Genomic DNA, 72089 nt, shown 5'->3' on the forward strand with positions numbered 1-72089 from the left:
CGCTATGCTGCCAAGACCTTAAATCTGTTGCCTCCAAGGTCAGACACCCTGGGAAAGTCTGACTTTGCATGTTGCTGATAAGAAGTTGATCCCTGAATTTGTGAGAGAGATTTCTTTGTCTCCCATAAATACTAATCACCAAATAATTTAGGCAAAGCAAAAAAAAAAAAAAACCTGAAAGGGGGGTGTTATAGGGTACAGAAGCAAATGATACATTTAGTATATGTAATGTGTCAGGAAGCAAATGATCATACAATAAAATATATTAATTACATGTCAGACTTGAACAAGAGAAAACATTGATTCTGGATAACGTTTCAAAGGTGGCAAATTTGTGGATTACATTATTCTTTCCCAACTGGGTTGTATCTTTCTTAAAATTTACAAATATATTCAACGACTTTCAGAATACAGTCTCTATTGTTTGACAAGTTCTTGAATATCAAAGAAAAAGTCCATGGAGAAAAGAACATATTTTTTTCTGAAATTATTTTCCAATACTTAGATTTTGGATAGTTTCCTCCAAAAATTCATCCCCGTTTGAAGATTAATTCGTTTTTGCAAACATACCTGTGGTACTAATTCAGTCTCCCCTGGAACCGTCGATTTTTTGGGCGCTACATCGCTAGATGCCGCTGTTCGTCCACCGGCCTGTCGAGTCAGTAAGGTTACAGCTCAACGTCACTCTCGAGCACGTCCCGCCCTTCTTTTTCTTCCCTGCAGGTAGACGTTTGGGCGGGGTCAGTTGTAGCAAGGAGAGGTGGAGTACGCGGGAGGGCGTGGTGGTTGCTCGCAGCTCTGTGCCGTTGCCGTTGCTCTTCTTGGAACTGCTGTCATCTGCCTGTCGCTGCTGCTTCTTCGAATTATTAAGTGAAAGGCGAAGTGAGGCGTGTGCTTTGACTTGGTAGCGAAAGGGAGGTAGAAGAAGAGAAGCCGCGGGTGCTGCTGTTCTCGCCGCCGTCTTCTCGGACTTTAGCTATGAGTTCAGACAAAAAGAGGCCGCCGCCGCGGTTTTCTTCACGCAATAGCCGAACGCCTCGTCCACAGCCGCGGAGGGGACTCCTGACTGAGATTCAGACTTCCCTTCTCACCGAGTCCTTTGAGGCCCGCTATACCATCAGCCCCGGCCGTGAACTCGGCAGGTAAGGCGGGGAGGGGAGATACATGAAATTAACATATGGGTGCTACGTCTCCGAGTCGTAGCACAAGTTGCGCCCTCCTTCTCGAGAAAACCAGTGAGGGATGAGCGATGGAAAGAGCGAAAGAAGCCTTATCTTCTTATTCGGGGAGAAGACCAAAGTCTCCCCGTGGCACGCTTATCCCAACCCGCTGTCAAGATTGTGCCCGGACACAATCCGCTTTGGATGCTAAGAATGCTTTTCCTCAAACCTCCAGTAAACCAGATCTAATTTTTACACAATTTTCCCCCGGTTTTTCCTTACGGTCCCTAATTCACCCAGCCTTGTGTTAGTACCGGAGCACCCAAGTATAGGTGTTCTTCATCTTGAGTCTGTAAAGGTGAACAGGGCTGTCTCTTTCTGGTTATGGCGACAAGTATGTAATATAATAGTAGCTGTGGTTTCCGGTGCTGATATTTGCTAGAAAGTAAAGAAAATCTCACCAGTTTGTAACTATTATTATCCCCACTTAGCCTGTTTGATACTGACTGACGCCTATGAAGATTATAATCCAAATTAATCATTATCCAATTTATGCTCAACTTGCTACTCAAACACTCAGGTTCCACATTGTTTCAGAAATGTGGAACTGTCCTTATTAAAGAGTGAGCCAAACAAATCGAGCAAATCTTCCCTTTGTAGCTATTCTGGGTCATAATTTTGATGGAGCTTTGGGGGAGGGGGAAGCAGAAGAGAGAATTGGAAGCCCTTTCAGCATTATATTTGTGTTTAATCTTTCATAAACCTAAATAGCTGAGAGTTGTTACAGTGGCAATATTATCTCTCTAACCCATATGAACAGTGTAAAATACAGAATAGGATAAACTTTAGATTGGCCTGTAGAAGATTTCATTCCTGACAAATCAGTTTAAAGGATATTCAGGTAATTTAGAATATAAAGTTTATCACAGTCATAGATCAGCAAAAGACAAGAATCTATTTACCATAACATTAAAAGATAATACCAATAACAATAAATAATAACCAATAACATATCAATAACATACATTGTATCATAGTTTGGATTGTGCCCATGTGTACTTGATGAATAAGTAGATAAGTATAAGTATAAATATAGATTCTCTAAAAATTGTTCAAGATATCTATGAAAAATTGGTGTAAGAAAACATCTTTAGTCCTGAAACTGATTGTTTCCTTGTGGTCATTGCAGAAGCACAGAATTTTGCTACTGCAAACATAGTAGCCAGGTTTACATCCCGGAGCAGACAGTCTACATAAAAATTGTCTGGCTTCACTGATAATCTCTCTAGTGAGGGGAGAATATGCATTGACCTAAAAGCACTGTATAACTCACAGTGTAATAAGACATGCATGATAATTTCGACTTCTCATTTACCACACATGCATACTCGTTCCACTATTGGGGTCTTATTATATTAGGTTAGGTTAGGTTTAATTTATTTGTATGCCGCCCTTTTCCATGAAGGGACTCAGGGCGGCTCACAACTCAAAAAGGGAGGGGAAATACAAACAGAGTAACAAAAACATAAAAACCATACATAGTTAAAAGCCCAACAATCATACCATTCGAAGTGGGGCAGCGAGTCTTTAGCCCCAGGCCTGTCGGAACAGCCAGGTTTTAAGGGCTATGCGGAAGGCCTGGAGGGTGGTGAGGGTACGAATCTCCACGGGAAGTTCATTCCAGAGGGTCGGAGCAGCCAGGGCTATATCTGCCCTGGAGAAGTGCTGAGGGGAGGATATTAAATCTGGCTCTGAAGAATGCTATTCTATGTTTTGGGAAAATCAGATCCTTTAAATATCTTGATGGTTCCCACACATCCTGTTTAATTCTATTCCTACTGTGGAGAGGCATCCTATTTATTTCTGCATGGAATTCTATATCTTTTATTCTATTAATGACTACTTGCTTAACTTGGTCAAAGCCTAGGGATATTAAAAATACCAGGGAGAGCCCAGCTTATGGTCTATTGCCTGTTTCCAGGGAAAAGGTAAGTGAAATTCAGGTAATGAATTCGCTATGCGAATTATACAATATTGGATCAGGGTCTGTAAGAATATATTAGATTTAAATGGCTAGCTGACCTTCAGCTTCACAAAATTTGAGAACAGATAAACTTCACCTTTTGTCGATGAAATGATCATGCATTGCTATTAGAATTTTAACTTAATCTATACATTCATACATTATTTGTATGGGCTAGTTTTAACATTAAAGCAACTAGGAATTCATCTTACAGTGGTAGAAAAGTTAAAATTATATATAATTATATTATATATGCAAGTAACTTGTATGAAAGCTCTATTACTGATAATTTCAAGCACACTTAATATTGCAAAAGCAGCATAATAAAGTATTAATGTGTCAGTTTTCCAGATGGAAGTAGAGGTAATAAAAATGACTATTTCACAACTTGAATTTAGTACAAAAGAAAGAAAGAATAGAATTAAAGTTATTCGCATTATCAATATGCAAGCCATAGTCACTTCACATAGAAAACATGAAATCCTCAGTTTAAAAAAAAGATTTTGTACTCCAGTTTCAAATATAAGTTTTCAAACTCTGAATCATAAGCTTAATAAATAATATATTTATTAATAAATAAATACATAGTGTGTATTTTAATTATAGTTTTACAAAGGTTAACTTTGGTTATATTCCTCGGTTAAATAGCCACAAAGTATACTTTAGTTGTTAAACTTAGGCTTCCACCTGTACCTGTGGAACCTCATTTTAAGTCTATGTTTCTTTTTCATAGGATTGTTTTGGGGAAAATATGTTTAAGCTTATACCAATCCCCCCCCCCCAATTCAACAAATGCTAAATACAATCATTCAAATCACTTTTTTAAAGTTTGTGTTTCTATGGAGCAATTTTGCTTTTGCAATTGAGGAAGGTTTTTAAGTTTCAGTTTTTATTCATGGTTAAGCATCTTATATTAATTTATATATGATTTGCAGATTTTTAATAAGATAAAGCCTGAGTGAATACTCCTTTTGAAAATGTAGTAATTTGAGGATTCCCAGGGCACCATTTAAAAGGAATTAGATATAATAGCAGCAGCTCTATAATATATTTCATTTGTATAATACCATAATGATCCCAAATTGATAAAAAATTAAGTGGGTGTTTATGTTAAGTACACAGCTAACAACAAAAGTAAAGAAGCCTGTATGAAAAGAGAATGAAAGTCTGGCATAAATAGATTTTGTTGGAAAAACAGGAGGTTTACAGCACTGCTTGCAAAATACTGGTAAAGTTTAAATGTGTGTAGAAAACAAACCATCCTTTTATAAATCTGAAATGATTTACCATAAGGCTCTGTATTTTATTCTTACAGTATTTTTAATTTTTGATTGCTTCTTTCAGGACGTAATAGAATTTTTTAGTTTTACTTGCACAATAGCTATATTTTGTGTGTTATCTAAGTTAGATAATATATTATTGTGTATGCATTTAATCCTCTGCAAATAGATTGCAGATTAATTGGTTGATTCATTGATAGATACATCTGTATTTATTGTATGTTATTTATTAATCCATTATATTTGCATATATATAATGTATGTATTGATATACAAATAGGCCTTGCTTAATGACCATGTGTTCACCAACTTTTTGGAATTACAATGGTGCTGAAAGGGACTATGACCAGCATCTGAACTTAGGGTTGTTAAGTCACTCCTGATTTGCACTTACAACAAGTTGCCAAGTGCTCTGCAATTACCTAATCATCATATACAATCTTCCCTATTGGCTTCCCCAGAAAGTCAATAGGAAGCCAGCATGGAAGATTGCAAACTATTGCCACCTGGTTACTTCCTAGGGCAGTGGTCCCCAACCTTTTTATCGCCGCGGACCAGTCAGCCTTTGATAATTTTACCGTGGCCCGCTGAGCGCGCGCAGGGGTAGGGGGGCGTTGTTCGCGACGACACATTGATTGTGTACCTGCGCGGGGCTCTCTTCCCTGGAGCCTTTGCGCACGGCCCAGGAGCTCTTGTGCACGGCCCAGGAGCCTTTGCGCTGCAGCGATCATGGCCCCTGGCCGCTGCAGCGATCATGGCCCCCGGCCGCTGCAGCGGTCATGGCCCCCGGCCGCTGCGCGGCCCGGTGCCAGGTACTCCACGGCCCGGCACTGGTCCGCAGACCGGGGGTTGGGGACCACTGTCCTAGGGTAGGGCTGACTGAAAAAGATCTATCCCAAAATACAAGTTTGGGATAGATCTTTTCTCAGATAATCTATTAGAACCAATCAAACCAACACCACCTTCAAAGTAAAAAAAAACTCCACCTCCTTTAACCTCTATACAAACCAAATCCTCCCAACCAAAATAAACCAACAAACCCTTGACTCCTCCTGTAACTAACCACAACAGAAATACAACAACCACAACAAACATAAAAACAACAAAATAACTATACCCCCCACCTTAAAAATCCGTTTTATCTTTCTCCACACTCACACAATAACCAAAAACCACAACCAAACCACCCAAATACACAATATACATCACTAGGGCTGCAAACGTGTGACCCAGTACAACCATTAACATAGAACAAAAAAAAAACCATAAGAGAAATCCCCCCCTGATAAGGGACAAAGGTCGCACACAACACCGCAACACCAAAAACAAGATAAACCAAAATTAAACCAAATAGATAATAGAATAGAATATCTCAGATAATAAAAATACTGCTTGCCAGATATAGATAGATTAGGACAGTCTCTTTGACAGGCAGAAATTTTGCTCTCAAGATTGGCTGAAGATATGACATATCCTTTTAAGACATCCTTCTTGAAAGCAAAGTCTACTGCTTGCTAGATAAATCCCATCCTTCACATGATGGAGTAATAAATTTCATCCTTCACATGATGGAGTAAATAAATACCTCTAGCAGGTAGGAAGATAACAGCTGCATTGGGCTGTAATATGTTTTCTCTCCAACTCAGTGCAATGGCTCCTTCTGCATATAGAGAAAAGCTTCCTGCCCTCCCTTCAACAGGAAGTTCTTTCCCTTCATCCAGTTTCAGTTTCAGTTTTGGTTCATTTGTATGCCGCCCTTCTCCAGGAGGGACTCAGGGTGGCGAACAACTCAAAGGGGAAAGGGAACATAAACAACAGTACACATAATTAAAATACACGAAAATCACACAGCCATACCGGTCGAGAGGGGAGGGGAACTCATCAACCCCAGGCCTGCCGGCACAGCCAGGTTTTGATGGCTTTCCGGAAGGCCTGGAGAGAGGTGAGGGTCCGGATCTCCACGGGGAGTTCATTCCAAAGGGCCGGAGCTGCTACAGAGAAGGCCCTCCCCCGGGTAGTAGCCAGATGGCATTGGCTGGTGGACGGAACCCGGAGGAGGCCGACCCTGTGTGATCTGACGGGTCTTTGGGAGGTAATTGGCAGCAGGCGGTCTCTCAAGTACCCAGGTCCAATACCATGAAGGGCTTTATAAGTTACGACTAGCACTTTGAAGCGTATCCGGAGACCGATCGGTAGCCAGTGCAGCTCGCGGAGGATAGGTGTAACGTGGGTGTACCGAGGTGCACCCACAATCGCTCGCGCGGCTGCATTCTGGACGAGTTGAAGTCTCCGAATACTCTTCAAAGGCTGCCCCATGTAGAGCGCATCCACTCAACAACAAATGCAGTAACTTAATGAATTTGTTTGAGAAAGCCAATTTATGGTCATAAAATTAGTGAAATCACATGGTGACTTGGTTATGACCTCTAAGACATTTGACTGTAATTCTGACTCAATTACGGTCATAAGTAGAGGATTATCTGTATACCTCTGGAACCATAACAAATAATTCATTAAAGCAACCTAGTCAGAGCATTCCAGATGTCTAGAAATCTTTATCATCTTTAAGATCCGACAGCATCTTTACTTCTTAACTTGTTTTATTTATTTTTTTAAACAGAGAGCTATTAAATTTGATTACATATTATAATTTTAATCTATTAAAATGTAATATATATTACATTCCTTTGTGATAAGCCAAGGAAAGTATGCCAAATTGGAGACAATAAATACAATGACAACTTCAGTTTCCAGTCAGTGTATCTGTTAAATAATCTAGTGCCGAGAAATCAGAAAAGACCAATCTATAGAGATTCTCAGTCATCCAGGTCATGGTTGTCCCAAAGGTGTTTTTTCAAGAGGCAACTGAACTTTCTTTGTTTTTCTTTGAACATGAGAGACTCCAGTCTATGTTCAAAGGAAAACAAGAAAGTCCAGTTGCCCCTTGAAAAAAGCACCTTTGTGACGATCAGTTGTACTAATGTGAAATGGCATTTGTTGATCCAAAAAGAGGACCCACAACCTGCAGCAAATCACTAGTATGATGAAGAAGAAAACGCTTAAAGAAAACAAAATAATGGGAAGCCAAATGGGTTGCTGAAAGGCCAGCCATAGAAAGATATATAAATGACCCTACATAAAAGATGACAGGTTTTGAACTACTGCGTCAGCAATGGACACTCCTGAATAGGATTCTCACTTCATATGGCATCTGTCTGTATAAATAGGGCATTCCTCTGTTCAGTGTGAATGCGGGATCCCACATCAAACTGTAGATCACATTGTGACTAGCTGTAAGCTGAGGGTATATGCTCGTCCAGTATCTGATTTTTTAAAATATAAGCAATGCTGTACTTTAATGGTTAGGTGGCCTATACATTGATATTTGAACATAGATCTTTGTAACATTTATATTTTATTATGTTTTACTAACCTGGGTGAAATGTAAATATATATTACTAGTCCATGTATTATATGCCATAAAATAAATAAATAAATATGATCTTTATTAACTAAAAATAATCCCCCTAAGGAAATTCAAAAGATGAATCAAAAGCTTGAATCCCCTAATAGGATAATCTTTCAGGTGATTCCTATGGTATGCTTTTAGCTATTAAGCTGATTTATTAAAAACAAAGCCTAGATATCATTTATAATAAGTTTTTGGTCTTGGCATGCTTACATATTTCCAGACATGCCATTTGTTTACTGGAGTGAATGGACAAGAAATCCATTCAACCCTCAGATCATCACAGTGTTTAAGGATATGCTGATATAGTGTTCTTAGTGGTACTAAATACATCACTCCATATATTGAGGTATATAATGGATTTTTGTGTTCATCTACAATACAAAAGTCTACTTATTTTTCTTCCTCCAACCATGTATTCCACTTCTATATGTTCTTGAGATTACCTATCATGCATAATATTTCTAATGAAAAGTAGTAGTCAAATGTGAATGTTTCACAAATATAAGTCAAATGGCCCATATAAGATCAAAATACAAATTTGAAAAACAAACAAATGGGATTCAGTTAATCACAAGTGAAATTATTTTGAATTCTCTTTTAATAGTTTTATTTTTAAAAACAATATGAACATTTTATATACATCTGTTGGAGTTTATAGTACTGTACTAGGTGTTAGCATCTATATCAGAGACTTGTTTTATTTCATTAGAAATTCAAAAAATATTGTGGAGAAGAGGAAAAATGTAACTTGTTCTAACGTTTCTAAAGAAACAGGATAATAAAGTTTTGCAAAGCATTTCAAATCATTTTTTTTACCATTAGACACTAGAATGTTATCCTTGAGCCATATTTTCCAGGAAGTTATATTATTTACAGAATTGTATATCTTTTGCAAATGCATTTCTTCTCCATCCTGGTGGAGATAGCATCCAGGAATGGGTTGATCTCATCTGCTCACCTATTAGACTGAGTCTGTCAAAGCTGTTAAGACACTCCCCTTTTGCTCGGGCTTCCCAGCTTTCAATTCAGTCACTCAGCATGGATGGACATGTCCATCCTTCTTCAAACTACCTATCCAAGTTATTAGACTGTAACAGAAATTGGCCTATTATTAACCTTCTGTGAGTACTGCCAGCTGACTATGTCTCTTAGTTAGAGTTCCTGGTTTTTCCCTTGGTGGCACATCCTCTGCACTGCCTGAAAGATCACGATCCTCCAACTCTTTTAAGAAGCTCAGCTCCAAGTCGGCCAGAAAAGCTGGGCAGCCCCATAAGAACTTTAAGGCTGCCCAAAAAGATGAGGCTAGAAGGCAGAGGGCTCTGGAGAGAATCTGCACTAGAGCTGAAAGCAGACAGTCACTCTTGTCAAAAATAAGGGATGAGACAAGTCCAAGCCCACTAGACATGCTGCAATGATCACCAGAAAGAGCTAGAGAGCAGGAATTTCCCCAATGCTCCATTTTGCCTAGCAATAGTGCAGCACTATGAAGATCAATGGCTGATCTGCACGTCCCTGTGGCTTCTTCTGGCCAGGCCAGTGGGATGGCCAGAGCTATTCTGGAGGCCACCTTCACTCCCACAGCAGCTGGCCTTTGCCCTGAGATGGGGTCTCTAGCCTCTGTTCAAGGCAACATGTAGACCATAATAAGAGAGACTATAAGACCGGGTATTGCTGTGGAGATCCAACAATACAGTGGGGTTGGGTTCACACTTGGACCTACACTAGGATATCAATCCCCATTCACAAACTGGATTATTCCAGCACAGCCTTTTTCGGTCCCTGCTATTCAAGGCAAGGAACTCAGAGAGAATGGGTCCTACTTCTACACAACCAGAACCCAGCAACTCACCTGATCCAACAATGACTCTTTACTCAGAATTGACCACTGAAGCTGAGGTCATCCCATCACCTCAGCTATTTATCGATGTGGTCCAATGACAGTGGTCTTCTCTGTGGACAGCAATCAATCCATCATCTATAGACAAAAGATTTTATAATGCAGCTCTGGATTTATCTAAAATCTTCCAAATTCCTAAAGTAGATGTACCAGTGGCAGCCTCGCATACCTCAGCCACTATGCCAGGAGAGCTGGAGGAGAACCTCAAACCAGAGGACAAAAGGGCTGAAAAAACACTATAGCAGCCCCATCAGGCAGCAGCCTGGGCAGCCCACGCATCAACAACCACATTCTTTTTCAACAGAGCTTCATTGCTTTGGCTCCGCCAGATTTGAATAAGCTGGTGGCCATGATTCAATTTTCAGCAGACACCACACTTAATGCCACAAAATTTGCACCTGCTCTGGCTACGTCAATGGCAAACCAATACCCACCACAAGTGGCATCTGGCCTCGGCACCCTTCAAAGGGGAGCACCTCTTTGCAGAAGTTCTGGATCCCTTCCTGGTCAAGTCCAGAGACAAAGAGGAAGATTTTGCTATCCATCAACAGGAAAGGGCTTTTTTTGCCTGTCCCCATATTTCAACTGGCCTTCCTCTCAGGACCCAAGCTCAGGGTCAGGGGCTGTCCACCCACAAGGGGACTTCTGTCCCAAACAACGACAATACCCAGACAGATCAAACTGAGGTAGACAAGTTAGGTGGCCCTTTTGGGGCGCAGGAAATCTTCCCTTTCAAAGTAGATGCACCTCCAATCCTCCCATTGGGGGTTGACTGGTTCTCTTTGCCAACCATTGGGAGGACATCACATCTGATGCCTGGGTTAGGGGGGACTGTGAGGTCAGGCCTCTTTTTGGAATTCCTCTCCACCACCCCCGAAGTTCTTCATCTGTTGTCCTGTGTCAAGCAATCCTTCTAAGAGAACACTTACGAATTCAGAGGTACAACATTTGCTGGAAATACAGGCTATCCAGCTGGTCCCAGAGGGGCAACAAGAGGAGGAGTTTTACTCGAACTTGTTTGTAATTCCTAAGACCTCAGGGTGGGGGTGAAGAGCTATTCTAAACCTCAAGAGATTAAATCGCCATCTTGTATACTGGCAGTTCAAGATACAGTCTGTTCAGGCAATTCTGGGGGGCGTTAGGCAGGGCAACTTCCTCTCATCCATTAATCCTACTGAGGCCTATTTACATATACCTATCCAGCCAGTGCTCAGCTGCAGAGATTTTATGGCAGGTATCCAGCTCCAGGGGCAGAAGGGGTCAATGCTGTCTGATGTAATTGACCTCCAGGACTGATGTATGCCTTCCCTCCTCTTCCCCTTATCCCAAGGGTGATACACAAGGTAATATCAGAGAGGGCAATGGTCCTCCATATTTTTCAGAATATAAGATGCACCAGAGTATAAGATGCACCAAGGTTTTGAAGAGGGAAATAAAAAAAGTTTTTGCACTCTGCAAACCTTCCAAAAACGGCCCATTTTTTGCAAAAACGGGCACGTATTTTTCCCCTTAAAAAGACATGAATAGCCTTTAGGGGGCTTGCAGAGTGCTCCTGGGGATGGGGGGGGGGCAAAAAGAAGCAAAAAATGTCCCATTTTGCAAAAACGGGCCAATTTTTCATTAAAAAAGAGCATGGATAACCTTTAGGAAGCTTATAGAGTGCTCCTGGGGGTGGAGGGGTAGAATTGAGCATTTTTTTGCTCATTTCTGCCCTCAGCCATCCCCAGGAGCTCTCTAAAAGCTTCCTACAAGTTGTGCATGGCCATTTTGGTGAAGGGGTAGAGTTTTGGGAGGCAAAAGAACTGTATTCAGTGTATAAGATGCACCCAGATTTTTAGCCTCTTTTTTGAGGGAAAATGATGGGTCTTATACTCTGAAAATTACGGTATTTCCAAATTGCATCCTTGTCTAGGAGGCAGATCCAATTTCTATTATCTCAAGAATGTGTTGCTCTAGTAATTTTTAAAAAAGAAGAAGCTTCAAACAATTTCTTTTTTTTCTTTTCTTTTTTTATTGAAAATTTTGAAAAAAAAACCTTTTACAAATGTTTACCTCCCTCCCCCTACCCTCCCCACAACCCCCCAGTCTCCCCCCCCCCGCCAGCTTCCCAAAACCAATGCAGGGTATAAATCTTTAACAAAGATATTCTAAGATAAACTTTAAAAAAAAAGTTAGTACCATCTTTCATTTGAGCTTTAACTCTTCTTTGCTAGGCTAGCTCTAAACAGATTAAATCATTCCTTGTTTCTTCAGTCATAAGCTATCTGGAATTTCTTAGTCCCATATTTATTTTTAGTGTAATCAATCCATCTTCTCCACTCCAGTTTATATCTCTCATTTGAATGGTCCTTGAGATATGCTGATATTTTAGCCATCTCTGCTAGATTTGTTACTTTTAATATCCATTCTTGAATAGTAGACAAATCTTCCTTCTTCCAGTATTGCGCCACCAACAGTCTTGCTGTGGTTATTAAATGCAAAATCAGGTTAATCTCTACAACTGTACAATCAGTAATTATACCTAACAAAAATAACTGAAGGGTAAACTTTATCCTTTTTTAAGAACATTTTGCATAATCCACCATATTTTTATCCAGAATGCTTTAACCTTTTTACAAGTCCACCATATATGATAGAGAGCCAAGGTGGCGCAGTGGTTAAATGCAGCACTGCAGGCTACTTCAGCTGACTGCAGTTCTGCAGTTCGGCTGTTCAAATCTCACCAGCTCAAGGTTGACTCAGCCTTCCATCCTTCCGAGGTGGGAGCAATATACTGACTCTGTAAACCACTTAGAGAGGGCTAAAAGCCCTATGAAGCGGTATATAAGTCTAACTGCTATTGCTATTGCTATGTAGCATCAGCACAATCACATCTTCAGCATTTAGGTTGTAAATTTGGATACATAGAGGCCAGTTTTTTAGGATCTAAATGCCATCTATAAAACATCTTATAAAAGTTTTCTCTCAAATTTTGGGCTTGTGTAAACTTTACATTTCTTACCCAAATCTTTTTCCATGTATCCAGCATTATTGGTTCTTCAAAATTTTGTGCCCACTTTATCATTTAGAATGAGCCAAGGTGGCGCAGTGGTTAAATGCAGCACTGCAGGCTACTGCTAGATCAGCAGGTCAGCGGTTCAAATCTCACCGGCTCAGGGTTGACTCAGCCTTCCATCCTTCCGAGGTGGGTAAAATGAGGACCCAGATTGTTGGGGGCAATATGCTGACTCTCTGTAAACCGCTTAGAGAGGCCTGAAAGGCCTATGAAGCGGTATATAAGTCTACTGCTATTGCTATTGCTATCATACAGTCTTTAACTAATTCTATTTCCGAATCCATTTTTATTAATACATCATATAGTCTCTTTATATGTATTGGACTTTCATCCCTAATTTGTTTTAGTAAATTATCCTTGTTTTGTGTAAAACCGATTTTTTGATCTTTTTTCCATCTGGCCTGTAACTGACCATACTGAAACTATGTTTGAATTGCCTTTTCCTCTTTTAGTACATTCAAGGGTTTTAATTGTAATACACCTCTTTCTAAGGTGAGAAGCTGTCTATATGTAATTACATCCTGGTTTTGTACTATATTTATGTTTTCTATTGCGTGTCTAGGAATTGTCCACATGGGTATCTTATCATTTAGTTTATTTCAAGCAATTTCTGATGAACTGTTCAAATCTCACTAGAGGTATTCCAGTCATGCTTTGACCTAACTGGTGCTCTGAATTCAAAACAGACTGCTTTTGAGCTCAACATAGAATTTCAAGCTTGAAACATTACTGTATCTCAAAACCAAATCTTTGGGAAAAGATTTTCAAAGCAAAGACTCATGAAAAAACAAGGCAAAATTGAGCTCCCAGTCAGTTAAAAGAAATAGCAAGGCAAGACTAGTAAAGAGCTGTTTCCTGTTAGTCTTTTTCCTATTGAGGCTGAAAATACCTTATTTCTACTTTCCCCTAATGTAAGGGATTCTACATAATAAAGCAAGAATAATAAAAGCATACATGCTAAAATCATAAAATAAATATAAATAAATATAAAAATAACCATCCACAGTTTGGAGAATCATATTTTTCAACATTAAAAGCACATTCCTAATATATGTTTTCAGAAGCAAGGGCGGCTTCCATAATTTGGAAATCATTGTCAAGTAAAAAGCTTAGTTCCAAATTTTTTTCTAGATTGTGACTTCCCAAAATATCTGATATACTCATTCAAACACACAGTAATAATACTAACCACTTTTCTTCTCATAATATACAATATGCATCTGCAGATTTCCTTAAGCATACTATGATTTCCAGTTTTCTGGCATTGTATTGTAAGATTATAACTATTCTAGCTAAGGTATGGAGCACGATAGCCAAATCTAGCCATAGGTTCTGCCTCTATTTACTTTCCCAATAGGCAACCAAGTCGGAAAATCATTTAAAAGCAGTTTATTAGAGTACCCTGGTAAAGTGGGATCTACCTATAAAAGGGGAGAACCTTGAGACCCATCTTACATTCTTTTTTATAGTTAACACAACAAAGAAAAATGAAACAGGAAAATTGATTGATAAGATTAGAGTAATCCCTCTTTGCATAGTAAATCAATTACAAACATTATTTGAAGTTAGATAACCAGATGCCAAGAAACTAAGAAACATTTTCTTATCAGGAGATAGTATCCGACATCCTTCTATAAATTATCTTTATAGAGCCAAGGTGGCGCAGTGGTTAAATGCAGCACTGCAGGCTACTGCTAGATCAGCAGGTCAGCGGTTCAAATCTCACCGGCTCAGGGTTGACTCAGCCTTCCATCCTTCCGAGGTGGGTAAAATGAGGACCCAGATTGTTGGGGGCAATATGCTGACTCTCTGTAAACCGCTTAGAGAGACCTGAAAGGCCTATGAAGCGGTATATAAGTCTACTGCTATTGCTATTGCTATCTTTTTAGTTTAGGAATGTTAAAAGCTATCTAATCAATCCATATAACCATAGGATAAAAGTTTTCCTACATTCCAACCTGTAATGAAACTAAACATTATTTAAAAGAGATAAATAATTTATTTAAAAGAGATAAACAAATAAAACATAAGTCAAATTAAAATATAAATGTATTAGTTAACAAATTACAAAATGCATGTCATGTGCCTCTCAAGCATTATAAGAACATATTTCTTTTGGTACAGATATGAGAAGATTAAAAACATACTGATAGTCATGCTTTAAGTCTTTTCTAGATTCCTATATAAAATATAATACTAAACACTGATGCTAAAATATTCATTTCCAAATATAATTGTAGTTCTGTTTAATTCAGTAAAAGCAGTAATGGTACACAAGACTTAAAAATTGGAAAATGAATGAGAAAAATAAAATCCGATAACAGAAAATAGATTATAATGCTTAGAACTGCTGAAAACAAAAGCAACAAAAATATGCTTAGCAAATAATTCATTAGCACCACTAATGCTTGAATGTGAAGTGTCCTATGTTTAGTCATAAATATATGGATATAATCCTATCCGAAATTCTTAAGATTTATGACTAGAAGAATCAGTTGTGTTTAACTATAGTAAAGACCGTTTGAAAGCAATTCCCCAATTATCAAGGAATCAAGTCTTTTAATTATAGTATGTACTCTCCTTTGTGAATGTATGTTCAGAATTTTTATAATAAAGGATACAATTCTGGGTTTCCTTGTTGTCTGAAAGTGGAAGAAAGAATTAAGGAAAGGTAGGCCTCTGAATAGATGTCCATGGTTGTCAATGTAATCTGTGGGTAGTATCTTTAACACCAATGAACTATCTTCCTATAACTTGCATGCTTCATTGCAAAAGCTAAGCAACCAGCAACATCTTTGTTTCTAGCAATACCTTTCAAACTCATACGTAAGCTAGAGATATTCATTGAAATTTTTATTTTATTTTACTGCTTTTTTTCTTGTTAAATAATATTCCTGATTATTAAAAGTGAAGATTTATCCCAATATGTGAAAAATCAACAGTATAAAGAATTTTCTGAGGTTTAGAAATAATGGCAAAGAAAATTCTGATCCCTAATGGGATTCTGACTAAGTAAAAATGCTATTGTGTATTATTAGTGTGTGGGGGGTGGGATGGGAGATATATAATAGTAGCTTATCAATGTGACTTTGCTTTTGTGCTTGTATTCTGTTCTCTGTCTTGATTTTTGTCTATCTATTGTATACAACATTCTGTTCCCTTTTTTAATGCTTTGGATAGATACACCTTCACATGAGTTTCTGTGTGCTTTAATCATGGTGAGATACATGATTTAGCATTTGGATTCAGTCGTAGCTCTTTACCATTTGTTAGGTTACCCATAAGCTTTATTTTATTTTTTATTTTATACATTATGACAGGTTGTAGATTATTTTGAGTTAGATTACTATATTTTTTGACAGATTTTTTTATTTTTTCCCTTCTACAACATCTTAGTCATTACATCAACATTGTTATGTCATCATACCTGTACATGTATATAATATTTCGCTTCTATATTTACACACTTTATACACAGTTCTATATATATTTATATATATTGTTTTTTGGCTTAATTAATTTTGTTCCTGTTTTGCAGCCATTACCAAATGTTCCAAATTTCATAATATTCCGACTCTTCTTTATCTTTTAATTTCAGTGTTAATTTGCCCATCTCTGCACAATCCAAAGTTTTTTTAATCACTAATTCGTCCAAAGGGGTATTATTTTGATTCCAGCATTGGGCAAATGCTATTCTAGCTGTAGTTAGCAGATGTGTTAATATGTACTTAATTTTCTTTGTATATTTCCCTTTGATTATTCCTAGTAGAAAGATTTCGGGTTTGTATTTTATCTGTTCTCCTGTAATTTCTTGCATCCATTTCCAAATTTTTGTCCAATAGTTTTGTGTTTCTGGGCAGGTCCACCATATGTGATATAGGTCTCTTGTACTTTTTTACACTTCCAGCAGGTCAGCTTCATGTTTGGGTACACTTTAGCCAATCTTGTTGGTGATAAATGCCAACGATAAAACATTTTGTATATATTTTCTTTAAGTGCTGCTGATAGATAGATAGATAGATAGATAGATAGATAGATAGATAGATAGAAGTGATCGTGTTAGTTTATAATTTGTGTTCCAAATTCTTTCCCAATCCACTAGATCTATGTTGTAACCAAAGTTTTTGGCCCACGCTATCATGCAACCTTTAACTTTTTCTTCTAATGTTACTTCTAATAAATATTTGTAAATTTTCGTTATGAATTTATTTTCCGGGCCAATTAAAATTTTATCTATTTGTTATAATTCTGTGTATATTCCATATTCTTTTACATCTTTTTTGTATCTTGATTGTAGTTGGAGATATGGTCACCAATCTCTATTTATATTTTGCCCCTTTAATTTTGGATTTGTTTTCAGATTCCCTTGGCTGTCTAAAATTTCACTATATCTAACCATTTTCGATAGATCTAGTGTATTGGAATGTGTCATGGCTTCCATAGTGGAAAGCCATGTCGGTATTTTCATGTAATGTTTTTCTCTAATTTTATTCCAGACCTGTATCAGTGCATCTCTAATATAGTTTCTGTGAAAGTATTTTTGTTTCTTTTTATCCTCTTCCCATAGGAAAAAATGACATCCCATTTGCAAATCGTGGCCCTCTAATGTTAGTATTCTTTTATTTTTTAAATTTATCCAATCCCTGATCCATGTTAGTACTGCTGCTTGTAATAAAGCTCCCAATCTGAGAGTCCCATACCACCTCTTCTTCTGTCTTCCTGTAGAGTTTTCAACTTTATTCTGGCTTTCTTCCCTTGCCATATAAATTTTAATATAATCTTATTCAGTTCAGTAAAAAAAAAAGTTTCCTAATTTTATGGGGGTTGTTTGAAATAGGTATAATAGTCTGGGTAGTACATTCATTTTTATCGCTGCTATTTTCCCTAATAATGTTAGTTGTAGTTTCCCCCATAGTTCTAGATCTTTTTTTTATTTGTTGCACTAATTTTGTATAATTATTTTCTTTTATAGTTGAGCACTTTGCAGTTAGCCATATTCCAAGATATTTAACTTTCTTTGTCACTTGCAGTCCTATCTATTATTCTTTCTAATTCTTTATTTTGTTCTTCCTTCAAATTTTTAGTTATCATTTTAGTATTTTCTCTATTAATCTTTAACCCTGCTACATCTCCATATTTTCCTAGTTCTCTCATTAAGCTATTTCCTGTTTCTAGTGGGTCTTCTATAATGAACACCAAATCGTCTGCAAAGACCTGGATTTTATATTCCTCTTTTTTAATTTTAGTTCCTCTTATCTCCAAATTACTATTTTTTTATGTTAGATTCTCCTTAGCTTGCTAGTGGAACCCATGGCAACCAGAAAGTGAGTAAACATATGACATAAGATCATTTTCTTATCCAGCTTGACTTGTGATCAGAACGGCTTTCTTTCTTTCTTTTTTTCTCCAGCGAGGAAGCATGCCAATATTAACCATTCTTTTGAAGATGCCAGTCTCAAATGAATAACCTTGAGTTCTCCCTACAATTTTGAATTCCAATAAAACCATTCAAGAGAATGATATGAAAATGATATTTTATTTAGATAATTGAAATCATTTGAAGATAAATTAGTTAATTATTTTTTTAATTAAATGGCAAGTATACATTATATATAATCTATGCCAACTAAGAAATACCTTCCTTCAGAGAGGCGTCGCTGATGTCACGACGATATGTGCGCTCTTGGAGCTCCAGGATCACCATCAATATTTTTGCTGCTGGATGGTCCTTTTGGACCTAAACTGTCCCATAGAGATGGTGATAGAGAAGGGCGCATCCTGCTGATCCCAGGGACATCGCAAAGTTCCTGGTAGATCCAGGAGAAGCCTCTTTTTTTCTGGCAACAAAGAAGCAGCCATTGAAGCTGCTGAAAGTTGGGACAGCTCCAGAAATAGAAGACAAGCAGGAGAGAAAGTGCGCCGAACTGGTGAGATAATTCTTTACTATTAGATGAGAGAACACACCAAAGATTAAAAGTAAAGTTAAAATTGAAGACAGAAGAGGTCAAGTGGCAAGATTAAGCCTGAGTCAAACTTAGAGTGTTATTTTTCTTTAATCCTTTTACTACTGGAATTTCTACAAACACTTATTTTTTAAACTGGACTGATTTTATTTTTCTATTTTTTTTAAAAAAGATTTTCATTCTTTTTCTCTTTTCAACGGCCTATAATATTTTCTTGTTAAATTTTTCTTTCTTTCCTGGAATATAAAGAATATAAAGAGGAAAGTGAAAATAGATGAAAAGAAGTAACACTGCCACTTAGAGACTTGGAGGCTTGAAAATATTGTTTTTCTTCTCTACGTTTGAGTATTTGATAATCTTGTGCAAAGTAAAAGATGGCATTACACTTCAAGGACTCTGAGTTTGTTTATTGGAAATGATAGTGGGAAGAGCACGGATGTTTATACAGGTGCTTCTCTAGGTACTATCAGAGTGAAAAGCTTGAAATGGGAAAAAAAAGATTGCACTGAACTGGAAAAGAGAACAATTAACTGTTTGGAAAAGAGCCTTGGATTTTACAGTGGCAGTGTGCACTATTGGAAGGAAAAGATCAATACAGATGATGTTGCAACAGGGAAAAGAAAAGGAAGTGACATTGCAGATGATTATGCAAGAAATTCAAAAAATGCAAGTAAGAACAGAGAGCATTGAAAAGAGACTGGAGATTATTGGACAAAGAACAGAAAAAATAGATGAAAAAATTGAAAATACTTACCAAACAAAGATGAAATATGAGGACAGATCTTAAAAAACTGAAGAAGAAGATGAACAAAGAGATAAGAAAATTGGAGATATTGACAGCAGAATGAGTGTTGTTGAAAAAGTTCAAAGTGGAATATTGGAATGGGAGATCAATAGACTAGAATTTTACCTCAGATTCCAGAAGATAGAAGAAGAAAAGGGAGAAAATTTGGCAGAAGTAATGATAGAAATTCTGGCAGAAGCATTGGTGATAACTAAAGGGAATATGATGGAAGGAACAGATGAGGGGTTTTGAGCCTTCACAAGATACGCAGTGAAATATAAGTTGCCAAGAGATATCCATACAAGATTTTCTTAAAAAGCAATTAGAATAGAAATACCACAAATAGCAAGAAATAAAAGATTGCACTACTATTGGATGGATACAGGATAATGTAATGAAATATTATAATAAAAATTAATTTGAATTTATTTAAAATTAGAATATTTTGTATAAAATAAAGTAATAATAGTTATAGTCAAATAAATGATTAATGATAATACTGTATACATACATATTAGATTGATAATATGAGATTTTATATAATTTGTAAGTGAGGACTATGGAGAGGATGCATAAAAGTTTGGTAACCAAAGATAAACAATTTTATAAAACATGGGACTTATCTTATTAATGGTTTGACAAAGAGTTTTATAAATATGTATTATTACTGGATGAATTTAGGATGATGTAATGAAATTCTGCTGTCATAATATAAATTTACCTAAAATGTAGAATATCTCACATAAAATGAAGTAATGAAAATTATAGTCAAATAAATGTATAATAATGATAATAATTATATACATATATATCAGATTGATAATACGAGATTCTGTATAAAGTGTAAGTGGAGACTATGGTGAGAATGTAAAAAAAGGTTTTGTAACCAATTGACACACTGTATGGAATTGGAAGATGTTTTTATGTTTTACGTTTGTACTTGTTTGTTTAAAAATTAAAAAAATGTGTTTTTTTAAGAAATACTTTCTTTCAAAAGAAATAATTTGTATTCCATGAATGCTCACAATTATATATCTCTGGATTCCTTCTTGAAGTAAATTCTCATACATTTCATTTTCCTGTGCATTGCTTGGAGAGTCCAAGCATGGGTTAAATTAGTCTGGTTGCCCTAGGACTGAGGAATCTTTTTCCTTGGCCATGCCTTCTGGTCCTCAACGAAAGATTTTTTTCCTCAATCTGGCCTGTTAAGGATTGCATTTGTGAGCTTCAGCTTTAATTTATCTTTGGCTTGGACTCTCTTCTTAGAAATTTTTTCCTCTCTTTTTCCTTGTTTGCCTATTTTTCATTCCTCTAGCATTAGGTATTTTTTCCCTTTTCCTTCGACTTTCCAGCTTCTGTTAGCTCACTTGAAGTAGGAACGTCGGGGTGCTCCGCTAACTGTGCCGCTCGAGGACAGCAGCGGAGATCCGTCTGGCAAATTTGCTCTTCCTGGCGGGCAGCACAGCTCTTGGTGGCTGCCAGGAGCAGGCGGGGGTTCAACTTTTGAATTTTCGGCTTGCTGCCTTGCTGCGGAGAAGTGTGTGGCCGCCTTTTAAGCTTGCAGCCGCCATTTTCTTTTACTTCCCCCTCACTTCAAGCGGTGGTCATTTTTAATACGGGTTTTTCACACTCTTTTTAACACTTGCATTGCCGCTTTTCTGATTCCCTGCAGATCGCTGTCGAGTGGCCAGCTGACCCTGTTCAGGGCTCCAGCAGGTTCGCTGCCATTCATTATCAACCGTTCTGGACACCTCTGGTTTCTTTGGTCACCTAAGGGTCATTCACTGGCACAGAGAGGGTTGAAGTATCTTTTTCTGCCCCTCTCTGATCAATCTGCTAGACTGTGCACCTCCTTGGTTCGCGATCCCCTAATTGATATTCCTCACTTGTGTGACTGATTGGATTCCTTCCTGCCTGCCTAATGACTCCAGCTGCAGCAGACGTTCCTAGTCATTCAGCCAGCTTTATTTCATAGCTACCTGATCCAAATTCATTTCATCGCCTTTGTTTGGATCTAGATGGCTGAGTCTTCTGCTTCTGCAACTACGGAACAGCCTGGCACATCTTCCACCTACCAAGGTAGACTGGGCCCCTCTAAGACCCTAGTCAGGCCAAAGCCCCAAGTGAGGACAGGAAGACTAGGCAGGATGGCGGTTACAGGCAGTCATCCCTACCAATCATCCACAGCTGCAGATAGGGATGCAGAACGCAGGCAAAAAACACAGGGAAAGCAATTTGAAAATCCACAGCACCAGGTAGCAAAGACCAATCTGCAGACCACAGTCCTGGTTGAGTTGGGCTCTTCCCCCTCCCCCATAAGGGACCTTTTATGGGTCATTGAGGAGGAGGTAGAGTCATAGGATTTGTCACCCGACAATTCCTTGGTGGATCCTGAGTCCCCCGACCCTCTGTTGCATCGGACCCTGGGCCAAGGCACACGGCTCACCAGCAGGGGTGGGCTCCACCCACAAACTCTGAGAGTCATGGATGCCCATTGAGGATCAGGGGCCCGAACTATCAGCTCTTATGCAAGCAGTTATTGCCAGGGACATTTCCTAGAGCATAGCCGAGGAGCTCCAGATGAGGATCAGGTTCCCGATAAACAGGCTCCGTCCAGATCCAGCAAGGAAAATGCTGGCACTAGCCACAGGGAATCTTCTCTGGAATCTTCCATGATTAGTGAGGTCTCTGTCTTGGAGGACCCAGATCAGGAGGAGCAGGAGCTCTCGGAGAATAAAGATCTTCCTCTGGATGCCCCCGCCTTCTCCGGCCTTTTCAAGCCCAGCTTGTTTAAATCCATCTTACATAAGGCCAAGGCCATCACTCAGCTGGGTACTAAACCTCAAGCAGGCCTGAGCGCTTCAGACTCAGCTGCCTCCAACCCTAATGAGAACATGGTACAGGTCCCTCCACAGGACCTTGTTCCTGTTCCCAGCCTCTTCATGGACATAGTTCAGCAATGGGTCCAACCCAGTTCCCTAGCCATGCCCAGTGTTGGGGACAAGAAGCTATATTCGGTGGAACCAAATCTAGAGGACATCTTGTCCTTACCATCTGTAGATCCCTGATAGCTCTCACCTCCAATTTGGTCCTTCTGGCAGATCTGATGGAAGGCCTCAAGGCGGAAGACAAGAGGGTGGAGAAGGCATGAGACAAAACGCAACAGCCTGGGCCATTAAGGCATCTTCCTCCGACTCATTTTTTAATAGAGTATCCATCATTTGGCTATGCAATCTACAGTCTAAATTCCCAGCAGATAACACACATCTATGTCAGGATGTGACCAAAATCATTGCTGCAGCCCAATATTCAGCCAACATTTCTCTTAACGTGGCGAAGTTCGCCTTGGGGGAACTAGCCTCCAATGTAACTTCGAGGCACCTTATTTGGCTTCGTCATAGGCAGGCTGACCAGAAGGCCAAGTGGAAGCTTACTTCTGCTCCCTTTAAAGGGACCAAGTTGTTTGTAGAGATGTTAGACCCTTTCCTAATTGAATCTAAGGATAAGCGAAAAATCCTTCCTATACTAAACAAAAAGCAGGACCGCAAGTCCACTCCCTATTTCAGGAGGCAATCCTTTCATGCGAATGACTCCTCGTTCAACTCCTCCTCGACCAACAGGCCTACTAATCAGTCATCAGACAGGTCCAAGAACAGGCAGTCCTTTTGGGACAGGGGTAGGCAGCAGTTCAATTTTTGCAGATCCAACTATGGTGGAGGCTCCCACAGGCCCTTCTGCCAATTCAAGTGACCACTAAGGGACCCCTCCCATAGGGGGACAACTCCAAATCTTCATCTTTCAATGGGAACAGACCATGGAGGATGCCTGGGTCTGCAGTCCATGAGGGAAGGACTCTCACTAGATTCATCTCACACACCCCAAGGAATTTCATCCGAAGCCCCACCCCCTCTTGTCTGCTAAAGAGAGAGCTCATGATCCATCATCTCTTAGAGATCAATGCCATAGAGCAGGTCCCATCCAACCAGGAGCGGAGGGGATTTTATTCCATCCTCTTCCAGGTACCCAAGAGCATGGCGGTGATGGTGGGCAATACTGGACCTGAAGAACCTCAATTTCCATCTTGCATACAAAAGGTTCAAAATGCAATCCCTGCAGGGATTTGCCAAGGGGACCGCCTAACATCCATAGATCTAAAGGAGGCATACTACACATCCCAATTTGGCGACTGTACCGAAGGTTCCTGCGGTTCTTCTACACGGGCTGACATTATTAATCAGGGCACTGCCATTTGGCCTGTCGTCGGCACCCAGGACCTTCAGCAAAATTCTGTCAGTAGTCGCAGCGCACCTCAGGCGCAGCCCTGTAAGGCTCCAATGTTACCTGAATGACATACTCATCCAGTTGTTGTCCAGGAAACAGGCCTTGTGGGACCTTCAGGTCACCATGCGGTCCCTCCAGATCCATGGGTTCTCTGTGAACCTGGAGAAAAGTCATCTCTTACTGACCACCAAACTCCTCCACCTGGGGGCAGTAATCAACACTTCCATCTGCAGAGTGTTTCTCTCCCAGGACAGGATAGGCAGCATAGGCTCCCTAGTCCACAAGGTTCAGGGTTTGAGGTAGGTCCCTGTGCTGCTCATCTCGCAACTGTTAGGGAAGATGATCTTGTGCATCTCGGTAGTTCCCTAGGCATGACTCCACTCCTGAGAGAGAGATCCAACAGAAGCAACTTCCCCATGAAGATTCAACTGCCACCAGCCATGAAGAGATCCCTCAGATGGTGGTGATCAGTCAGACCACTCTTCTATTATTTTTTTATTCTTTCAAATATTTTATAAAGTAAGAGTTGATTTTATGGACACTGTGAATTTGTGGTAAAAATATATAGCAAACCAATTGTAATTACAAACATTTTTGCAAATAAATTGTTTCTTCCATAGTAACAGTAACTTCAGTTGAATTATTCTTTGTCTTCATAGAAACAGTCCTGCCCATCTCATCTTTATCACCAAAGAAGTTATAAATTATTTTCACAGGGAAGACATAAAAAATGAAATATTTAAGATGCCAGCTGTTCCTTCCATTTTTGCATAGAAGCAGGGGATATGATTATTCCTATTTATTAAACCTAATGTGTAGCTCAAGGATGGGCAAACTATAGGCCTTGTATTCCCCAACAATTATTTTGCACTACCAGACCATTTCCAGAAAATTTTATCCAAATTAAGTGAATGGCATAAGGTGGACATTTTTGTTAAAATAATTAAAAATATATAGATAAAGCTATGCCAAGCACTAATATGCCAGTTTTGCCAATTAAACCCTTCAGATAGATTAAAGTTTTGATTTTATCTCTTTTCTTCATACAATCACATTATGCGACATGAATCCTGCCATTCAAATACATGGAAAAAAAAGAAACACAAAATAGCTTCCTAGTCCTGGTTCAGGCAATTAAAAAAAATTTAATTAAATGTTTGTGGAATAAAAAAATATTTTTATGTGTTTTCAAGTCATAGGCAGACAGATAAAGGATTTTCTCTCCAAAAGATCTTTTAAAGTTCATTAGTTAGGAGAACTCTGGAGGGCTGATTATACTTTAAATGTGCATACAGTTTATCTCTTCTTCTTCTTCTCTTTCTTCTTCACCTTCTCTCCAATTGTAGGGGGAAATTTGCAGTAGTAAAGAAATGTATAAACAAACAGACTGAAAAAGAGTTTGCAGCAAAATTCATGAGGAAAAGAAGAAAAGGCCAAGACTGTCGAATGGAAATAATTCATGAGATTGCAGTCCTGGAACTGGCACAATCTAATCAATGGGTTATTAACTTGCATGAAGTATTTGAGACACCAACAGAAATTATTTTGGTTTTGGAATAGTAAGTAATACCTTTTTATGCCTTAGTATAGCTTTTAATATGTGTTTGGTGAAATAACTTCAGTTTCCCTCTAATTTATTTTGATTTTATCCTGCTTTATCTCTGGAGCTCTGAACCACATCCATGAAACAAGCAAAATGAACAAAGAACATGAGAGAGGATCATATGAATAAGGTTTTAGCTTTGGAACAGAAAATTATGTCAAAAATATTAGAGTTTACTAATAGTAGAAGCAAAGTACCCCAGATAAATGGTTTGGATTCTTTTTTTTCTAATATTTCTATTACGTTTTAGATGGAACAATAAAAGATAAATTCAAGCTAAAAAGAAGAAAGGGAATAAAGTGTGTATATGTGTGTGTACCCTCAAAAATGCAACTTCCCACCCTCATCATGACAAATAAAAACAATTTCATAATCTCACATTCTCTTAATTAAAAAATGTAACACTCTTCATTTTACAACCTGTTAACAATAAGCAAATTAAATAAATCTTTTCCAATCCAATTATCAGCAAAAAACTTAGAACTCTAAAATATTAGAATTAAGTAGCTGATTGATTGCTGTTAGTATAAAGGAGTTTCCCCTTTTCTCTCCTTTTGTGTGTGTTCTGTATACTGTTTAATTTACCTCATGATATTCCTGTGTTCCTGACGTGCTTATCTGGTTTACTTAAATTATTTTAACAGCGGAAGGATTGAAGCAAACTGATTAGTTGGTTAACTTTTATTTTCAGAACAATTGTATTTTAAAGATTAGGGATATGTGATTTAACTTCTTATGCACACATAAAAGCTACATTTGTTGTAGAAGCTTATTTATAATTCTTCAATTTTTATACAAAAAAGTATTAAATATAGTAGCTGAGTTCCCTCTTACTAAACTGAAGTGTAAACATTATATATGGTAATCCAAGAACCTAAACAATAAAATATTTTACTTAAATAGTTTATGGTGGTTGCTATAAAACTAACTTACTTCCAAAGTAAATAACCAAAGGCGGTTTGGTTAATTCTACCTTTGCTGGCAGGCAAATATATATTTTATTCAGTTCTTCTGATGTTAAAATTTATTTGCTGTTGAATTTGGTCTAATCTGTTTTGAGTTCCATGGATATATTTTTATTTGAATTTTAATATTTTCATTGAAATGTTTTAACTTATTAAAATTATCTTAAGCATAATTTTAATACAAAGATGAGATATAAATGTAATTAATAGTGACTAATTGAAAATTATATACAAATATTCTTATTTTCAGTGCTGCTGGTGGAGAAATCTTTGACCAGTGTATAGCTGAAAGAGAAGATGCCTTCAAAGAAAAAGATGTTAAGCATCTCATGAGGCAGATTTTACAAGGAGTTTCCTTTTTACATCAAAACAATGTAGTTCATCTTGACTTGAAGGTGAGATAATAATTCTGAAGAATTGAAGCAAAATTAAGAATTCTGATTGCTTATTTTGAAGAACACATTGTGACATCTTAGAGGTTTTGATTTTTGGTGAAAAAGACTTTTCTGCCTATTTAGGAAATTACTTCTACTTCTGCCAAACTGTTCTTCAGTTGTCCCAAGTATGTATTGCAGGTTATTTTAACTCTGTTATTTTTTCCTGAGGGTCAGATGTACATCCAAATAATATTATGCAATTGTGTAGAGCCCAGACTAAGAATTTTTTAATATTGTACACTTTGGTACATATTCATTGTGTACATATGAATCAGCTTTTGCCTTGTTCCTCATTTTTTTGAAACGCTAACAGGAAGCCTGGCGTACCTGCCAGTTCAGGTACCTGCGGAGGGAAAGGGAACATATTTATGTAAATGCAGATTAAAAACTACAATTTTAGGTAAATAATTTAATCTACATGGTTTTTGTCTATTATATATATGGGGTGATTAATGTTTACCTCCCAGGTGATAAGGCAGTGCATCAAGCCAAAGAAGAATTGAGAACAAAAAACTTTATCACAACGATGTTTGAACTCTGACATATCTATTCCTACCTGATGTAGATTAATGTTTGAAACTGTAGTGCTATCTTGCAGCAATCTGATTAAAGGATGCTGTGTTATATATAATGGAAAATGATGATGCATTTATTTTAGACTGGTTCCTAGACGAATTTATGCCAGACAACTTACAACGTTACAAACTCGTGATATTTCTGAGCAAAGCATTTGTCAGGACAGGCAAACTTTACTTTGGTTACCAAATAAAATAATTGCTGAAGTATTACAATGAGTGCCACAGAAGCTAAAGAAGAATGCACATCCAGAAAATGCAAGAAACTCTTGATATCAGAAAAGGAAGGCAGGAAAAATATGTGCAGTACTGGAATATGGGAAGAGCCATAGTCATCTTAGAGAAAACAGTAGTATCTGATGTGAAAACCAACTTTTCCATTAGAATTTCTAATTGTTTCATCAGTTTTGCTGTCACAACTGAATCTGGAAATTTTACAGGTATGCCAGCATCTTTTTAAATAAGCTCTCTTCTCAACGTGATTTTTTATCATTTTCCATCCTGGGATTTATAGCATCATGTAACTTTTGCTTCAAAGTTTAGGCCTAAGGATCTATCAACTACAGCAATATTTATATTGGTAAAAAGTACATGCTTTACATAATTATAGGTTTTGCTGTCTGTAAAAATATATATTTAACTTGGAAAATGAGACTTATGGCCAAAAATATCTTATATGGATAGGGTGTCCAGACGTCCCGCATCTGGCGGGACAGGCACGCCTTTTCATAATTTTTCCCGTGTCCCGGGGCGTTCTAGAAAACCCCCGCTTTATTTTGGGGCTCGCTTGCTCCCTTGCCCATCAGCTGCCGCTAGCTCACTCATTAGTTCCCCCATCTATTTCTAAAAATCTAAGCCAGCCCAGCCTGCCGCTCACTGATTGGCTTGGACTCCAGCCAATCAGTGAGCTGGCTGGGATGGAAAACGCAGCGTGCTTAAAGTTTTCCATCCCAGCCACCTCACTGATTGGCTGGAATCTGCTTAGCATGCCGCATGAGTCGCAGGAGTCTCCATTTCATTTCGCCTTCGCGGCTGTTTGCTTTGTTTTGCTGCTTCACTGGTGAGTAAGCCGGGAATTAGTAACCTGCGCGGGGTTAGTGAAACAGCCGCCGCCGCCCTCCTCCCCTTCCCTGTGTGTGAGAAAGGCGCCCGCTCGCCAACCCTTGGGATCCGGGCGCAGCACCTTCCCAGCACCGCCGCGCTGGTTCCTTCACGCCCCTCCCACCCCTCTGCCTCCTCAGACCTCCACGCAAGAGTGGCAGAGCGAACGAGCAGCCACGGCCGTCATTTTAAACGAGGCTCCGCTCGCTGCTCATCCCGCTCCGAGCCGGGAAAGCGGTGCTTTGGCAGGGCTTCCGCAGCGCCCCCAAGGACCACCGTGTGAGGTTGTCGGCGGCGGCAGCTGCTGCTGCTGAGGGCCTTTAGTAATCTGCGCGGGGTTAGTGAAACAGCCGCTGCTGCCGCCCTCCTCCCCTTCCCTGTGTGCGAGAAAGGCGCCCGCTCGCCAGCCCGCTCACCCTTGGGCTCCGGGGGCAGCACCTTCCCAGCTCCGCCGCTGCTGTGCTACTTCCTTCGCGCCCTGCGGAGTTTTCCCTGTGTCTCCCAGGTCGTGCCCGTCCTGTGTGCGAGAAACTCCACAGGGCGCAAAGGAAGCAGCGCGGCAGTGGTGGCGCTGGGGAGGTGCTGCCCCGGAGCCCAAGGGTGGGTGGGCGGACTAGTGAGCGGGCACCTTTCCCTGTGTCTCCCAGGTTGCGCCCGTCCTGTGTGCGAGAAAGGCACCCGCTTGCCAGCCCGCTCACCCTTGGGCTCCGGGAGCAGTACCTTCCCAGCGCCACCGCTGCCGTGCTGCTTCCTTTGTGCCCTGTGGAGTTTTCCCTGTGTCTCCCAGGTCGCGCCCGTCCTGTGTGCGAGAAACTCAGCAGGGCGCGAAGGAAGCAGCGCAGCAGTGGTGGCGCTGGGGAGGTGCTGCCCCCGGAGCCCAAGGGTGGGTGGGCAGACTGGCGAGCAGGCGCCTTTCCCTGTGTATCCCCCAGGTTGTGCCCATCCTGTGTGCGAGACAGCCGTCCGGGGCGGCCTTCCCAGCCTCCTTTCTGTGCCCCTGCCCCAGTTCCACCTCCTCCACCTGGCGGCCAAAGGGAGGGAAAGGCAGGAGAAAGAGCGAAGGCAACGATGGCGCTGCTCTTCTCCGCCCTCCATGTGGTGTTGGGCCTTTTTTTCACCGTCAGCGGGGGATCGCCGGAGACGCCCACCGGCAGATGGTGAGTGGGGCGCCTCCGAGGCGGGAGGGGAAACTAGTCCGGGCGCAGAAGTAGGGAAGGGAGGGAGGGCAGCGCTAATGGATGCTCTTTCTCCGTCGCGATCTCCTCTTTTGATCTGTGACCACGAGCCATTCCTATTGGCCGTTTCCTTTGTGACAGCTTAGTTTCCGTATTTTAAGAGAGACCGGAGATCGCGGGGTTTCTTGTATGCATGCTGCAAGGAGAGGCAGCAGCCAAGAAGAGCCGGGCCTGCCTTCTCGCTACCCGCGCTCCGCCCCGGTCACCGGTGATGGGGACAGCTCTCCGCTAGACTCGCTGCCAAACTGGACGGGGAAAGGGGAAAGCTGTTCCCACCAGCCGAAGTCAGAACCATGCTGTGACCAAAGTTTGGAGAAAAATGGTTTTGTGTTTGTGTGTGTTTGATTGAGCGAGGGATCCGGTAAGGGAACTGCGTCTATTTAGAAAAGGTAAATTATTGCAAACATGATCAGTCGAAGATAAGTATGGGCACAGGTTGGGTGGTAGAGAGAAAGTGATAAAAGAGTGGGAGAGAGGAAGAAAAAAGAGGGGAGAGAAACAGAAAGAGACAGAGAAAGAGAGAGAAAGTGACAGAAGAGTGGGAAAGAAGGAGAGAGAAAGAAAAAGAGGGTAAGAGAGAGAGAGAGAGAGACAGAGGAGAGAGAAGGGAGAAGGAGAGAGAAAGTGATAGAAGAATGGAAAAGGAGGAGAAAGAGAAGAGAGACAAAGAGAATGAGGGTGAGAGAGAGAAAGAGACAAAGAGGAGAGAGAAGGGAGAAGGAGAGAGAAAGTGACAGAAGAATGGAAAAGAAGGAGAGAGAAAGAGAAGAGAGACAAAGAGAAAGAGGATGAGAGACAGAAAGAGACAAAGAGGAGAGAGAAGGGAGAAAGAAAGATACGTGAAGGAAGAATGGAAAAGAAGGAGAAAGAGAAGAGAGACAAAGAGAAAGAGGATGAGAGAGACAGAGAGAGAAGGAAGAGGAAAGAGTAGGAGAGAACATCTCATTTCAACCCTGAGGTGCAAATATTCTCTTTGATTGGTAATTTTATTTGCCCATTTACTATCCAATACTCTCATTTCTCCTTAAGTTCATGAAGAATTCCCTTCTTTTTATTGAATTTATCACAATACCTTGAGAACAACTTTTTCAGCATAGCTTTACAGCTATTTAAAATATATAGTAATTTAGGTCAGGTTTTCAGAACATTAGTCTATTTATAAGTCAATGGTTGCGACCATTTTTCACACTTAGTGATCGTTGCAGCATCCTCATGGTCACGTGATCACAATTTTGTTTGGCAACAGATTCATATTTATGCTGGTTTCAGTGTCCTGGGGTGACCTTTTGACAAAATATAAAATTTTTAATCAAGCCCCCCCCCCCCCCCATCAATGGTGTCCCTCTTTACCAATCTGAAAATCTGGTCACCTTATATATGGACTAATCAGACAAGCAAAGCCTTACATCACAGCTACAGTACAATGTACACATAAAAGGAGCTCTTTTGGACTCCCTGTAGATATGCTCAGATCACATTGTGCATTCTTTTGTAAATATGACAAGTATGAAGAGCAAATTTGCTGTGTCAAAATATTCTAACTTGCATCTCAGTTAAAATAGAGATTTGCATCACCAGTGCAAGATTCAGGTCCAACTTGGCAATTCAATTTTAACTTAATTTTAACTGGCTGCCAGGTTATAAACTCTAGGTCTGAGTCAAAAATGAAATTTCCACTTATTAGTCTTCTGACTGATCAACAGCCACAGAACTGTAATGAACTCTGCTATAAAAGTACAGGTTTTTCAAATTTGGCCCTCTATTTTTGCCTATATTAACCAAGATTACTACAACTAGTTCTAACAAAATTCTAGGAATATTGAATATGTGACTTCAGATATGGACATTTTAAGATTGCCTATGCAATGTAGCACACATACACACACACCTATGTTTGGGGAGGAGGTTGGCTTTATTTTTCTATTTTCCTTTTTAAAAACTACTCCTTTTTTAGTTTGCCATATTAAATTAAAAAAGGGATAAAAACTGATGAAAACAAATCTTAGATGTCATTGTCATAATCCGCAATTAGCTGTTTTATTTTCTGAATGAGTGAATGAGTTAATTATATGTGGAAAATTGGTTAATCCTCTCAGGAATCATTTTTGTCACTTGGTAAAATTATGTAGGTCTTACAAAGTACATGAAAACAACCACTAGTAAACATGCAGTGAGGAATTAGCAAGACCACATGACATATAGTATTTGTGAGGTTGTTTGTGAACGGTTTTTTTATAAGTTTAGTCTTTATGATTTGTGAGGTAATCTATACACACAGAGCATTTTTCATTCATATATCTTCCTGCAAGTCAATATGGTTGGCACGAATGCATACAGCAGCAGCTTTTCTCTTTGTGGAGAATGGCAGCCCCCTTGGGCTTAGGCTGGTGCCCTGCTCTGCTGCAACATTGGGATTATTGTATATTGTTTCTGGACAATAATGAATCAATTACTTGAGTCCTTCAGGTGACATATTATTGACAATATGGGGATGAATCATCTACATGGACAATACAAGACTGTAGTATATACCCACTTGATTGAAATATATCTATTATACAATGCTTGAGCAAGCACTGGCAAAGTAAATTAACAACTTCAGAGTAGGATGCTCAGGAAAACTCACCGAGTGAAGTGGTAATATTGGAAAGAAGACCATGATCTGTTAAAAAATCAGTTAAAAGCAATGTATAGTAACCTGATGTTAACTCTAGTGAAGTAAAGAATTGTAGCAACTGAAAAAAATATGTAACTTAGAATTGAACTGTGGAGTCCTTGGTGCTCTTTGAGCTTGATTCTTGTTACAATGTAGATATTTTGTCACCCAGCTAGGTAACATCTTCGGTACTGGAAAGGTACTGAAACATCTGGAAGAAAACAGATATTTTCAGACTCCCGAACTGTCATTTAGCTGTCCATATAGATAAATCATTTCTAAATAACCTTAATCACAATGTAGGATTGATTTTAAACCAGTTTGGCAAGAAGAAAGTACTAGGCTAGTAAGAAATAAAGCCTTTACTTGGGTTGAGACTAGGATATTTATATACTGTTAATTGGAAGAAGTACAGAATTACTTCTTTGAATTGACACAAAAAGCCAGGCACAGAGTATTTAAAGAATGCTGTTGCTGAGATATGTTGGAAATGGTTGAATTGACATTGCAGGACAATTAGATGAATATATTATTTGAAACATAATATTAACTACATTAGAGAGGTTGGTAAACCTCACCCAAGTGCTAGTAAGTGCTCAGTGAAAGGTTGCAGCATAAAGAGACAAAACTATTGATTTCTCAAAACATAGCCTGGGGAAAGTAGTATCAGTATATATAATTGATACTCTTTCAAATTCAAACTTCTTAGCTTTCAAAAGAAATTTTTGATGATAACCAGATACTGTAATTACAAGACTATTCCAGAATATTCAGAATCCTACAAAACTTGATCTGAACTATAGCCTTCAGGAATAACTTAAGATATTGGAAATAAATATTGGAATTGTATGGTAAGCATTAAGGTAGTGTGATATGAAAGGCAAATCCACAGTTGCCTGAACAGATACTGTAATGATTGTCTGTTCAGGACAAATGATACACAAAAAATTTTTTGGTTCACATAGTAATTATCTTAAATTGATGATGGATAAATTAATGAATGCTAGACTTCACACAGTGACATTTGTCCTGAATAGGTGGTTAGGTATGTCAATAACATATGGTAAAATTTAAAGCTTTGGTGGCAGAAATGTTACATGCCTGATAAGAAATGGCTGAACTATTTTCCAGTAAGCTTATTTCCCTTTATATATATTTTTAGCCGCAAAACATTTTGCTATCTTGTGAATCACCATTGGGAGAAATTCGGATAGTTGATTTTGGACTTTCCAGAGTACTGAAAACTAATGAAGAACTAAGAGAAATTATGGGAACACCTGAATATGTTGGTATGTTTGTTATTTATGTGATCTTCAAAGCCAATAGCTTGCAGCATATAATGCAAACATTTGAGTTATATGATATTTATCAGAATTTAAGCTTTGAATGTTTCAGATCTTACAATAATCAATTTCTATTCCAATAGAAAACCAGAATAACAAATAAAAGCTTTTCACTATTTCTGTGAACATAACCTGCATTCACATTGCTTAAATTACATTTGAATCTTGCAGCAGGGCTACAAAGCAGATTTTCCAGTCATCCCAAGATAACAATATCAATAATACTTAGACTTATATAATGTTCTATAGCGTTTTACAGCATTCTCTGGGTAGTTTACAACATTAACATATTGTCCCCCACAATCTCGATCCTCATTTTGCTGAAGGATGGAAGGCTGAGTCAGGATTGAACTCTAGAATATGGGCAGAGTTAGCCTGCAATACTGCATTCTAATAACTGCACAACCAGGGTTCTTGTAAGATAGCTCCTCTAATTCTGTGAAAATGCTTTGCAGAATGTTGAAAGCATTTTATCTGCTTATAAAGTAGCTATATAGGGAAGGAGATTCATGCAGAATCAAGTAATGGCACCTTCACTAGCACCCATTCTTGGAAATTTGACTTTTTTAATATTATAAAATAATATTCCCAATACTATAACATAATATTCCCAATACTATATTTCTTAGAAATCTCAAAAAAGATAGTAAAATACTATTCAGCCACGATCACAATAAAGAAATAATTAGGTTTTAATATATTTTTTCCAGAAGGCAATTCTTTTATTTTTTTAATATTCAAAATTTATTACATGTTTGATGATTTGTATACAATTTGCCTTTGAATCTAAATAAAATTTGATTAGCATGTTACACTTCAAATTACATCTCCAAATGAAGTTTATCTATTTTCCAGTAGAGATGGTGGGAGGGGCTACAGTTGGGTTTTGTCAAAGCCTGATTGGTCCAAAGACTGAGGGAAATTTCTTTAAGTATCCTCTTTTCCCTGTTGACTCCCAGTTTCCTCTCAGTCTTTGGCCAAACACTGCTTTGGCTTCTTGAGGAAATTGTTGGAATAGTGTTCTTTCTCTTCAATCTGACTAATTGGAATCCTGTTCTAAAATTGCAAAATTCACTGCTGCGGGCCTTAGAGATTGGGCAATCCATCTTGCAGAGAGGTAGGAGTACTCCTCCGGCATTTTTGTCTCTTACCTTCTGGCCCCAGAACCCGGTCCGATCCCTGGCAAGCAGGGCTGACAGACTCCTTCCAGGCAGCTTTCCAGGAGCGGCTGCAAGCCAATGGAGGAGGCAGTCGAGTCATCAGCTCTTTCGCACCTTCAGAGGCGAGCCGCGGCTTGAGAATTGGCACACGGCTTGTGAAGCTGTCAAAAGTTACTGATGCTGAAGCAAGCCATGGGAGATTGGCGTGTGGCTCCTTTTTAAGTCTAGGAAGCGAGCCACGGTTTGGAAGCTGGCTTGTGGCTTGCCGAGCCTCCAGCAAGGTCCTGTAAAGACTAGGAAATGTGCCGTGGCTGGGAATATGGCTCGTGGCTCACGGACTCCCCAGCCGTCATCCAACATTGTGGTGGCCATTTTGTCCACTTCACATGGAGGTGGCCATTTTGGGAAGCCAATTCCCATTTTGTCCTATACGGCAGCACCATCAAGGTCAGCAGGCCACCCAGGCAGCAGCGTTTGAAGCTCCCAAGGGCCGCAATGTCGCCAGGCGCACCAGAGGCCTCTTACACCTCAGAACCAACTTCATGCTTCATGGCCACTAATCAAGACTGGCAGGCCCTCATGCGACCGCTGCTGGTACTTCGGATACATGAGTGCTTCATGGCCACGTCTAGGCCCAACGCACTGCAGGCCTCCCCAGAGACCCAGGGTGAACCCAGGGAGCGGAGCATGATAGGTCCAGCCGGCCATTGCCCCTCTAGAGCCACAATGAGAGATAAGCTTAGATGACAAAAAGCATTGGAAAAGAGGATTGCCAGGGCCGAAAAGCAGGCCCAGAATGCAAGGCCCAGCAGATCTAGATCTCCCATCAGACCCAGTTTACTTCAATCTGGCTCTCCTTTCAGGGGCTTCAGCCCCTCTTCTCCCTCTATCTCCTGCTAGATCGAGCTGGCAGGCTAGACATGCAGTTTCTCCATCTCCATCTGTCTCCCCGAGGGCGGTCAGGGATGTTGGGGAAGACCCCCTCAGACCCAGTTTACTTCAATCTGGCTCTCCTCCCAGCGGTTTCAGCCCCTCTTCTCCCTCTGTCTCTCTGAGAGCTGTTGGGGAAGACCCCCTAGAAGGCACCTCCAGGAATTTCCTGCCAGCTGCTAGCCTTACTCCCCAAGGGCAGTCCTTGCCAGGGCCGTCTGAAGAGGAGCTTGACGACCTGGATCTCCTCCCTGAAAGCATCAAGAGTCTCATTTCTTTGCCCATCACTAAGAGCATTGCAACTGGTCTTTCCCAGAAGAAGGTCACAGCCCAGGGATTAGCAGGCCACACATAGGTCGTCAGGCTAGATGTTCTACCTCTAGTACCCGCATGTGGGAGGCCTCTCAATCTCCATCCCCGTCTGTGGTCAGTGAAGGGTCCATCCTGGGGGAGGATGCTCAGCAGGATACGGGGTTTTTAGAGGATGAGGACCGTGGTGACGGTCACCCTGTCCGGCTCCCAGAAGCAGCAGCCCCACTGAATGGTCGGGGAGAGCCACCACGCCAGAGAGACCCAGACCCCCACCGGGAGACAGAGAGTCTGAAGAGAATTGCTCAATCATCCCCTCTGAAAGGGGATGAGTTCCCACTGGAGGGGCCTGAGATGAAGCCTGGCCCACAGGACAATCCGGACCATCTTGCCCAATAACTGTGACAGAGAGAGGATGGAAGTGGACCGTCTTGCGTGAACGCCTTCCGCCAGAAGACGGAGGCTGTCCTGCCGTTCCTGAGACAGACTCACCACCCCCGACTTGGAATCTATGACTGTCCCCAGGTGCAGAATGCGAGTGGAGGGGGAAAGATGGCTCTTGGCGAAGTTCACCAAAAAGCCCAGGCCTTGAAGGCTCCGAATGATGAGCCGAAGATCCGAGACGGCCTGAGGAAGGGACCCCGCCTGAACCAAGACATCATCTAAATAACACTGGAGACGAACCGGGACAGACCGCAGATGAGCCGCCAGAGCCGCCAGAACCTTCGTGAAGGTCCGTGGGGCCGAGGCCAGGCCGAAGGGCAGAGCCCTGTACTGGTAGTGACGGGACCCGTGAGAGAACCTCAAGAACCGGGCAGGATGGGAATGTGAAGATAGGCCTCCATGAGATCCACGGAGGCCAGGAAGTCCCCCTTCCTGATGCCCTGAAGGATAGATTTGAGGGATGACATTTTGAAGTGTCTGTACACCAGAAACCTGTTCAGGCGCTTGAGGTCTAGAATCGCCCTCCAGCCCCCTGTGCTCTTCGGAACCATAAAGAGGTTGGAGTAGTGGCCCTGGCCTCGTTCCTCTAGAGGAACCACCTCCACCGCCTGAATGTCAAGAAGGTGGGCGATTGCCTGATCCATCAGGCGGCGGCGCTCCCGACTCCGAGACGGAGGGAACGACTGGAAGAGGTTTGGAGGAGTGGAGAGAAATTCTAACCCGAGACCGTGACGAACCGTGGCTCGGACCCAAGCGTCCGACATGATCTCGTCCCATTGATCCGCATAGAGGGAGAGGCGGCCGCCGATGGGACGATTCGGGTTCAAGTCACTTCCCCCTGCAGAAGGGACGACCGCCTTCCCCACGAAAGGGCCGCCTGGAGTGGCCCTGGAATCGATTCCTGTCCTGAAAGGATGACCCGGAGAATTGCCTATCAGTTGGGAAAGAAGGAAAGCGTTGGTTATAGCCGTAATCTGTAGCCCTATACCTTTGTCTACGGAAAGGGCAAGACTTAGCCTCAGGTTTCTTAGCATTAGTGGGAAGGACCTTCTTCTTGTCCTTGTCCTCAGCCAAGATGGGGACGAGAGCCTCCCCGAAAAGATTGGGCCCCTTGAAAGGGGCGGCTGCCAAATCCCACTTAGCCATGTTATCCATCTGCCAGTGGCGTAGCCAGAGAAGCCTACGTGAGGTAACAGAGGTGGCTAAGACACTGGACGCAAACTTTACCATGTCCAGGGTCGTATCAGCGGAGAACTGGCAAGCCACCATGATCTTAAAGAGATCCTGGTGGATCCGCTCATCCTGGATGGGAATGCGCTCCTGAAGCTTCTTAAGTCACATGACAGTGGCACGGTTAAAGTAAGAGGCCGAGGCTGCGGACTTGATAGCCCACGCAGTGGCATTAAAATTCTTCCGCAAAGTAAGCTCAGCACACTTATCCTCCGGCTTCATCTTATCCGCCGCATCGCCTGAAACCACCGGAGAGGAGGAAACTAGGGCGGCCACTGGGGTGTCAATGGCAGGCAATTGAATGGCCTGGGCAAAGGTCTGCTCCACCTTATAGTGCCGGCAGTCATTACTCCCTGGAGCAGAGAAATTGGAGGGGCGAGCCCATTGATCGGTCAAGACCTCCAAAAACAGGAGAGGAGCTGGAATTTCCTCCTTGTTAGTTGCCGTGGCGGAGAACATGGCCATGTCAGGATCTCTAGGCGAGGGCACCAAGGGGTCCCCCATTCCAACCTTGGTGGTCTGCCTCGCCTTATCCAAGAGGATCTTGAACATGGCTGGAACAAAGAGGCCCTTAGACGCGGGTTCATCTCAAAGGCCTGCATTCTCATCATCTGAGAAGCCCATGTCCGGGAGGCTCTCCCCCCCCAAGAAAGATGCTTCGCTCACCATGGAAGGAGAGGAAGCACGACACTGGGCCCTGCCAAGTCCCCCATGCCTGGAAGAAAAGGACCCCTTGTCCCGCTGGGCAACACCCCTAGCAATGGCTGCAGAAATAAGCCTTTTAATACCCTCAGGAAGGTGCTCCAAATCTTCTACATCACCAAAGGCAGAGATAGGCCCTTGCGGGCCAACCTGCGTGAGGGACAGGGCCCCCTAGACGTCCCCTCCAAGGGATTCCCAGGAGGGGAAGGAGAGGGAGATCGCCTCCTTCTGGAGTAGGAACGAGGCCTATCTGGAGAGACCGAGGGGGAAGAATAAGGGCTAAATCCTCTAGGGGAAGAACATGCTGAAAGAGGGCCCAGAGGGGACCTGGATCTATCCCGGGATGAAGGCCTAGTAGACTTGGCCTGTCTTTCAGACCTTGCAAAAGTTTTTTCAATAGCCCTGTGCCTCCTGGCTTCCTCCCTAGTGGAGGACCTAGCTGGGGGTTGGGCCTTCCCAGAATCCGGGGTGGGGGGATACTCTGGTCAACCCCCTGCCCTAGGCCTTCCCCACCCCCAATCGGGCCCACCTCCTGGCCCTGGGGAATTTCAGGCCCCTCGTCCATGCCTACTCACGTGTCCGACGCTGGAACGAGGGCTTCAAGGCACTGTAGGCCCCACCGGGACCGAGGCCTCCTTCAGCACGCTGAGGGAATAAGGCCTGGGCAGCCGCAGATCAAAGCGCGCTCCTCGCGCACGTGGTGGCAACAAAAATGGACGCCGGAGCTCTTCGGACCAGCCCAGTGGCTAAATCAAGCCTCCCGCGGATCAGCCGGGCGCTCAGATGCCAATGTCGCTTCCAGAGAGGACGGGGGAGGCCACACAGCACTCAGGCTCGCACCCCTCCCCCAGAGGCCACTCGCAGCCAGAGAATGCCCAGAAATGAACGCGGAAGCCGATCCAACGATCGTCGGCTCCGCGAGCGGCTAGGGGACGCCTCGCGACACTGCTGCTGCTTCCCGAGGCTTTATGGCCCACGCAGCTGCCGCTGCAGCCGCCAAAAAAGGAGCTGGCACCCCCGCACTCCCGGGGATAGGGCTAAGGCTCCAGGCCTGGGGGGGAGGCAGAACGCCCCTCAGGGCCCTCCCCAACCGCCCGAGGCAGAGGACTGTCCCTTGGGGCCGCAGCTGCACAATTTGGAATTTAGGAGAACGTTTTAAAGTGCCCAATTAATCCAAATAGAAACCAGATTGCAAAACAACAATAAATCCTACCTGTATCTCTCTAACAGTGTTTGGACCAAAGACTGAGAGAATCTGGGCCAGGATTGGAAGGCACCAGTATTTAAAGCTTTGCTCTCAGTCTTTGGACCAATCAGGCTAAGATAAAACCCACACGTGACCACTCCCTCCCCCTCCTCTGGAAAAGGTGGCTGTCTCTGGCCACATGGTGCAGGTCGGAATTCTGGGAATGGATCGGGTTATGATCATAATGGACGCGAGCGTGTTCGGTTGGGGGATCATGATGAACTCCAAGCTGGTGCAAGGTCAGTGGATGATCTGAGACCTGCCCCACAACATAAACTGGCTGGAGCTGAAGGGAGTTCATCTAGCCCTCCGATACTTCAAGGATTCGATTGCCGATCGACACATGCTCCTCCTGATGGACAACGTAGCCACAAAGGCCCACATAAACCGTCAGGGGGGCAAAAACTCCAAGTGCCTCTGGCTAGAGGCTCAGAAACTCTGCTCCTTGGCGGAGAGGCACTTAGCGTCAATAACATCAAAGCACATCTCAGGCATGGCCAACCATCAGGCTGACTGACTGAGCCACGCAACAGTCGACCACAGCGAATGGTAGCTGCAACCTGAGCTTTTCTGAAGAATTTGTACAAAACTGGTGGACTTGTTCGCGACTCCAGCGAATACACAACTTCCGCGGTTCTTCTCTCGCTTCCCGGCCATAATGCAGAAGGGACCAATGCCTTCAGAAGCAGATGGTTGCCAGCCCAGTCTATGCCTTCCCCCCTCTCCCACTGATCCAAGGGACCCTGAGAAAGATAGTGGTAGAGAGGGCAACATCATCCTGCTAGCACCATATTGGCCCAGACAGCCTTGGTTTGCAGACCTTGTCCAACTGTCCATATCTCCTCGTGGACTCAGGAAGAGATTTCCTTGTGCCAGGGGGTCCTAATCCATCCGGAGCCCCAATGGCTCCATTTGACCACCTGGCACTTGAGTGGAGCCTCCTGAGGGACGCAAACTTGTCATACAAGGTCATCGTGACTATCGAGGCTTCCAGACGTCCATCGACCATGCAGATTTATAATTCCATGTGGTTGACATTCATCAAATGGTGCAGGATGTTCGACATATCTCCAACCAAGGCCTCAGTTGCCCAAGTCCTTGAATTTCTATAGAAGGGTTTGGACGAGGGTCTTTCCCACTCCTGTCCTTGGTCCTTGCCGGGGATGGCCATTCCCCACTATCTCACCTTCCCCTAGTCAAAAGATTCCTAAAGGGAGCAGCTAACATCCAGCTGCCCCTGGTTCATCAGTTCCACATGTGGGATCTGCCCTTTGTTCTCAGGCCCTGACAGGGCCTCCGGTTGAACCATTGGGAACAGTGCACCTCAGGTTTCTCTCCCTAAGGTAGCATTCCTAGTTGCCATGACATCTGCTCGGCGCATTTCTGAACTGGGGGCACTGTCATCCAAAGATGATCTCTGCCAATTCCATCAGGATAGGGTGGTCCTTTGACTGGACCCGACCTTCCTCCCGAAGGTCAATTCCCCTTTCCATAGAGCGCAGGAGGTCATTCTCCCTAACTTTTGTCCAGCTCCCTAACACAAGAGGGACCGCCTTTGGCACCGCCTAGATGCCAGCTGCGCTTTGCGCATTTATTTCAGGCGTACGTCAGCGATCCATCGGTCTGAGGCTCTTTTCATTTCCTTTCAGCCCAGCTCCCTGGGGCCCAGGGTCTTGTCTGCCACTATTGGCTGGTGGTTAAGGCAGGCCATCATCACCACCTATGAAGCCTCAGATCAGACTCCTCCTTCGGGGATCACTGCCCATTCCATGCGGAGTGCCATCACTATGGTGGCATGGGCCACCAGAGCCTCATTCGAGGACATTTGCCGGGCGGCCACTTGGTCATCCCCGACTCCCTTTATCCGACACTATCATCGTGATATTTTTGCATTGGTCGAGGCATCCTTTGGATGCAGGGTTTTCCAGCAGTAGCGACTGCCCCTTCCCCAGGGTCTTAATTCCCTCCCTGGGACCCAGCTTGGATACATCCCAACTGTAGCTCCTCCCACCATCTCTACTGGAAAAAGAACATAGTGGGAGTAGTGGGAGGGGCTACATCCCTCCCTAGTTCAGCAATATATATAGCTAGTCAGGAGTGGTGAGGGGTGGTTGGGTGGTCTGTTTCTGTTCAGCTTTTGTCATTCAACCTCAAGGGAACTGGGAGCCAACAGGGAAAGGAGGATACTTAAAGAAATTTCCCTCAGTCTTTGGACCAATCAGGTTTTGACAAAACGCAATTGTAGCCCCTCCCACCACTCTACTGAAAAGACACATTCAGATAAGGACCAATGTTCTTTCTGTTTATCCTTTTCACATTATTATACTGTTTCAGTTCTCAGTGCCAAGGATTTGTTTCCACCAACTAGATTGCATGTCAAAAGAAATACAAACCACCATCTCTTTGCCATCTCCTTGCTGTCTTCTTTGTAACTTAATTGTATTTTTTTTCTAATAGCTCCAGAAATTCTAAGCTATGATCCAATCAGTACTGCAACAGATATGTGGTAAGAAAAAACTGTTTATTGAAATATTAATTCAAAACCACATATTTTTTTCTAATGAAACATATGTTTTTATTTTCTTATTCTATTTAGGAGCATTGGAGTATTAACATATGTCATGCTAACAGGAGTATCACCTTTTTTGGGGAATGATAAACAAGAAACATTCTTAAATATATCTCAGATACATGTAAATTACTCTGAAGATTTTGATTTTGTATCTGAATCTGCAGTGGATTTCATCAAATCTCTTTTGATTAAAAAACCTGAGTAAGATCTATTTCAGTTATTTCTTCATGAGTATTAACCTATGCATATGAAAAATAGGAACTGAAAATGTAAATGATTAATGTTTGTTAATGTTTAATGTTTAATAAATTTATATGCCGCCCAATCCCGAAGGACTCCGGGCAGCTTACATAAAAAACAATTTAAAAGAATACTAGAAAAGTTAAAAAATAGAGACAAGGCAAGTTAAAAGACACAACATGCACTCAACCTTGGTGGGGCTGGACCTCATTCAAGAGGTCAACAGCCCCAGGCCTGCCGGAAAAAGCCAGGTCTTAATAGATTTCGGAAGGCTGTGAGACTGGGGAGGGTCCGGATCTCTGGGGGTAGATCATTCCATAGGGCCGGGGCAGCTAAAGAGAAGGCCCTCCCCCGAGGAGCCGCCAAACGACATTGTCTAGTTGACGGCACCCAGAGAAGGCCCATCCTGTGAGATCTTATCGGACGCTGGGAGGTATGTGGCAGAAGACGGTCCCGTAGATATCCAGGTCCTAAGCCATGTAGGGCTTTAAAGGTGATAACCAGCACCTTGAAGCGCGTTCGGAGACTGATCGGGAGCCAGTGCAGCTCGTGGAGAATAGGTGTAACATGGGTGTATCTTGGTACACCCAATATCGCTCGCGCGGGCTGCATTCTGGACCAGTTGTAGTCTCCGAACACTTTTCAGGGGCAGCCCCATGTATAGCACGTTGCAGTAGTCAAGTCTCGAGGTGACAAGAGCATGAGTGACCATTTGAAGTGCCTCCCGGTCCAGGTAGGGCCGCAACTGGTGCACCAGGGGAACCTGGGCAAAAGCTCCCTGGTCACAGCTGACAAATGGTGTTCTAGTGTCAGCTGTGGGTCCAGGAGGAAACCCAAGTTGTGGGCCCTCTCTGAGGGGTGTAAGATTTCACCCCCCCCCCAGGCTTAGAGATGGAGTATCTGGACTATCCTTGAGGGGCAACATCCATAGCCACTCGGTCTTGTCAGGGTTGAGTGCAAGCTTGTTCATTTCCCATCCAGACCCTGACAGCTTCCAGGCACTGGCACATCACTTCCACCGCTTCACTGAGTTGGCACGGGGCGGATAGATACAAATGGGTATCGTCCGCATATTGATGGTATTTAATCCTGTGCCGGCGAATAATCTCACCCAGCGGCTTATGTTATGTACTCTTGGCTTAATAATATATTTCACAATGTCATCTCATGTGATTTTGCATTAGCAGTGGATTTAGCTGGACTTGAATAATTCTGATGATTAAACTGGAAACATCAAATTTATAGTATATGTAATCTAACTTTTCTGGAGGGAGATTCACAGGTTGGTATTCACGTCTACTGTAATATGATCTGTTTACTTCATCCTAAAATAAAAATATAAGCCCTGATGAAAATGTAAGTTTTAAAAAAAGAATATGACTATTTGCAATAGATTGTGTTCTATTATTTGGAAAATATGGTTCATGTGAAGTGAAATATCTCAAAGCTAACAGGATCCTAGAATGTGATTTTAAGCCTTAACATTTTGTAGCCAGACTCTTTAAGTCAATTTCTTTCTTTTTCATTTAGGAAACGGGCAACTGCAGAAGAATGTTTGCTGCATTCTTGGCTGGCTCAAACTGATATTCCTGATAAATAAACTGTATTAAAAACACAGAAGATGAATCAAATGTTGTTACTGTAAATGAAGTCTATACATCTGAAAATTCTACAATTGGAGAAAAAACAGAAGAACCAGTAGTAAAGAGGAGTTATTTTAATGGCGTCCTATACACTGGGTCAATGCAGGCAATCAAAAAAAAGATAAAATGTTACACACAAAACTATTTCAAAACTATTTAAATTTAAGGAACCATTTCTCCATGAAATACCTGGAGTTTACTGAAAATACTGAATACCTGCAATTGCCTGAATTATAGCTTGTTTTTGCTTTGAGCCTTAACTTGTAAGATTGTCTCTTTTTCTTAGATCAGTTATGTACAGCAAATAAAATTCATATAAAAATATTCTTGTAGAGGAAAATGTTAAAAATCATCTGCCAAATACCTTAATTTCTATGGAATTGATATTATTGGAAATACTTAACACAGAGAAAAGCTGAAAACATTAATTCTAAAATATCTAATACATGCAAAGCAATGTTTTAGATATTCTGTTTAATTATTTATTCATGGTAGATATTTGAGTTGTCTGAATAAAACTTATGTATGTATATTTTCCTCAAATGCATAAAATAATAAGTTAAAATTTGAATGCTAGTATATAAGCTTATTCAGTTTCCAGATTTCATAATATAATATTATTTCTGATAAATGCCTCTACCTGTAATCCTAACTTTAACGTTAATGTTTGCCATTGGGAAAAGAGGATGTTCTTTGAAATATGTATATTAGTTTTGGTATTTAATCTATATAATTATCATTTGGTGACCAATATATTAGGAAAGAAATACAATGTACTTTTAGTTTCTAGTATGTTTAGATAGATTTGTACCTAAATTGGCCAGTGGCCTTTTACTGGTCCTATTTAAACTATTCATCACTAAGTAAGAAATAATTTTTTAGCTTTATTCCTAAATTTATTTTACTTCTACACTCCTAGTTTATCAAGATGTTTTAGCTTCCTTAAAAAAAACCTGCTCACAGGAATAGGTATAGGCTGTTTTCTTTACTTCGCAGATTATTTTTTTTCTATGTAGTTATAAAGAGATAGATGTATTATAACTCAAAGAATGAAAGACCCCAAAAACTCATTTATATGCAGAATGTACATCATGCAGTTTATCTACCATCATTCAATTACTTCTTAAATTTGTATTCTACATGAAAAGTGCTTTATTCTAATAGATTTACTAACAGTTTTGGGAATAATATTAAACATTTATTTCAGAACCATGTTTAGATTATATGATTCAAGCCATATAATAATTTGATTAAGTTTCTGTAAAATTTCAACATTTGTGCACTAGAAAATTTGAAGAAATGTTCAATATGAAGATAGTTTATTAATTTATATTAAGTATAAATGCAGGTTTCTGACTCCATACTTCTTTATAAGAAATTGTGAGGATCTAGCAGTGCTTCTTATAAGTTAAAATGGAATTTCGAGGGAAACATTGATTTTCTGTTTATTATTAATTAATGCAAGATTTGTGTTTTGTATATCCATATTTCAATTCAAGTGCATTCTTAATATGTATTGTTTTGTTAGCTCGTAATTATAAATCTGAAAGGAATTAAAGGCTTTTACAATTATGAGTTATGTATACACAATGAAACCATGCTTTATTGTAGCTGAATAAAGAGGATGTCTGTTATTTTCAGTTGCATATTAAATTGAACACTCTGTCAACCATAGTAAGATCATTACACAAATGATATGAATTATGTTATTTGTATTATTTTTGTTACTCTGTGATTAGAATGATGTAAATTTACTTATGACTGCAATGGAGCCTGCCCATTATGATTGCATGTTACAAGACAGCCTCACTATACAGTCCCTTTCCCTTCTCTCCCCGAAGCGCTCATTAAAAAAATAATCATTTCTTCTAGACAGCTCCTAGTTAGAAGTATAGATAAAAACTTGCACTCTGGATACTTTGGTCATAAATGCAGCATAGTCAACAGAAGAAAACTCCTTTAGAATACAGGAGTACCTTTATAAAGAGTTAAGAACAGTAAATAAGTGCCATATCTTTAAATAGCTTAGCATTTTACAAATCGTGATAAGTGCGCTATGATTATATATGCCCTTTAAATTATAGCCCAGTTAGGTTCTTCCATTGATCAATACAAACATTATTTCTTTAATGTGGTAAACTGGTTTTTCTGGTTTTTTTAATGATTTTTAGAAATTTGCATATCATAATTTTTCTTCAACTCTTCAAAGAATATTCATAACATTTTAAGGAAATGTTCAATTCTGAAATTGTTTTCTGCTTTCCAGTTAAGAGAAAATTGTCATTCCATCCCAAAGAGTTTCTATTAAATAATACTAAGTCTTAATTGCTCCATACTTTTGCTATGCCTTAGTTGAAAAAGTATCTCCATCACTAATAATAGCAGTATTGCTTTACTAGCATAATCATGAAAGCCAAGAGTTTACTTTCATAAGAGCAACTTTTTGGTAGTTCAACACTCAACCATGCATTTACATATTAACTTTCACAAAATCAATGAGACTATGCCAAGCTCCTAATTGACTTTGCAGATGTGCCATTTGTTACATCAGATTTATTGCTATAACATGGAATAGTTCTTTCCTTTAGTGCATACATTTTGTATTTGAAAATTTTGTTCTCTGAGCCATTAATATGTAATTGGAATTCATTTAAATTCGCAAGGAATCATCTTATTGATTTAAAAGTTTAAATTCCACGCCCCTTTTCCTCAGCAAAGTTTACTAAGTAGTTCTCAATTATAAAAATCACTATTTTTTGTTCATAACTAAAAATTGGGGCTCCAAAACTGTATTTGATTGTAATTGAGACAATAATTACACTGAAAAACATTAGCAGTTTAAATTTAAGAATTCATTTCCAGAATATTAGCTATGCTACTCAAACTCTTAAACGAGAATTCAATACTTTTTTCTGATATGTATGCAATATCTTTTTTTCCCATTTTGTAAGCAATATCAAACCATTGTTAATAAAGGATTTGTTTTATTAAAGCATTGGTTCTCTAGTATATTCCATGGAAAGCAATGCAGTGTGATCAAATTCTTCTGGACAAAGATTTTACACAAGTAGTTAGTTTCTGGTTAAAAAGTAAGACACTGTTTAATATGAGATCTATTTCTTCTTAGTTTAATTATGTCCTTAAGATATAGTGTAGTGTCACAACTAACAAATAATGTTCACAGAGGCAGATCAATATTAGGCTAATAAAGGCATAATGAAGGAACAAAAGCAATGTGTCTTTTTCCCAAGTACTGTGTCCTCTTTGAACAAAGAAAATAAACAATGCTATAAATTATACTAGTGGCTCTCAATCACCCAAAATATTTTCTTGACTAAGAATAGATATGGAACAAAATAACCTTATTTCCAATCAACATTAAGAGAAGTTGGCAAAGGCTAGCAAATATTTCCAAGGCAGAAAGGATAGCTTACCATTGTTCCTTCAGCTCAGATTTATACATTAACTTTCATTTAATGACAATAGAATATGGATATGTGGGATGATGCAAGGTTTGGTACCCTCTCCATTCCTGTATAACATCTGTTGCAGGGTAAATTTATTGCCTTGGGGTGAAGTATTTGTGTGCTTATGAACACCAATTACATATCTTCACCCTGACAAAGCTGTCGATGCCAGTCTTCAAATGTCTAGAAAAATAAAGGAACCTCGCAATGGAGTGGGCCTAAATTTTGTGCTTCTGGATCTGAGACTTTACCATCTTTTTACTAGAGCTACTCCAAACAGACATGATGCACAATCCTTCTAGACTACTGCTTAAGGAGGAAGTGACATTCATGGTTGGGATGGCTTTTGAACATGTTTATGTTGTGCACCAGTTGCACTCTTTTTCTGGATTCTCAGACTCTGCTCACTCATGCCCTGTTCACGTTCTGTAATGTGCTCTATACATGGGATTGCTCTTGAAAAATATCCAGCAGCTTAAAATGAGTGCAGAATGTAGCTGCGTGCCCCTAGGATGTGTCAATTTCCCCAGTAAACAAGGAAACATGATGAGTTAATTCTACTTTATTATATGACTAAACAGATCTTGTTAATCTGAAAGCCCAAAACCTTCTGCCATCTCTTCACAGATCAACATAATCCATCAAGTCTAGCACAGGGTTATGCTGTGGGTCTTAGCTACTAACAGTTTCCTCTGATGAGACCCAGACAGCATGCCTTTTCTGCTATGGCCCAGCCCTCTAGAACATCATCTCTCCCCCAAGTGAAGTGAGCCCCTTTAAGGCTATACTTTCGGAAAACATAGTTTTTTTCAATAACCTTGGGGAATCCCTTAGCTAGCCTGCGCAATGGTTACGCTATATTTAGATGGATGTTCTTCTGCAATCTTGGTTTTATTTAAAATGTTAATGTGACATTTTAACTGTTGTTTATATGTTGCCCAGAGTTATATTTGTGAGATGGACAGTAATATCAATTTGTTACATAAATGTGAGTCTGCCTATAGAACTATCTGAATAAAACAGGTTTTTACTGTCTAACTTTACATAATTTAGGAGATCAGTGCACTCAATAGTTATTTAAAACTTGGATACTTAGAGGTAAGCATATGTTTGTAAATATGATACATGGTTGATGTTAGCATGGAGGACAAGTCCAAACTTGCTAAAATGGCAATTTAGTACACTTAACATTCCATTTTTTCCCCCCTTAGGACAATTTTTATGTGCCCATACATACACATATTGCCAAAAATATTCACTCACAACTGCTTCTGATTATGTAGATGGGTGAGCGACTACTTTTGGCAATATAGTGTATATGTGCATTTGTGTAAATATTTTATTTTCAAGTGCGCTAAACTTTTTCTTCTAAACTTACTTGATTTACAACCATTCATTTAGTGACTGTTCGAAGTTATAATGGCCCTGAAGAAGTGATTTTTGACAGTTTTTCACAGGACCACTGCAGCATGCTCATGGTCACATGATCAAAATCAGATGCTTGACAATTGGTTCATATTATGATGGTTGCTGTGTCCCAGAGTCATTTGATCACCTTTTATGACAAGCAAAGTCAATGGGGAAGTCGATTACCTTAACAACTTCAGTTGTAGCAAGTAAGGGTGTAAAAGGGTAAAATTCACTTAATAGTCTTAGCAATAGAATTTTTGGGCTATACATTGTATGATACATAACTACTCAGAATGTATTTATTAAGCATATTTCTATTTCACCACAATCCAAACAAAGACTTGAACCTCTCCTGAAAGTGAAAAATCTTTCAGAGCAAGTCTGTTATTAATATAGTCTATGTCTTTGTTAGGCATTCAAAATCTTATTCATATTATTATAATAAATCCTGCCTATTAATTATGGAAGGACAAGGCGACAATATAGCAACTGAATAGTGTACAGTTGTGTTGGAAGCACCAAAGCACTTCTGGGTTGAAAGGGCTGAACGGTAATATCACTATTGCCCAGGGAATACACAGTTGGGGACTCCTTCATGTCCCCATTAAGATCCCACCGATGTGGTACCCATCTATGTACTTTTGGTCTCAGCTTTTGAACTGTGGGTCAACAGGAACTGGAGAATATGATGGGAGTTCACCCTACCTCATGGAAGGAACTGGTCACGAATGTGAATCTGCCAATCATAATTAGCTCAGTGTCCTAACCATGTGAGCCACCGCACTTCTAGCAATTGAATTGGTTTTTTAAAAAGAAACTGTATGAACCATATGCTAAATACTATATTTCAAAGGTTCTTGGCTATTCTTTGACTATAGAGTGCATTTTAGTGCTGAGACAAATAGATTTTATTGTTTTTAATTTTATTGTTATATTGTATGCACTTTCCCTTCAAGAGCTTAATTGCATTAAGAAGAGACAGCATCGTCTCTTCTACTTTTTTCACATTACATTTGTGTGAAGCAAGTTGAGCTGACACAGCATGATGGCCCAAAATTATTCCATGAATTCCCATGGCTGAGTGTCTCCTGCTAAACTACACTGGTTCATTTATAAGACACCTGAAATCAAACATTATTTAGAGAAGCATTTGGGATATTACGAAAGTATATAAGTACAGCACTTTTCGGCTACTAATTAAAGCAGTCATTCCTTTTTCAAGCTCCCTCATCAGCCTAGAAAAATATTTGATAATTTTAATAACCTATCCTATTAACATGATTTAATATCTTTTTTCAGGCATCCAGAGAATAATGCAGAAAAGCATAGTTGCTTCAATGAATAGTAAGCAGGTGTTGTGCTTGGGCAAAATATTAAACATTAATCCCAAATTATTTTTAAGTATACACAGCCCTAATACCTTGGGAATATATGTAAATTATTTTAAACTGGACAGGATATAAAACTCCAAGCTACTTAAAATCTATATATACCTTTTATTATCCTTCATCTGCTTTAGTTTAAACCCCAAAGAGTCAATTAAGCAGTGTTACTGTGGCGCCCAGGAAGTGTATCTCCTCAGTGATGGTTCCTGCCCAATGGAATCACATATAGCCATAGAGATCTGTATTGCTTTTACTCTTTTGACTCTGCAAATTGTTAAGGACTTGGTTGCAAGGATGATGGCCATGTGTACCCCATGATGTTTTTTTTTTTTAAATTCTGTCTTCTATTCAGCTACACTTTTGTCTCTCTGTAATTTTTATTTACATTTTTTTACATTTGTAATTCTAAGTCTTTAGAGTAGTTATGAAGGCAATTAAACTTTAAATAATAAATAAATGGTTCATATGTTCTGGTTGTCTGTAAGAATGTTTATTGGATTTGAATATACTAATACAAATAATAATAATAATTCAGTCTACATATTAAGTATTTTATCCAGAAATAGTCTTCATAGAAGAAACATACACTGGAATTCTGTGGCCATTGCAGAGCTGTAGCGTGACTTCCTGTAGACTCCAGCTAACACAAAATTGTTAGAAAAGATGTAGTTGAACATGGTAGAAATATAATAGTTAAGATTTTAACCTAGAATAGATTCATTGCTGCAGTCCCTCCCAATACATCATTTGTTTTATGTCTTTAGGTAAATATTATTAAGGATAAACCATTATTTTTAAAAGCTTTTAACTTGTTGATATTTCTAGGAACTATGTTTTTTTTTAAAAAAATTACTTATTTTTGTATTCCCCAATTGGTTTCCAATGAGTAAATATCTACTGTCTGAGGAAACTATATAGACTAGATGCAAATCAGTGAAAACGTACACTAGTAGGTGGATGTAGTATAACTTTACATGAATCACTTTTGGAAACTTATATTAGCAACCCAATTAACAATATGTCTTTATTTACATCAGCATTTTGTACTGGTTGATACAGAAATGGATTGCAAGTTATACACAGTTCTTTATTTTATCAGTTTCATTACCATTTGTTTTAATCAAACTGCAATATCTCCTCTAAGGCTATTAAGTATAGTATGATAGAATAACTATCATACACAGTATGGTTGTTCAAATATCCAACAATTTTAAAAACATGACTCTTTTAAAACTTACCTGTTGAGGGAAAAATCCATTTCTGAATTAACATGAAGATAACCACCTGACTTTTTCCCAGATACTGGTATTTTTACCTATAAAAGAATCCTTCTCGTAAACTTTTGCAAATGTCCATTCTTTGAAGAATGTTAGATTTAATTCTTAATATAGATTTAAAATCTAGTGTCTAAAAAATCATAAGCAAAAGTTATCTCATTCAAATCTGATATACCACAGACACCTCTTTAATATGTATGCATTGAGATTATATGCACATTATCTGGCAGAAACTATAGACTTTATTTATTTATCATTTTCCCATTTGTTCACTCTAATAACACAACCCAAAACAGAAGACTTCTCATGACTGGAGTGAGGACTTCAGTTCTACAAAAACTGTTAGGATAGATAGATGATAGATAATGATAGATAGATAGATGATAGATAGATGATTGATGGATTGATTTAGCAACAGTGATTGACCACTGGTTTCCACCCGTACATTGTTGCAAGATTCTTATGATCACCATGATCAAAATTTGTTGTGCTTGGAAGAAGGCGGGGCTTAGCAGTGAGAAGACGGACTTTCAGGATCTCCCTGAATCTCTTCTATTCCGAAGCATCTGGGACGGTCCCTTTTTGGACCCAAGCTGTCCCGGAGAGATAATGAAAGGTAGGAGGAGACCCAGTGGTCCCAGAGACGTTCACAAAGTCTCTGGGGACCTGGAAAACCTCCTTTGCCAGTGACTTCGGATTAGCCACAAGGCTAATTGAAACTGCAGGCAGCCCTAAAGAAAGAGAAAGTGTTTTCAGCTGGTAAGGATATTTTTATTATAGAGAGAACGGACCATCTAAAAATTTAAACCTAATTTAAAGAACAGAAGAATCTAGCGGCGATTTTGAACTTTTAATGCCTTTGGACGGTGGTTTAAATGTTACTCACACGGATAATGGATAGATTACTCCAACATCTCCTCTGATCTTCCGCAAATGGGCTGTAAACCAATTCATTATAATTTGGCTGTTTACATCTTGACACTTTTATTGCTTGGCAGTATTGGCTTAAGATCTGATAAGATTGTACAGCTTTCAGTCTGCTTTTACATGTAAATACTTCAGAGCTCTTAAGAAAAATACTAACTGCGTATAACAATGGCGTCTATTCAAGTGTCTATTAAAGTGATTTCTTCAGCACTACAGAAATTGTCTGACACACAAGATAGAATTCAGAGGAAAATTGGATTATTTGGTGTTTTTGGCAAACAAAGTATGAGAAAAAACTGAGAATGCTTTCAAATACAAAACCAAGGATGTCGGAGATAAAGATTCTGAATTTGTTTGATATTCGGGGTAACTGGTTTACTTCTGAGGGAGGGAAAGAATGGAATGGTTTGAAGAGGAGGCAGACACACCAGAAAATTTATTTCAAAAGACAGGGCGCAGGAGGAGTGAGAAGCACTAAAGAATTCATACTTTATGAAATACATCTGCAAAACATTTGATACCACTACTGAGAATTAAGACAAGCTGATAAAGGAAATAAAGAGGAGGGTGGCAACATTATATGAGAGGCTCTACAAACAAAAGGTGCAAAGATTTCTTCGTATGGACTTGCTCATAAAGATATTTGGAGAACTGGACCCACGAATGGCCGCAGATATAAGATTGTTCTGTTATTGGAGAGATACAGGCTGATGATGGAAGAGTATTTCAAAATTAGCTAAACCTAGTTAAATTCATTTGCAATAGGTATAGTTGAATAATAATTGATAATGAGAGTAACGTATGTATGTTGAGTTGTTATGATAAGTAATAATTGGATATGAGAAGGGAAGGTTAGAATATCTTTGGACTATATATAAAGATTATTAATTACAATAATAATAATTATAAAAATAAATAAAACTATATACAGTTAAATCTTAATTAATAGGGGAAAAATGCTATGATATAGGATATAACTAAATAAATAAAGGAGAATGATAATAAATTATATACATGGAGGATTAGAAATTAGAAATTTTTTGGTATTAAATATTATGGATATTTAGCTAAAACAGGATATGAGGAACTTAATGTTAATGGAGGATTTTATAAATAAGTAAATGAAATGCCAGCATGTGGTTAGGGATTGAATTTTTGGTATAGTTAAGGATGAAGATGTTTAATAATTGTAGTCAACTAAAAGTGGAGGTATGATGATGTTGATATAGTAAATATTTGAGTTAAGACATTTGAATTATATGAATTAATGGAAGAGATGCACATTTTTTTTTTGTAACCAGCTTTTATAACATATGTATGTTGTGGTTTTTTTTTTAGTTTTTTTTATCAAATTATATAAGTATATACATAATAGAGAGATGCAAAAGTGTGTCTGTGGAGGGAAATATAGTTAGGATAGATTAGCAAAGGTAAGGGAATAAGAAATGATACTAAATTATATTGGGTGGCGGAAGTACCATCCCAAGGAAATATAAACTGAGATTTAAATAGACACACCAATAATAGTAGAAAAGAAAGGGAGAGAAGGAGGAGAGAATGAAAGGGAAGATGGTGAAAGAAGAAGAGATAAGGAGAGGATGGATGGAAGGAGAGAAAGAGGAGGAGAGGGGTAGAAAGGGGAAGAGGAAGAGTAGGAGTAGGAGAAAGGCACGGGAAGAAGGAAGCGGAAGGAGAGGAGGAAGGAGGGAAAGTAGAGAAGGGAGGGCAGAAAGGAAAAGAGAAAGGAAAGGAAGATGGGAGAGAAAAGGCAGGAGAGAGGGTAGGAGGGAAGATGAAAGAGTAGGAAGCACAAGGAGAGGTAAGGGAAGAAGGAAGGGGAAGGAAAGGAGAAAGGAAGAAAGTAGAGACAGGGAGAGAGGGTGAAAGAAAGAGGTAGGAGAGGAGGATGGAAAGGAGAGAAAGAGGAGGAGAGAGGGTAGGAAGGGGATGAGGAAGGTAGGAGTAGGAGAAGGTACAGGAAGAAGGAAGGGCAGGGAGAGCAGGAAGGAAGAAAGTAGAGAGGGAGGAAGGGAGAAAAGAAAGGGAAATAAGTGGTGTTAAACAGGAGGAAGGGATGGTAAATAAAGTAACCCAAACTGTATATATAACCTATTAAATGAAATAATAAATGTATAAGAATGATAAATGCCTAAAACACTTGTAGCCAAATGACATGCTATATGTGATGATGTTTTTTTTTCTGTTTTTTTTTTCCTCTCGTTGTGGGTATGTGTGTTCTATGTAACAAAAAAAAAATGAACTAAAAAAATTGTGTGCTTGAAAACCAATGTATATTTATGATAATTGCAGCATCCCAAGGTCATGTGATTGCCTTTATGACTTTCCCAGATAGCTTCTGACAAGCAAAAGTCAAGGGGGGAAGCCAGATTCATTTAACGCTTTCAGTGGTTTGCTTAAAGCCAAGGCAAGAAAAGGTCATAAAATCAGGTGCAACTCTCTTACCAACCATCTTGCTTAGCAATGGAAATTTGGTTCCAACTGCAGTCGTAAATGGAAAATTACCTATATGAAGTTTCTTAAATCTTTCAGACCAATGGTGGGAATATTGTCTTCTTCCAGTTGTTTCCTAATGCTTAACATCCATAATTAACACAGCTGATATGGAGTTCAGAAAGATTTGGAGAAATAAAAATCCTCATTCTTGAATTTGATCTAGTCAAGTCAGCATGTAATTCAATATATGGTTATCTGGAGATTTAGATAGAGATTCTTTCCATTTGCAAATTATCCATCCATATCAGTTGAAACCAAATTAGTCTTATATAGAATGAATTTACTGACTGAAGTCTAGTCACATAACTCCTGAGGTCTAAGAAGGATATCTTGCTATATTTTTTTAAAAAGAAGATATTAAGGGACATAGTCCAGGATCTTTTAAATGCAAAAATATATATTATATACATAACTTTTTAAAATTTATTTATTTATTTTTTTGTTTGTGTTTATTTAATCATGTAGTAGATATATTGGAGGTGGTGACCTTTGAGAGCTGTATGCAACAAAATTTCAGTTTAATGTATGCAGATTTGTGTGCATTCAAAGTCACAAAGTTTATTCTATTCTATTCTATTCTATTCTATTCTATACCAATGAGTGATCATTTCAGCAACACTGCGCTTCCAGTTCAGTTGTGTGCTAAATCTTTCTTGTTAGATGGATAAATATGTTGAAAGAACCAATTTCATTTTCCTACAATTTCAAGTACTGGTAATTTAATGTTCATATACTTTGGCTATTCTTGTTAATTTTCTAACCAAATTAATATCACAATGTAATCAACAGAGTGTTGAAAGCAATGATTCAGGTCCTAGCCAAAGAATTAAAAGTCATGGAAGTACTGCCATAAAATGTATACTGTGCCAAGGTAATCTTTTGCAAATGTAGGGATAATCTATTAAGTTTATTTAAAATTTAGTTCAAGTCAGATTAGTCTCATATAGATAGGGAAACCATTCTGAGGCCACTTGCATTATATTCAAAATCTGTGTAGGGTATCTTACTCAAGGTAGTCCTTATTTGCTGACTGCCTTATTTAACATTTGAATGATTAAACCACCACTTATAATGGTGTTTAAAAAAAAAACTTTGACAACCATCACAATATCCTATAATGACAATCACAATTTGTGTGCTTTGTAACCAGATAATGATAAGTAGTTAACACAGAACATAGAAATATCATTAAGTGACAATTATGTAATATTCAATACAATAAAATGGGTCATGATGCCATAAATCAATTGTGGTCATATGATTTTCTGCTTAGCAACGGTGATAGACTTGCCTGTCCCAAATGTGATCAGTAAGCAAGAACTACCTGTATGAGATTAAACAAAAACTTTGAAGATATTAGGAGGTTTAGGCAAAGTTTAAATGTGGTGAATCCATTTGGAGCCTCTTTTAAAATCAGTATGACAGATAATTTTTTACATTTATACTGCTAATAAGTACTACTGTTTTAAATTACTGAATAATATTCAATAATTCCAAACTTTCAGGAATCCTGCCTCTGCTATTTAGTATAATACCATTTTCTTATTGACTTTAAAAAAATCCTATAAACTTAGACAAACTGAAACTGTTTTTTGTTCTTTGTCATGACTTCTGTTTTATTACTTCACCATCAGCTCCTAATGCATCTGCTGGTTACCTGGGCAGTTGACTTATCAACGCGGTTGCTCTTGTCTCCAAGCTGATGTAGTGAACTTTCAGAGGGGGAGCACCAAGTGCTTCTAGGCTAAGGGTCTGCTTGAAGTTGCTTAAGAGCATCCTGATAGTATGTTGTTTTAGAGAAAACCCCTGAATAAAAAAGCAAAAAAGCAAAACAATATATTTTGGACAGAATATCAAAAAGAACACAGTTAAATATTAATCAGACCCAGAAAGCCATCCAACTGATGCTCAAGCCAAGAAAATTAAAGTGCTGAGTCTCCTAGAGTTTCCTTCCTTTACAGTCCCAAAGGTGCTTTTTCATGAGGCAACTGGACTTTTTTATTTTTTTCCTGAAGACGTTTTGCTTCTTATCAAAGAGCGTCTTCATATTAGAAAGTCACTTTGAATTGAGCAAATAGGGGCTTCATTGTTTTTACTCATCCATCCCAAATGTGCAGGGTCTGACTAAAACAAGGATTAAATTGCTTACTTCCCAGCTTGGAACAGGAAATTCAAAAATATCAGAGGAGCTAAGTCACTGTTGCAAACCACATTCTTTCTATTTCATGTCATTATTTCATTTCCCTTTATATCAAGAGTACCCTGTGCTGCTCTCCTTTAAAGTTCTCTATTCATATCTATAGACTGGGCGAAGATCCCCAAGGCGAAGACTCAAAGGCATCTCAAAAGTTAGGCAGAGATGTTTTAGATGTACCAGATGGAAAATCTCCTCATTCTTGACATATCTCATCAGAAACATCTTGTCAGAAAGAGACAGGGACTATGTACACCAGCATCAGAACTGGATTTTCGTTAATTTCCTCCTACAATTAATGAAAAAGAAATAAAATGGGTGTTGGTCCTTACCTGATATGCCCTTTCTCTCGATGATGGAGACAGCAGCCAAGATGGGTTGTTTCTGTCTAATGACCAATAGGATTGAGCCTACAGCTGTGACACCACTGGTACCACTGGTGACTTCTCCCAGCTTTAACGAAGGTAGATCTGTAGACTGATGCATTGTGTAAATCACAACATCCGATAACATAATCATGCTCTCCTCCAGTGTGCCCTAAACTATTCCTAATCCATGAATCGCTAACAGTCTCTCAGAGTTTAGTCATCTTATGAGATGGGGCTGGCTACTGTCTCCACCGTCCGGAGAAAGGACATATCAGGTAAGGACCAACGCCCAGTCTCCCCATTGGTGGAGACAGCAGCCAGGATGGGACATACCAAAGCTTGCCCATGATATTAAGAGCGGGTAGATGACTGGCCTGAAGCTGATTGTCCTGTTCTGACTTGTTGGAGAACCCTCCTGACAAAAGCAGCATCTGCTGACACATATGTCTAATCTATAATTATTTACAAACAGAGATGGTGAAGACCACATGGCTGCTTTGCAGATTTCCTCGACTGACACTTGGGTAGACCACACTGCCAAATGGCCACGCTTCTCGTCAAATGTGGTGTCACATGAGGAGGGAGCCGCAGTCCCTGAGCTCCATAGGATTTCAAGATGCAGGACCTGATCCAATGTCCAATGGACCTGGAAGAGACTTTGGCACCCATGTTAGCTTGATGAAAAGAAACAAACAGGGCCCCTGAGTGTCAAAAAGATGGAAATGTAGATGTGGAGTGCACGCGCACGTCCAGCTTGTCCCATTTGTGCTCAAGTCTGTGGGCAGGGGAGAGCAGAAATTGGGTAGAATGATCTCCTGGGCCCTGTGGAACCTACTGTGACCTTCAGGATGAACGCTGGTCAAGCTGAAGCACTACCCTGCCTCATGGAAATACAAAAGTCTTGCCCAGTGGACAGAGTGGCAATTCGAAATGCAGCGTGCTGAAGTAATTGCTACCAAAAAGGGCAACTGTGAGGGAACGTTACCTTCATGCAGATGGTACGAAGTGTTCAAAGGGGGATCTTGTGAGAGGGTGTCCAGAACCCTGCCCAAATCCCAGGTGGTGAATCTGATTGATGTTGGCCCCCGGAGCAAAACAAGTCACTAAAGGATGGTGAAGAGAATCTCGAATGATGGAGAGTAGAACCGATGCTAACGCAACCATTGCCTTTTTAGGGTGTTGATGGAAAAGACCCGCATCCAGTCCTTGCTGGAGAAGTTCAAGATCGACAGGACCAATGCCGAGGTCATGACAATCTTGTGACTGTCACACCAGGTGTGAAGACTCTCCAGGTAACATCATATATACGGTTGGTGGAGGTGCACCTTGAGGATTGGAGAATTTGTATGACCCTTGGAGAGAGATTCGGCACTGCTAGGGTTGTCCGCTCAATCTCCAAGCGGTCAACTGCAACCAGAGTGGGTCCAGATGGATGAGAGAGCCGTGTGTCAATGTGGCCTGGGAATAGGGATCTGCCATGGAGGGCCATGGAGAGGTTGACCAAGTCCGGGAAACACGGCCAGTGGGGGAACAGGAGGAGGAGCTCGGCCTGCTCTTTGATCATCTTGCGGATCCCCCTCTGGACTAGCGAAAGAGAGGGGAATGCGTAGAGGAGACCCTCTGGCCACGTGCAATGAAGGGCATCCACCCCCGCCGACCCGGGCCCGCTACCTGGTGAAGAAGATGGGCAGTTTGTTGAGATGAGTCGAGAACAGATCTATCACTGGAACGCTGAACCTGTGGATCATTTTATGGAACAGCTCTGGTGTTATGCTCCATCTGTGTGATCGACTTGGGATTGGCTCAGCCAGTTCTGCTTGGACTTTGTCTACGCCACTGATGTGTTTCTCGTGAGTGACAACAGAGGATGTTCCGCCCAGGTGCCCAGGCGATTCACCTCATCCATCAGAGCGTGGGACCATGTGTCTTCTGTCAGTTTATGTGTGCTTTTGTTGTTATATTGTCTGTGAGAACTAGTACATGTGAGTTCATCACAAGGTCTCAGAACTGCTTGAGAGCTAGGTGGATAACTCACAGTTCGAGACAATGGTGTTGTGTCTTTTCTCCCGAGGTGCCCTGTTGCAATCTGAGAGTGGAGATGGGGCCCCAACCCATGATACCTGTGTCCATCGTTATTGTGATGCAGGCCGAGTCCCACAAGAAGGACCCCTTGGTGATAATTGAGGAGAGTCACCAACCCAGGGCCTGATTACCTCTGTTGGAACGGTGACCAACCTTGCTGAACAGCTTCTGTTGGCTCTTTGGTGTAGCATGAGGAACCACTGCAGCCCCCAACTGTGCAGCCTGGACCAGGGGACGATGCCGAAACAGGAGGACCATTTTGCCCAGGAGTGGGAGAATCTGAGGAGAGATATTTGGCGGCTCCTTTTCACCTGCAGGACCAGTCCTATAGGCTGGGGAGGTGGTCTGGGAAGAGTAAAACTGTGGCCCTACACTGTTGTCGGTTACTGGGCCTAGATGCAACAGCCTTGTTGTGGGACAAGGTGGCTATTCTCCATGTTGATGGAGAAGCCATGCTCCCTGAGCGTCGAGAGGGTGACCTCAAGATCCTTGCACGCCTGATTCGCTGAACTGGACTATATCAAGATGTAGTCAACATAGCCCTGCAGTCTGATGGGCCAAGCGTGGAGATGGGCTGCTAGTGCTGCAAGGACCTTTGTGAACACCCTCGGCGTGGACGACAGGCTGAATGGGGGAGGGAGCTGTCCTGGTAATGCTTGATGCATAGCAAAACTTTAGAAATTGCCTTGTGGGCGGTAGAATGGGGATGTGCCTCTATGCCTCTGTCAGTCCACCAATGTGAGGTGGTCGCTCTCCCTGATCCCCTCTAGGATGGTCTGGATTGAATGCATTTTGAAACCTGTATATTTGATATGCAGGTTCAAGGTTTCTAGGTTGAGAATTGATCTCTACCCACCCGATGCTTTTGGTACAACAAATAATTGAGAGTAAAACCCTTGATCAACCAGATATGCGTGGATCTCCAGCAGATGGTGGACCCGCTTGTTCCATCAGGAGTCTGCGAGATGGCTCCTGGGAGACGGGGCAAGGGGAAAAAAGCATCAAGGGAGTGGAGAGAAATGACAGGCCAAATTTTATTGTTGTTCAGAACTCACAGGTCCGTGGTCGTGGCTTCCCACGGGTCAGTTGGTAGAGCCCTTGAAGGGCTTCTTAGGGGGGAAACGTGGCTTCCCCTCTCAAATCTGTCCTGTGGCTGATAGAACTGCCTAGGATTTGATGGGCATTGAGGACTAAAGGTAACTCCCCATTTGATCCCGAAAGGGAGACCTGCTGTCAGCTTCTGTTTCACTATTCGCTTCAGCTGCCATTGAAATGGGAGGGGGCATGATATTTGGGAGGGATATGTTTGGTACAGGAGGATATTGTTAAGTTGGGAGTTTTGTTCTCACCCTCTACTGCGCATGCTGATGGCTGGTGTTTAGAGTTGGTCAAGGCAAACCGGTCCTGCATACCAACCTTCTGATGCTTCTTGGAGATGCAAACCACATGACACCTGAGGGACTTCAGATTGGACAATGGGATGGGGGTTAACGCGGGGGGAAGGTGGTTGGACAATATTGATATGTATGATTTCGTGCGCTTTTTTGCCTCAGACCTTGCTTTACTTAGCTGCACATCTTTCATAACCAATAAAGTACTCTTAATTCTGCAAATGGAGTTAAGTGGTTTCTTTCTTGGTTTGCTGAAGGCGGCCGGCTTAAACATGTGATAGAAGGGAGAAGGCTTGTTTTCGAATTTGTGAAAAAGAGAAAGCAGAACCTTGCATTTGTCGGATTCCACCAGTAGGGGTTTCAGCGGAGCCCCAAAAAGTTTTTCTCCTCCAAATGCACCTGAAACCAGCTTCCATTTGGCTCTGGCATCTGCTTGCCATTGTTTCAACCAAAGCAAGTGTCTGATAGAAACTGAGGAGGCCATGGCCTTAAAAGAGAACCTGACTGAATTGAGGGAGCCATCTGCCACAAGTTCCATGGCAACTTTGATTTCACTAAGGTCCCTATGAGTTCTAGCATCTGATGGGGGAAGGCATTCCTGGAGCTGTTTGATCTAGCGAATGGCCCGCTCTGCTGAAAAAAGAAGAAGTGGAGGTTTCTAACAGCCCATGCAGAAGCCCGGTGCCCTTTCACAAGCTTCTGCCCGAAACGCTTGTCTTCAGGTTTTAAGACTTCCTTGGGGCCCGAGTTTAGTGCGAAGGGGAGGACAGGGTCGCCACTGGGGGATGTGCAGGTAGGGTTTCCAATAGCTTTGCTAGCTCTGTTCCCACATTGTAGAGTTTCTTTTCCAAAGAATTGGGGAGAGGCCCTGATCCCGGGGGATCCCCATTGCCTTTGGAGCTAAATCCACAAATAATTTGGTAAAAGGAATAACTTCCTTCTCTACCAGGAGTTCCAGAAAAAGAGGGATACACTGGATGCCCAGTTCCTGAGTCTGAGACCTTGGTGATCTTTTTAGCCTTAAGGAGAGATTTAAATACTGCTGATTTGAACAAACCTACAAAGGTAGGTTGATCAGGTGTTAAATCCTCATCCTCCAATAAGTCAGAGTCTCTAACTGCCTGTTCCTCCTTCATCCCCACTGAGGCCTGGTCAGAATGGGTAGAGACTGAGGACTGAGAGGATGGACTTTTGCTAGTTTGAGACTGTCTTGGTGATGGCACAACTGGAGCCAGATGATCAGCAGCATGTTGTTGGGGACCTGCAGCAATGCCTCGCTTTATGGCCTCAGATATTATGGAGGCCCATATCAAATTTAACTGCTGGTAAGGGGCCCTGCACAGCCAGAGGATTCCGGTCTCAGGAGATGGCTGACTGAATGGTTTGAAGAACCAGAGAAGTTTCCACAGGCCCTGAACCATGTGATTCCTGAGATTGCTCCCTCGTTATCTGAGGAGAATCAGTGGGCCTGTGACTTTCAATCAGCAATGGCCTGACAGGAAAGGAATGATGGCTGGCGCTTTGCAATGACCTGGGTCTGCTGCTTGGCTGCCAAACGCTATGCCTTGGCAAATCGCTTGTCCAGCTGGTTGTTAGCGGCGATCCTCCGCCTTTTGGGCTGCCTTGGAAATCTTAGGTCTGTCCTTTGGATTGGGTTCTGGTGCTGTCCTCTTTCTAGCTGTTGTAAGCCAGAGGGGTCAGCAATGGGGCCATCAGGAGGGAACAACTGAGGACTGGTAGGATCCATATCCCAACTTATCAATTACGTCATACAATTGGTGATTCAGGGCTCTCTTGCTGAGCTGTAAGATGCCGCGTTGCTGCGGCAAAGAAACGATGCCTTTGGTGCTTTAAAATGTTATCGGCGGTTTTCGTGGCCAAAGAAAATGTCGCCTGAACTCTAACCTTTGCTAAATGGAGGCTGGAGCTGTTTTTGGCACCAAATGAAGCTAAAACCTCAAGGAAGCCTCATAGCCAATTGCAGAAAGGACAGAAGCTGTTGGGTTACTGCCCGTGGGCTTGTCCGAAGGTCTGACGTCACGGAGTGCTCCTGAGCGCACTCGTGGCACTCAAACTCTCTGAGAGGCAGCAGCCTTCGAAACAAGCAGCAGCTGCAATTTGAGGTAATTTGGAGAAATTTGGCGTTCCAATAAGGAGCATACCGAAGCTAATTAAAGCCAATTGAATATTTATGATAACAATAGCTAACCCAATTACTGATATAAATTTGGAGGAGAGTTGCAAAAGTGTGCAGATTGGACGAGTCTAAAGCTGGAAGGATGTCACTAGTGGTACCAATGATGTCACAGCTGAAGACTGAGTCCTATTGTTACTGATAGAGACAACCCATCTTGGCTGCTGTCTCCACCAACTGGGAAGAGGAAGTCCGTAGAAAACAAAGGAGTAGGGCAAAAAGAAAACTACTTTCTTTTTTTAGAAAGAAGTAGTTATTACTTTCAATAATTCTCCCACCAGAGTCATTATAGTTGTTTTATATCTTGATAAACCTTAAAAACCAAATATCACTATTTATTTGGCTAGAATTTGCTTTAGAGTTAGGGAATCGAAAAGGCCTCTTAGTTGTCTTCCATTGTTAGTTTTGCCAGCAATGAATCTAGCCTGGAAGAGCAACATTTAGTGCAAATGTAGACACATAAAGTTCAGTTAACCTTATTGACTGATCGAGTGATAATTCTGACCTGTACTTAAAAAAAATTAGATTTTTAAAAATCTCCCAATACATACAATAAATACATTGGTGTTATAATAATTCTGGATATTTATATACTCCCGCTACTTAGTCAGAAAATTTGGAAATTAAATGTCTCCATTGGTGCCTTGGAATTATTATTTCAGCATTGATATTAACACATTTTGGCTTCTAGTGCCGCTTCCCCTTTTGAGGAAAATCAGTCCATTGGTTGGCAATCAATAGCAAGCAAAGAAGAGCAGGATTTTTAGTAATGTTTACTAACTACAACTTTCTTGTGTTTTTATTTCTTAGCAATGGCGGGTCGTATCTTGCTCTGTTCATGAAAGCAGAGCATGATGGAAAAATCTACATTTATAGTATTGTTTTGGCAGAACAACAGAACTTGGTTGCATCACATGCTTTTCCCCCCATAAGCTGTATGATGGATAGAAAATTATTTTTCACCAAAGGATGTATAGCTACGGTTCTGAAAACTCTTTTGATATATAAAATATTAAGCTATGTAGGAAAAAGATTTATAAAATCCATTATCAGCTGAGAATATTTATATATTTTGTTGTTGAAATGTATCACAAATGAGTTGAGATTCTAAAAAATCAAATAATTTTCAAAAGATCTTAACTACAAAATGCACACCTTCTAAACTTTGAATCTGAAAAAGATGGTTGATCTTACCTGAATGGTAGTTCTCTGTGCACTGTGGGAGACTCCATGCATGGGCTATAACTTTTGCCTATTAGCCCCAAGACTGAGTTTGAATATTTTGACATGCCTCCTTGGGCTTGCTGTAGCTCAGTTCTTAACGAAGGCGTAGATAAAAAAGTGATAATTAGAAATGCAGAGTTCAAGATGGATCCTAGACCAGCTCTTCAGGGAGGGAATGGAGTCTCCTGCAGTACACAGAGAACTACCATTTAGGTAAGACCAACCATCTTTCTCTGTGCACTGCTTGGAGACTCCATGCATGGGATATACCCAAGCATAGATGATCAAGCGGTGGGGGAAGAGTCTGGTCCAGGGCCCCTATCATAGAGAGAAACCCTTGCAGCACATGTCGTCCAAACGCCGCCTCCACCAAAGCAAAGGAATCTAGCTAGTAATGTCTGATAAACGGCAATGTTGAGCCCCAATGTTGCAGTTCTACTGATGCTTGAGTTGCCCAGGAGGCGTTAGAGGCAGCACTATGGGTCAAATGAGGCCAGGATGCAGTGAGGTATGGCCTCTGGATTGTTGCTCATAGGCTAGGGCTATGCCAGCCATCAACCATCTACCAATCGTTGCTGGTGACATTTTCCTGCCCATTGGGTGGGCTGGAAAGACATGAAAAGCTTTCAGTGCACCAGAATACAGGTGTCGTTTAATTTAACAATGCACTGTCCATCGTACATCCAATCCTGTGCAATCTTTTCTCAGACGAATGGACAGGGTGAGGACAAAAGTTTGGCAGGACAATCTCCTATGCCCTGTGGAACACATATTCACTTTCAGATTTATAGAAAGGAGGGGTTGAGTCTTAGAATGATTCTGTTTGGTCAGATGAGAAACAGATCTGGGTGGACTGAAAGAGTTGCCAGCTCCGAAATTCTCCTGGCCAATGTTATGGCCACAAGAAAGGCTACCTTGATAGTAAGGAGTTTGAGAGTCACAGATTTTAATGGTTTGAAGGGAGGACCATAAGGGCTTGGAGAACAAGAGAAAGGTCCCAGGAGAGGTACCTGTGTACTACAGGTGGGTGTAGGTTGACAGCGACCCTGAGAAAACTCCATATCTTAGGATGGGTGACAGGGAAATGGAGTCTTTTATGGGTAGAACTGTCTCAATGGCGGCCGCTTGCCTCCTGAGAGTGCTAGGTGCCAGCCCTTAGATAGTCCATGTTGTAAGAAGTACACCTGCAGGACAGTAACTATAGGAGCGTTGATGTGTGCTCCTGCACACCAGTTGCAGAATGCCTGCCAGGAAGCCTCGTAAATACAATTGTGGAAGCACATCTCAAGGCCCCATATGATAGAGATGACATTGGCAGAAAAATTGTGTCTAGTTAAGAGCTCCCTCTCAAGTGCCAGGTGATTAACTGGAGCCACAGTGGGTCTGGTACTCCAGTTCCCCCTGGCTGAGAGAGATCTTGTGTTCTGGTATCCGCCATGGAGGAAAGATGAAGAGGCTGAGCAGATATGTGAACCACGGTTGGCAAGGCCAATGTAGTGTGATGACGATGAGGTTCTGCATTTTGGTTGCATACCTCTTGACAGGAAGGGGAAGGGGAGGAATGCGTATAGTAGGCTGGGGCAGCCAGCAATGCAGAGAACTGCCCTCTTTCCCGGGGTCTGGAACCATAAACAAGGGCAGATGTGGTAGCTGGTGGTCTGCAGATTGACATAAATAGGGTCCACCACTAGGCTGGCCGAACCTCTGAGTGCTGTTGTTGGGAAGAGGTCCAGGTTGCAGGTTGCCAATCTGCCTGGTCGATCGTGGCCCTGCTCAGCCACTCTGCTTGAATGTTGGCCGAGCCTGATATGTGTTCCGCCCACAGAGATAAGAGGTTCTTCCCCACCCAGAGGCATGGCGTTTGGCCTCATGCATCAGTGCCCTTGAGTGGGTATCGCCCTAGCAGTTCACATGTGCCTTGGTCGCAATGTTGCGATGTCATCACGAGGATATGATGGCCGGCGATGCGGGTGATGGAATTGACCTAGAGCCAGGTGAGCAGCTTGGTGCTCCAGCCAATTGATGCTGTTCTCCAGCTCGTCCTGAGACCAATGGCCCTGGGCCAATTGAGATTTGAGGTGGGCCCCCCAGCTGAACAGGCTGGCATCCAATGTGACAATTATCCGTTCGGGTTCCCTGAACAGAGTTGCCTTCTGAATTGCCCAGGACTTCCACAACTGAAGAGATCACAGGACTCTGGGGGGCACGCATATGGTCGCTGGAGATGTGGAAACTCCCACTCATTGGTGTGGGAGAAGGAATCATTGTAATGGATGAGAATGGAGATGAACCTATGGCACTATGTCTACACAAGGTATAACTTCCCTAAGAGGCGGGATAGCAATATCAGAGATACCTTGTGCCGAGAGGTGACAGTGTCCACCAGAGCTCGAATGCTGGTGCAACGGCCCTAGGATAGAAAGACCATGGATGATTCCATGTCTATCACCACTCCCAGATGAAGTAGTGGGGTGCAGGGAAGTAGATGACTTTTCTCAGTATTCACGGAGAAGCCGTGACTTGCCAGAAAGTGAAGGGTGATGCGCAGATCTCGACACGCTTAGCTGAGAGTCGACACTGTATCAAAATGTCATCCAAATAACATTGCAGACAAATGGGGATTGACCGGACTTGGACTGCTACTGCTGCGAGGATTTTGGTAAATGTCCAAGGAGCTAAGGAGAGTCCGAAGGGAAGAACTCTGTACTGGTAATGTTAGTTGTAACAAAACTGAGGAACTTCCTGTGTGAAGGGTCTGATTGAAATGTGTAGATAGGCCTCTTTGAGGACAATGAACATCAGGTGGTCTCCCTTGCAGATACAGGCCAGTATGGACACAGAGATTGCATCTTGAATCATCTGTAGGCTATATAACTGTTGACCTTTTCACATCCAAGATGGTCCTCCAACCCCCTGAGTTCTGGGAACCAGGAATATGATGGAATAGAACCCGGTTCCCTCATGCCCTGGGGTTACTGGCTCTGTGGCCCTGATATTCATCAAATGGAGGATCTCTGCTTCCATGAATTCCTTCTTGAGGGAGCTCTTTGGGACAGGACATTGAATGAAATGGGGAGGGGGAGGAGACTGAAATTCTAGGGTGAGCCCTAGACGGATGGTCTGCAGCACCCACGCGTCCTTGGTGGTTGCCTCCCACTGAGTCATATAATACTGCAGATGACCACCAATGGGAGTGCTTAGGGAGTCACTTTGACCAGGCTAACCAATGGGATATTAAATTGGCCGCCAACGCTCACAAGGCAAACTTTGCTCCTTTCAGGTAGCATCGGCAGAGAACTCAGTGGATGGCAGCAGCGTGTGTCCCCAGGTGGAAGTCTATCTAGGATTTGGCAGAGCCACATTAGAAAAGGGCAATTAAAATATGAAATGGCAGTGGTTGCCCTAATTGCCGAAGTAGAAGCTAGGTGGGCCTTGCAGAAGGAAGATTCTTCTTTTTTTGTCTTCGACTTTCAGGCCTTCGGCCTCGTCTCCTGGAACATGGGCATCTACCTTAGGCCACTGGAGAAGGTTCTCCCAGAGCAGCAACATAGAAATGCTTGTCCATTCCACTAGGGGCAATAGCCAAGCTAGGTTGAGACCACTGACGTTGAACAACATCAATGAATATCTGAGGGGAAGAAATGGAATCACGGGAAACCTTCTGCTCAGAAAACAGCCACTCCCCCGATTCTTCAACTCCTTGTCGGGAGTGGATGAATCTCCTGCCCTCATCAAGGCAGTGATGGCCTTAGCCTTAAAGAAAAAGGATTTGAAAATAGTGGAGGTAAACAGGCCTGAGTAGTTCGGTGTATCAGGTTCCAGGCCTTCATATTCTGACAACTCATTCTCATCCACTTCTCCTTCTGCCAATGCTGAGTTGTCACATTGGTGGGGTTCATCATCCACTTCCGCCTGTGATGTTTTCTCCACCATCGGTAGATCTTGACAGGTGGTAGGTGTGGTAGAAGAGGTAGGGCCCTTGGATCTGTGATGAAAGGCAGCCTTGACACTCTGAAGACGCACATTTCCTGTGTAAAACCAAAAGGAGGGGCGCAGGAGGTGGAGAAGGATTAGGCATGGAAGAAGGAGGTAGGTCAAGAGAAGCAGAGGAAGTACCCTCCAAGGGAGGTAAATACTCAAAGGGAGAAAAGGAGGGGGTCAAAGCAAGCAGGTTGATTAGCTGGAAGGTCCGGAATATCAGGTGACAAGTCACGAAGTTACCTGCATGGAGCTAGAGATGAATCCTGACCACTCATGGTATTGTCTGACTGCACTGCAGTTGCCTTTTGTGCCTTGGCAAACTGCTTCCTAAGCACCTTTTGACGCCTGGCAGACAGCTTGCCTGATGCCTTAGAAGCTGATAAGTGCTTGGTCTTAGCCTTGGCCTTGCCAGGGCTTATTTTGCTACCAGCCATTTCTAGATGGAATATATTGCAAGAGATGAAGATGGAAAGAGAGCAGATATAATACTTTATTAATTTAGCAATTTATGAATTCATCATATTAGTGGTTACAGTCACTTAACCCTGGGATGTGACCAAATACTTGGACGTGGACCCCAGGGAATATTAGACTGATTAACTTGCAGAATTAGGCCCTCAGGAGCAACAGCGGCTCAGGCAACCAAAGCTGCCAGATAGACTGCTGATTTGTAGGAGCAGGCAATTTGAGTAAGGAAAATGAGGCCTGACTATTGGTGACTCAAAATAGCCACCACTATTAGAAGCCTGCTGTAGCAACTATGTCAGAGGAAAGGGAGAGCACTTATCTTGCTTAAGGAAGGGCTAGCCAGAAACCTGGAGGCTAAAGAATCCCAGCCCCTTAAAGAGAGATGAATAGATATGGGCATAGTGGCAATCAGTTGCAATCAAAAGGCAGATAGCCATGAGGAATTACAGAGAAGCCTCACAAAATGGAGGCACCACCTCTCCAGCCCACACTAACTTGTTACCTCAGAAATGAAGCCTGAAGAAGAGCAAGTGAATCCTTAGCCTTACTAAGGCAATCCAATGAGTCCGAAGGTTTCAGCCAATAAATGAGGGTTGCATGGCTCCCCACTCACTCCCGCTGCTCTGAAAAGTTCAAAGGAGCTGATTGTGCTCCAACTGCTGTTTGCACCAAAAAAAGAAGTGGCATGGTGGCGAGGCCAGCAGGCTCACCAGGTTAAAACCACTGTTCGTGCTTTAAAGGGGAAGCACAGCGGCTTGGCAGCAATCAGAAAGGAAAAGGAGAAGCGCGGCTGTCTGCCCAGGCTAAAACCATCATTCACGCCTCAAAGGGCAGCGCAGCGGCTTGGCAGCAATTAGAGATGAAAGGGATAGTCCACAGAGCTATTAAGCAAAGAATGCAGCTGTGGGAGAGCTAGCCAGAGGAAGACTTACCTCAGAACGGTCACCAGAGCCCTGGAGATCATTAAGCTCCCCTGCAGTCCAATTAAGGCTAGCAGATTATCAGGAAAAGAGATCAAATACTTTCTGTAGCTAGTTGAAGAGTCCAGATATAAAGTTCTAACTAATGCCTAAAAATAAACTTCAGAGAAGAGTTGAAATGCGTCTTGTTGGCTTAGACTGAGTTAAGAACTGAGCTACAGCAAGCCCAAGGAGGCGTGTCCAAATATTCAAACTCAGTCTCGGGACTAATAGGCACAAGTTATAACCCATGCATGGAGTCTCCAAGCAATGCACAGAGAAAATAAAATTTTATGCCAGAGCCCTAATGTGTGACTTACATACCTTGTTGAAGAAAATGTATATCTTATTTCTTATAATTTATTTTAAGACTCAAGCATTGTCAGTCACACCCATATTCAAGGCAAATTTTGGATTTGTAAATATGACTATGTTTTCTTAGAAGCACCATTTATAAGCACCATTTATAATTCCAATGGGATTGGCCTGTCTTTCCTAGGCCAGCAACAAAATTCCAGCTGGCAGGGTCCAGGAGAAGAGAATTTCTGTCAAGGCTCCTGCCCTCTGGAACATTATGCCTCCACGGTGAGATCCCCCTCCCTCTGGCCTTGCACAGGATAGTAATAAAACCTTGCTCTGCCGATTGGCCTTGGGTCCTGAGGGGTCCTTGGATTCTGCATTGGAGCTGGTTGGTGAACTGAGAGAGGATTCTGTCTCTATTCTATTTGCATTCTGCTTCCTTCTTTAGCCATTTTTGCTAACTTTAATGCTAATGCTTATCATTTTAATATTTTATATTGTTTCTATTTTATTGTAAGCCACCAAGAGTCACCTGATGGCAAGATGGATAGCAAATAAATAAAATGTTTGAAGGTCAAAGTCCTCCATCTATTAGCAAAATCAGAAATATTTAGCTGGGTAGTATAAAAGGATTCTAAGTAGAGGAACACATAATATTTGGTTGATACTCATATGTAGGGATATTATTTTTAAAATCTCCCCATTTAAAATCTTATTACAGATAAATAGAAAGATAGATAGTCCAATTCTTTGCCCACTATGCTGGCTTTCTGTTTGTAAAAAATTGAGCATGGAGAAATGAATAGGGACCCTGTACTTACAGTCTAAGAGGGTCCAGTTCAATTTATCAAGTTAATGCACAGACACTTTATAAATCAATTTCAAATTGCTAACTATGATGGAACTTACTTTGTATATAGTAGTATGTAAAAGCACCTGCTGCAATACACTGAATACCCATAAAAACAGCCATTTGATGAAATTTTCTTAGGGACATATTTTATTTCCTAGAGAGAAAAAAGTTGAAAAACAAATCATTGTACATGAAAAAACCAGGTATTTATGTTAATGTTTTTTCAATATTTCCACAAGACTGGCCTGAATAAAAGTCATTCACATAGCATTCTGTATTGGTTCTTTCAGAGAAAATTCCAAAGGAAAACTGAGCAAGCCAAATCCATTTATACATTTATTTCAGGGATGTCACTGTTTCACTAATTATTAAGGAAAAAATGATATTCCTATATGGCTAGCAGTCAGAAATGTAGCCTAGTGTTTCCATGCCTTTGCATATGCATTGAATAATATAGGAAAGGAGGAATATTTTTCAGATTTTGGAGGAAAGGTTCAATTTATTTCAAAATGAAATGTCGCCCATTATATAGGAATCAACTAGGGCAGTGGTCACTAACTGGTGGTTCGTGGACCATAGGTGGTATGCGAGAAAATTTTGGTGGTCTGCAGAAAAAATATTTGCATTTTTATATTGCACTAAATACTATTTATCTTTTTTTAAAAAAATCATATTAGTAATCTGTGGGATTTAGAATTATGAATTTAGTGATCCCTGAAGCCAAAAGATTGGTGCCCCTGCAGTAGGGGATCTCATAAAGGAATGGAAAGAAAACCAATGACATCATCA

The 72089-nt window shown here is 41.0% G+C and overlaps 2 protein-coding genes across 4 annotated transcripts in view; one reads left to right on the forward strand and one right to left on the reverse strand.

Annotated features, from left to right (window-relative positions):
- Window positions 1-768: 768 nt before the first annotated feature.
- On the forward strand, window positions 769-44700 carry STK17A (serine/threonine kinase 17a). The gene is given in 9 exon segments (XM_032234704.1): window positions 769-1142; window positions 25262-25474; window positions 26734-26878; window positions 33650-33776; window positions 42309-42357; window positions 42448-42624; window positions 44194-44258; window positions 44261-44372; window positions 44374-44700. Coding segments are annotated over 9 exon segments (1188 nt in total). The 5' UTR covers window positions 769-978; the 3' UTR covers window positions 44510-44700.
- Window positions 44701-51036: 6336 nt separating this feature from the next.
- Window positions 51037-72089, reverse strand: part of FIGNL1 (fidgetin like 1) — a 63786-nt gene continuing 42733 nt past the window's right edge. Inside the window, exons 3-6 of one of the 3 annotated variants that reach the window (XR_004256898.1) lie at window positions 71357-71454; window positions 56944-57092; window positions 51807-51883; window positions 51037-51208 (exon numbers count right to left, since the gene is read on the reverse strand). The gene's annotated coding sequence lies outside the window, so the exon portion shown is untranslated. Of the gene's footprint in view, window positions 51209-51806; window positions 51884-52538; window positions 52577-56943; window positions 57093-57812; window positions 58816-71356; window positions 71455-72089 lie in introns of those variants that run through there. The other 2 variants (XR_004256900.1, XR_004256899.1) reach the window with 2 other exon arrangements.

Source organism: Thamnophis elegans, chromosome Z, assembly GCF_009769535.1.
Source record: "Thamnophis elegans isolate rThaEle1 chromosome Z, rThaEle1.pri, whole genome shotgun sequence".
NCBI classification, from domain to species: domain Eukaryota; kingdom Metazoa; phylum Chordata; class Lepidosauria; order Squamata; family Colubridae; genus Thamnophis; species Thamnophis elegans.